Below are 72,089 nucleotides of genomic sequence, written 5' to 3' on the forward strand. Positions count from 1 at the left end.
CCTTGTAAGGGGGGGAGAGTGTAACACCCCGTGTTACGACCCCTTAAACCGATTAGTCATTTAACCAATTGCCCAAAAGAAAGAATTAAATTACAATAATTAACTTGGAAAAGGCCCGCCATAGTCCATGGGCCCTCACCCCTAAAACCCAACCCCTAGCCCTAAAAGGAATAGAATTAGCAAGCCTATAATATTAGTTCCTAATTATGACTCCTAGATATATAAATAGGGGACTTAAGAGGCACCTAGAACCCCCCACCACAATAATCCCTCACCACACAAGAAGTTCCAAGAATTCCCCTAGGAGAAATCAAGAAAGAAGAAAGCTTCAAGAAAGACCCTTCATAGCCAAGGAATTAATTAAGGCTAAAAGGTAACCCATGTCTCAACAAAACCTATTTTCATAGCTATGATTCCCCTCTTAGGATTTCCCCCCCATATTCATGCGTGATTGATGATTCGTTATATTGATCTTGATAATTGGCATTGTGATTCCATGGGTGATCTTGATGATCTTGAGAGGTTCTTGATGATTATATGGTGTTCTTGATGATTATATGGTGTTCTTGATGATTATATGATGTTCTTGATAATTGTATGATGTTCTTGATGTTTACGTGATGTTCCTACCAAATCCTGACATTAAAGGATGAATTGGGTTCTTGTTAATTAAAAAGTGATTAGAACCCTAGGTTGTATCGTGAAATTCATGTGGTATTATTCTTGGTGTATTGGGTGGGAATTCACACGTTTGGGTGTTAATTATGTTTAGAAAAGCATGATAGGTTTGGTGCCGTATGTTTCTTGATTTTGATCCGTTAATTGTCTACGTGTGTTATCAATTGCGTTTGAAAGTGTCTAAGCATGGTTTCGGGTTCCACAAAGGTTCCCGGGGCGTTTTTGGTGAAAAAGAGTCAGTCGGGGTAGGTGGGGGTAGGGGACCCGCCACCTACCCGCGGCCTATTTGGGCAACGCCGGCAGCGGGCAGCTGCCCGCCGGGCACCCGCTGCCCGGAGTCACGCCACCGGCGGGTAAACCCTCACCCACCGGCTACCCGCTGGAAAATACCCTACCTCGGGTTTCCGGCTTCCCCGTTTGATGTTCCCTCGACCCCCGTGACGTCCCAACGGACTCCGTCCATCGTGCCTATGTCTAGTTTGATGTTCGGGTACCATTCGTAGGTTGAATAAGTCTTGTATATTGCATGCTAGTTGGATTGGTATCCCGTTGGCCTAGGTGTAAGGAGTATGAACCCCTTAGGAGTATTCTTAGCATGTGGATGATCACGCATAGGTTTCGTTATACGATTTCTCCCCTTTCCCAATGTGTTAATGTGGGTTGCATGTGCTTGCTATGTGTTATGTGTGCATGATACCCCAATTTGGTTGCGATCAAATTGGTTATACGGGCAGTTGGATGGGTTGAGAACCATACTGACTGTTAACCAGGCCGGTTGCGATCGGTCAGGTATATAAATATTATATAGGGTTGCGGTCCACCGTTTGGTTGCGATCAAACGTTTCTACATGAGCTGCGGTTCATATTTCCTGGCTGCGGTCAGATGACATAATCTTGGGCTGCGGTCCACTGTTTGGTTGCGATCAAACTATGATGAGCTGCGGTTCATCGGTCGGTTGCGATCGACCCCTCCGTGTTGCGATACGGGGCAGGGTGCTGCGGGGCCGTGTCAGAGCTATATGCGCTGACCCTCATGTATGGGCATGCGATTGGTCCTGTGGCGCCAACAAAGTGTGCTATGTGATGAGATATGGATGAGTTGTTGTTGTGAGTGTCTCGGGAGGTGACTTTGGGATTTATGCCGGGAATCGTATATGTTGGGTTATGGATATTAACTGTGCTTATCTTTATCTGCCTTGCCTGTTTCCCTATGCTTGTGAATTGTTTATGCTTGATTAGGTCCGTTGACTGTGCTAAGCCCTATCTGTTGAGTCCACTCCCTGTTTTGAAAGCTAGAGTCTCTTAGGATATATCTTCATGCTTCGAAATGGTTTTTTGTATAACTATGTATATATCTATATGTATTGTATTTCAACGCGTTGGAGTGGGTTACCAGCATCTCTCGCTGAACAGATATATTTGGCTTTCAGGCACAGAAGAGTAGACACTGGAGTGCGCTAGAATCGTGGAGCATAGAAGTAGATAGTTTCCCATTCGGCATGCGTGCCATGTTATGCATTCTCTTTACTAAGGATATTAGTTAGTTAGCCTGTGCACCTGAGTTCTCCAGCTCAGGTGTGGCATAGCACCCCGTACTCTTTGTATCGTATTTTGGGATTTAATGAGATTCTACCTTTATTATATAAGTTTTAAAAGTCTTGAAAATCTGGGGTGTTACAAATTTTCTAATCATTTATGGAAACATATAGGACCCTAGGTACAAAATTGAATACATGCCAAATATTAGTTTAATCAATTATATGGTTATGTAATTGGTAAGTCCTTGTTTTAGAAGGTTATGACTAACCTTAAAGAATTGTATGCTGATTACGTGGCAATTTCCTAGTCCAATATGATCCTGTTGAACAGGTGATAAGTGCTTATTTGTCTATATTTTTCCCCCTTTCACTAAGCCATTTTGCTTATAGATCATTCCAAATTTCACGAGATTATGATTAAATTGTGTTATTTTGCAAGGAGTTTTGTTTGGAAACAAAGATGAGTATTTTCAGGCATTTTGGTGGACATTGGAGTCAAATGGAGCATTTTGGATGCTTTAGGAGTCCATGGGAGCCAAGGAGAAGCTATGGAGATGGACAAAACACTTTCAAGGAAACCTAAGGGTGGTGCTATAAATGGTCTTGGTCATTTGAGCAAACCAAAGCAAAAGAGAAGCAAAAGATCAATGCATTGCAATTCCCGACCTGCACGTCGACGTCATAGTATTTGGATCATATCTCGAGATAAAAATGTCCAATTGAAGTGATTCTTATTTCATAGGAAAGCTAACTTGAAGGGATACAACTTTTATTCAGGCACCAAATTCTAATTCAAACTTTTCGAGGGTGAAAAATGACCTAGAAGACATACTCAGTGCACAGGCAGTGCACACTGCCTTGTGGCCACGGGTTTGGCCACGCCCGTGGCCACTGGGCAATGTAAACTGCATTTCTGGCCACGGGTGAAGCCACGCCCGTGGCCACAAACGTGGCCAGCCCTATGCAACTTTATAAATCCCGTTTTTCACTCATTTTAGCTCAGTTTTGAGCTATGCTTGAGCCCTAGCTTCTCCAATCCTTAGGTTGTGCTATGTATCTAGAAGATAATGTTCCCTAGCTTGAGTCCTATTTCTTTATTTTGTGTTTACATCTTGTTAACATGTGTTTGTGTTACTTTGTTTTGTTACCGTAGCCTCAATCTCGTTATGATTTGCTTAGCTTCTTGTTGATTTCCTTATACTAGTGCCTAGTTTCTTGTAATTGCATATTGCGTGCCATACCCCCCAATCCCCTGAGTACGACATTACACACCTGAGCTCACATCTTATTTTTGCTACAATCAAAAATTAGGGCCGTTGCCGGGGATTGGCAATTTGGTGGTTTTATGTAATTGCTTATTTTACTAGCATTAGAGTTTAGGGAATCTTAGGAGACTAAGTTTTGTTTTTATTTTCTTATTCTTCTTGTCAAGTTTACTTCATTTGGTTTGATTGAAAGAGATTTACCAAGATGGACCAAAGAGGATATTATAACTCTCAATCATATGGGGGTTATGGAGACTACATGCCTCAATAAGGATATTACAATGCCCCATCCATTAGTCCTTGTACAACTCAAACCCCTCCTCCAAATAGCTACCATGATGCTCAATTTCAAGATCTTTACCTACCACAAACCTACCAAGACTTACCTTGTCATTCTCAACCTCCATACCATAATCCATATCCTCAACAATACCAAGATCCCAATATGTTTTTTATGATCAATACCCTCAATGTTCACAAGACTACAATCCACCTCAACATCCTTTCCCACCACAAGATTACTCTCCAAATCCATACCCTTCACCCATTCATTACACACCATACCCCAAAGACACTCAACCATCATATGATCATCACATCTATTCACCAAGTGTTGGGAAGTTTGGAGTAGATGAGGAGACCTTGGCATTGGTTAGACGTTGGGGAGTCACTATTGTACCCGATGTTGACATTGAGGATGAAGGATATCCCATGAGACCAAGTGAGGAAGAATATGCCAATAATCGATGGGAACTCAAGAGCCACTCTATCAAGAACCTCAACAACAATATCAAGACCAATTTCAAGAAGTCCATTACCAAGAACCTCAACAAGAATGTCAACCATTTTATCAAGATCCGGAGATGAAGTTTATGATGTCCAACATGCTTAAGCAAATGAATGAGCAACAAGTTCTACTAGACAACATGATGGCTCAAATACAAGGTTTGACAACTCAAGAACCCGTTCAAGAATTGTTTTCCAAAGGAGAGGTTCTACAAGATTTGCTCTTGCCAAATGAAGGTCATGTGGTTGAAGAGAAAGAGAAGATAGGTGAGGACCTTGAAGATGAAGACGATGAGGTTTATGATGAGTGCATTGAGATGGAAACACCAAGTTGGGGAGAAAGTGTAAACTTGCAAGGGAATGGTGATAAGGAACAACTTGAAGATGGTCCAATTGAATAATTTCTTAAGAAAGATGAAGTTGATGAAATATGTGGCACAAACAAGGAATGCCCTTCAATGGATGACACTACCTTGGGTGAGAACTTTAGGAGAGTGTGGGAACCGGGAGGAGTTGAAGGCCTTGAAAGTGTTGGCCCACATTGGCTTATATTTTAATCAAAGGATTCCCACTTCTTATTAGTGCATGAAGATGACCCAAAATTCTCCCTACTTGCCAAAGATGAAGAACATGAAGAAGGGGAGAAAAGTGAAGATCAAGAAAAGGATCAAGTTCATGGCTACTATCTTGATCCAAGGTTTAGGAAGAAATCATTGGTGGACTTATGGATTAAAAATGGCTTTGAGGAAGAAATATTCTTGGAGTTTGATTTGGATGAGCATAATGTCTTAAACTTTGAAGTGATGAACTTGAGCTCCAAGGAATTTATTGATAAGCGTCACTTGAAAACATATTTGGAAGGAAAAGTTGATAGGAAGATGGGAATTTTTCTCCTTCAATCCCTTGATGGTTGATTTTGAGAGGTTGAGTCGAGCTAGCGACGTTAAACTTAGCGCTTCATGGGAGGCACCCCATGTTATCTTTAATTTTATTGCACTTTACTTTCTTTTTTCTTTATACTTTTATTTTTGATATATCATGCTTTCACTTGTGCTTTCATGTATATATGCTCTTGACTCTAGGAATGACACCAAGGAGTATGCTCAATTCCAAGAAGGCTTCATGATGATTCTTTGACACAAGAGATTCATTAGGGGAGTCTCATCTACCTTCTCTACTTTCTTTAATTGTGTATAGTGCTTTACTTGGTGTAGATAGTAGAGATTGTGCTCCTTGTGCTTATTGTGCTATCCTTCCCCCCTTGTTCTTTGTTGTCTTTCACATCGAGGGCGATGCATCCTTTAAGTGTGGGGGAGGGGATAATTTGGGTTTTTTATACAAAAATTGAAATTTTTGAAACTTTGCTTGGATGACTCATTGTGCATAGTGTTTGGTAAATTGTCTTCCCTTGCTTGAAGTTGTGGTTACTCCTCTTTGTTGGTTTGTGGTTTGTTTTGGTGGAACTTGTTGCAATTCAACTTGTCATTGATGAGCCAAGGGGTAATACATGATTGATCTATTCTCTTGCCAATAGCCTTGTTAACCACTTAATAATTGAATCAATTCTTGATCTTGTGTGTTATGCATTGCTAGTGAAGGCTTATGTGAGATTCTGGTCATGGTTATTTTGCTAGAACTTGCCTCATTACTCCTCGTGTGAAGTCTAAGGTTTGCATGTTTTGAAATGAATTAGGCATTTTTGTTTAGCCCGAGCCTTTCAAGCCTACCCTTTACACATGTGTTTACCATTAGTTGTCCCCGTTGAGCCTTTTGTGTTTGTTTAATAAGTGCTAAGCACTTGTCCTTTCATTGTGATTGTTTTTCCTTGTGTTAACCCTCATCATTTAACCCTTAACCCCTAGCCAAAATGTTTCCCTCCACCTTTGAGAGAATAGAGTATTTTTTTTTTCTTTGAAGAGATCTTTATTGGAGCTTGTTTTGTTAGCAATCCTCTTGATAATTTTGTCTAAGTGTGGGGGTATTGGTTCATGGAATAAGTTTGTTTATTGTTTTGAAATAAAGAAAAGAAAAAAAAAGAATGATGCGAAAATTGAGAAAAAAAGTCTTGAAAAAGAGATGAAATGAGAAAAATGAAAAGAAAATGAAGAAGAATAAAATTTTGAAGATTGATTATAGTTTGTGTTGAAAGTTACTCAACCCCCACCTCTTTAGAGTGTTGCTTTGTGTCAATTGTAAATTGCTCCTTTTGTCGATAGAAGTTATATCTCTTCTAGCTCCAATTGTGAATAAATGTGAAGTTCTCTCCTTTGTTTTATTCCTATACCCCTTCTTTGTTAACCTTTCTCCCTTAGCCCCATTACAAGCCTAATAAAGACCTACTTGATCTTAGCATGCAATCTTGGAGTTGAACTAGTGGGAGTATGAAGGGCAAGCCTATGGAATCTCATTCAAAGCCAAGTTTTGCATAATCTCAACTTAGCATTTGTGCACACTTGATCATCACACACTTAAATAATTTTGGTGCTTGGTTATTGGCTTGAGAATTGAACTTGTGTGGAAGGCTAAAATGATTCTTGAAAAAAGTTGTCTTGTAACAAGTTAGTTTGTGGTTTGATAGGTTGTGCAAAGTGGGAGTATGATCAATTTCATTGCTAGGTTGGTGATTTATTTATTGTCTTTGCTTGAGGACAAGCAAATGTTTAGGTGTGGGGGAGTTGATAAGTGTTTATTTGTCTATATTTTTCCCCCTTTCACTAAGCCATTTTGCTTATAGATCATTCCAAATTTCATGAGATTATGATTAAATTGTGTTATTTTGCAAGGAGTTTTGTTTGGAAACAAAGATGAGTATTTTCAGGCATTTTGGTGGACATTGGAGACAAATTGAGCATTTTGGATGCATTAGGAGTCCATGGGAGCCAAGGAGAAGCTATAGAGATGGGCAAAACACTTCCAATGAAGCCTAAGGGTGGTGCTTTGAATGGTCTTGGTCATTTGAGCAAACCAAAGCAAAAGAGAAGCAAAAAATCAATGCATTGCAATTCCCGACCTGCACGTTGACGTCATAGTATTTGGACCATATCTCGAGCTACAAATGTCCAATTGAAGTGATTCTTATGCCATTGGAAAGCTAACTTGAAGGGATACAACTTTGATTCAAGCACCAAATGATAATTCAAAGGTTTCGAGGGTGAAAAATGACCTAGAAGACAGACTCAGTGCACAGACAGTGCACACTGCCTTGAGGCCACGGGTCTGGCCACGCCCGTGGCCAGCCCTCTGCAACTTTATAAATCCCGTTTTTCACTCATTTTAGCTCGGTTTTGAGCTATGCTTGAGCCCTAGCTTCTCTCTTTCACTTCCTTTCATATTGTAGTGTTAGATTAGGTTTGGATTTAGGTTTCTTAACATATTTCAAGCTTGTAATCAAGGATTCAACACTTGAATTCCAACATTTCAAGATTCTACCATCCAATTTCTTTAGAGAAGTTTTCCTTCCTTTTATCTCTTTATCTTGCAATGTTTATGTTTTACACTTGTGTTTTTGTGTTCTTTATGCTATTGAATCATGAGTAATTAGTTTATGGACTTGAGTTAGGGTTTTATTTTCTATCTTGATGCTTGATTTGTGATTATTGCAAAAAGGGGAAGAACTCTAACCTAGGGTTCTTGAGTTTATGAAGGATTTGTGTTTGTATTTTGTTAATGCTTGGTGTACAACATTCATTGACATGTTTTGGAGGATTCTTGGCCTCAATGAGAGTTGGGTTAAGATTCCAAGTCACTCCTTGCATAAACCCGATTTCTTCTTACGAAAATAGGAGAAATTGGGGGATTTTGATGCTTTGTGTTCTTGAAGAACTTGGAGTTGATTCACCACGAGAGTGGGGCAATTCCTTATTCTAATCCTTGTTAATTTGCTCACGTAAGTGACTTATAGACTAGGATTCCTATGTGCATCCCCTCTATTCCTAGGTTGTATGATTTTTCCCAATCCTTAGGTTGTGCTATGTATCTAGAAGATAATGCTCCCTAGCTTGAGTCCTATTTCTTTATTTCGTGTTTACATCTTGTTAACATGTGTTTGTGTTACTTTGTTTTGTTACCGTAGCCTCAATCTCGTTATGATTTGCTTAGCTTCTTGTTGATTTCCTTATACTAGTGCCTAGTTTCTTGAAATTGCATATTGCGTGCCATAACCCCCAATCCCTGAGGACGACATTACACACCCGAGCTCACATCTTATTTTTGCTACAATCAACAGGTTGCTCCCTCTGGCTCTATTTCATTGTCTAATCCAATTTGTGTTGGGAGACCCCAATCTATGTTAAAATCTCAGTTAAAAAAAAACAAAGATTGGAGAGTGAAGAATTGGGCAAGAAAAAAAAAAACAGAGTTGGAAGTTTATTTGACTGAGGAAATTGTAGAAGAGGGGGGTGATTTTGACCTCTTGAGATGGTGGATGCTTAATGGTGGAAGGTTCTGTAACACCCCCGATTTTATCACAATATTTAAAACTTAATTTCAAAGATAAACAGCTAACATCAATCAACATAAAGTGGAAGCTATTAAAAACCGGGAAGATTTATGCCACACCCATAAACCATGGGTGCACAGGCTAAGTCTACAACTATCCCTCAAAACAATATCAAGTCAGGCACACAGGCCATGTCTAACAAAGGCTCACAGGCCCAAAACGAAGTAACTAGAAAGGAGGGAACTACACTAGCTATCACAATGACTAGCGCGCTCGTCATCTACTCAAGACCTGTAAAACATAGGGATAACACCCGGTCAGCGAATAATGCTGGTAACCCATCAATACGCGTTAAATAGCATAGTATAGATAGATATAATCAAAGTCATTTGAAACTGAAGAATACAGTATATATCATTTTAAAACCAAGAAAGGAAGTCAACATCAAAGACTCATCACACTGTCAATAAGAACGAGGATCATCAACCTCACAACAACAACAAGACCACAAACATCATAGACAATACAACACAAGATGCAACCTACCATTCACAAGGTAGAGTTCATCGAGACATGCTTATAAGCAAGGGAATCATGCAATCACATAATGACACCATTCATGTTTCACGTTTCATAGTTCCAAGTTCCAACCTTATGCCCTGTTCCAACCTTATGGCTACCCCCGACCTTATCACAGTTCCAACCGTTACCTCCTAGTGCCACCCATTACTTCTGAGTCCAACCTTATTCCGCCTGGGACCGTCGTCCCCACCTACACCGCCAATCATTCACTGCCGAACTCTCAATACACGAGAGTACCATTAAATATCATATTCACACACCACCGATCATGTGAGCAAAGCTCAAGTTACACACCCCCAATCTCATTCATAGTCACACATAGTCATCATCATCATCAAGAAGACTAAGGCCCATCAATGGCCCCTATCAAGTATCAACAAAGGGTACAACGATTTGTACAAGATCACACCATAAGAATCAATCAAGAGATCTCAGCAAAGACATGAGACATTACTCAACAACGAATGATACAATTCAACACCAAATGATTGACAACACAAGTTGCCAACCCCAATAAGAAAGAACAAACCACACATACTAGCATAACAACATCAAACTAGCATGCTCAACAAGCGGGTAAACCAAAATGGTCTAAACGAACCTTCAAGACTCATATTAGCCCAACGAATCACAAAGTTGGACCCTTAGCACGATTCAAGACACCAAATACTAACATGGATTCCTAACACACCGTTCTAGACATATGAAACATCAAGAAGACTCACAAATAGCTCAATAATCCAACAACGGAAGGTCAAAAAATCAACACCAAGAAGAAAAGGATCACGGGGAACAAATCCCCGCAACCCACTATGATGTTCCCCGCGGGTGGGACCACGGGTAGGCCCCCACCTGTGGGTCTGCCCGCGGGGTACAACGACCACGAGAAGCATGTTCCCCGCGGGTGGGGCAGCGGGTAGGCCACTGCCCGCCGTTCCGCTCGCAGGGTACACTTCGTACTCCACAATTTCCTTTCGGGGAAAATCAACAACAAGGCCAAGTTCAAGTCCAAAACACCCAAAATCTCACACACAACAATGATATGACTTGAAGCCAAGAAATGGCATTCAAGAAACCTAAATACAAGCTCTAAACATGCATCATCACAAGATCATGCATCAAATCTCACAAATCACATCAAGAACATCAAGTAGAAGCCAATAATCATCATTTAGGTAAGAAAATAGGTTTTGTATAGCATGGGTTACCTTTGTAGCCTAACAACTTCTCCTTTTCGCCCTCTTAAGCCTTTTCTTAGAGCTCTCCTTCCACACCAACTTCTTACACAAACCAAAACACAAGAAAGATTCTAACTTTAGATAAAGACACCCAAAAGATGGCTAAAAACACCAAAAAGCTAAGAACCTTACCCTTTCATATGCTCAAGAAGAAGAAAGTAGGAATCTTGGTGAAGGATCTTGCAAGGCTTAAAGGTTCACCTTCTTGCTTGAAGAATAAGCTAGGTTATTTTAGAGAGAGGCTAGAGTGTTTGAGACTTAGGCTTGAATGATGAATGAATGAAGTGAAATGTCTTGCTAGGGTAGCTTGAACAACAATTCATGGGTGAAAAGCCACTTTTACCCTTACTAAGGTTGGAAAGACAAGGGGACAAGGGTACAACTCATGAAGCACATGGTACACTCAATTGATTTAAGTGACTAGTCAAAATCTAGTCCCTCGACTATTAAATTTCAGGATTTTTAGAAATGGATTAGCAAAGAAAGCTTGGATTAATTCTTCAATTAATTCTCAATTAGTATTTAGATTTACGGGGTGTCACAGGTTCCCTGTGCTATCTAAAATGGCAAGGGATATACTTGTCGTTCCCATTTCTACAGTTCCATCATAATCAGCATTCAGTACTAGTGGAGGGTTCTAGATGCATTTAGGAGTTCTCTTACTCCTAAAATTATTGAGGCACTTGTGTGTGCACAAGATTGGCTGAGGTTGGCCAATCAACCTCTTTCAATTGAAGAAAACATAGATGAAGTTGAGAGATTTGAAAAAGGTAGATTGTATAATCTTATTAAATTTTTTTTGTTTTACATTTTAAACTGTATAACTTTATTAAGTTTAAATGTTTTTTTTTTTAATTTTTGCAGAGTTGTGCACTGGAGTAAGTGGACTTGGTACTAGAGTTGGTTTTTCTTTGCCTATAATACCTGTAACATCATTTCTATTTCTATTTCATTTCAATTATAACATATTAACCTTATTAAATATTGTTTGATTTGTTTCAACTAATAATGTGCTTGACTACTTGTGTTTTATGACTGTATGAGTTTATTGAAGTATGGAACTATGGTCCTATATTCTGCTGACTCCCTAGATGGATACTTTGGTGCCTCAATGGCTTGGCCCATTTTAGATGGATACCAATTGAGCTAATAAAAACTCAACATTGCGCCAGGTATGACATATCAGTAAGATAGTAAGATATTAAGATAGTAAGAGTATAAGAATTGAAGTTTGCAAATTCCAATCAGTAAGACAGTAAGAGTGTAAGACAAGTAAGTGGTATATCGCTTACCTCTCTCTTTATCTTTACTTAACATTCTTAACTTTGAATTTCTTTAGGAAGAGGAATAGCCCAATAGGAATATAGGATTGGATTATGATTTATCATTTATGGATGTTTGGATAGTTGGATGCTTCATGTTTGGATACTTGTAATGACATTATGGTCTATGGATTCTTATCACTGATGTTATGGGTTTGTAATTTTGTATAATTTAGATGTAATTTGTATAATTGGATTATGATGTATGCAGTATGCTAAAATGCTGATTTTGTCATTTTGTGCCTTTGTGCCAAAGTGCCAAACTACCAGATTGTATGATTTAGATTTTTAGGGTTTAATTTTTCACTATTTTACTATTTTGTAATTTGTATGTTTGATTGTTTAGACTAAATTTAATTTTAGTTCAATGTTTAAGTGTTTAACTACCAAAATTAACAAATTTTACATTTTAATTTATTTTTATTAAAAACAAAACTATCCGACGAAAAGTCGGAAATTTGACGGGTTCAAATATGCTAATACCCCACGGGTTTCCGATTATATTTACACGGATTGGGGTTACAAAATCAAAACCAAAAACCGTTCGGTTGATAGTTCTATCCACCCAAACCCATCAATTGCAAAGCCCTAAATACATTGTACTTTCAATCTAGAATCATTAGTGGCTAAAGATCTCTAGGGATTGGATTGTGATTTCATTGCAATGTGCTAGTGTGATTATGAATGATAAATTGGAATTGTGATTGTGAATTTCTCGATTTCGTGTTGGAAGTGCAAAGTTTATCTTGTATCTACTTTGGAGTTAGGACCCAATTCCTTTGATAATCTAGGATCTATTACACTTGACAAGAGATTACTTGTGTGATTAAGCCTCCACTCCACTTGTAATTCCCAACTTAGATCCGAGAGGAAATAGTCCAGAATGAGGTGTAGATAAGGTGTTCGATGAAGTAACTAGTATGTGTAATGTTGACACTCAGGTGTTTCGTTACTCTATGATACGCCATAAGATCTAAAATGGTTATGGCATTGTTAGAAACCTCACTTGGAATCTAATAATCACAACAACACAATTTCTTGCTTAGACACTAGAAGCATATAGCAATGGAAAATCAATCCTTATCCCATTCTTTCCTATTTGATTCACTTGTGTAATTGCTTTGCTCTCTTGCACTCTTTACTTCAAATTCTTTACTCAATGATAAATGCACTCCGTGAATCTTGTAAGTGACAAGCTCAAATCAATCCTTCAACTCGCTTACACGTATCAACACTTCTAAATTTGTAATCCTTGAGATCGACATCCGTGGAATCTTCATTCCCTACTTTTCTTTCAATCCACCGCTACACAAACAAATCCTTTTCAAAATGGCGTCGTTGCCGGGGATGACATACGATAATCTTTGAGATGTTATTTTTGTGAGAAACAAGGAAGTTTGAGCTTGGATACTTGATGCATTTTCTTTTACATTTGTTTATTTTGTTTTGCTATAACCCACTTGAGCAACTACTTTTAGTTGCGGAAACCATTTGTCTTGTCATTCTTGCAGGTTGATGCACACCCGTTCAAAGAGAACACAAGGTTTACTTCCATTAAACCCGGAGATAACCAAGGCAACAAGGAGAAGGACAAAGAATAATCTCATCCAAGAGGAGATTGGAGAAATGGCATCTATGAGTGCCATGAATCAAGGGGAATTGCATGGAAGGTATCCTCTTAGACTTACACCACCACCCATTCATGTCCATCCACAAGGATGATTTGAGGCTTACGTGTCCCGTGAGCCATTGCATGTTGATGAGGAGGACAATGTTGAAGTTCAAGGGCAACCAAAACAACAAAGAAGGGGGGAATTTTATGATGGCCAAGGAGATTACCGGATGAGGACCATAGCGGAGTAAATGACTCTGGATTTCTCAATGCATAATTCTATCTACGTTCCACCGATTGAAGCAAAAAACTTCACTATCCATCCGGCGGTGATCAACCTTGTACAAAACAGTCCGTTTAGCGGGTTGCCATCGGAGGATCCACACACACTTATGACTCGATTTTTCCATTCGAGTGGAATGTTTCAACAAGATGGTGTGCCGACCGAAGTCATAAATCTCAAGCTCTTTCCATTTTCTGTCATTGGAGAAACATTAAAATGGCTTGACTCACAAGATGATAACCATTTCTGTATGTCGGTTCAACTCCACAAGGAGTTCATGAACGAGGTTTTTCCACTCACAAGAACCATGAAGGTGAGAAAACAAGTACAAGGATTTATGGAATCCTTGGAGCATGGAGGCATTTCAAGACACTCAAGAGGCAATGCCCATCCGATCTTCTCCACCCATGAGACATCATAAGCTCTTTCTTTGGGGGGGGCTAAATGATGAGAGTAAAATGTTGCTAGATTCATCTTCCCGTGGTGCTTTTGTGTCTTCATCGCCGTTCGAGGCCGAGGCGTTGATTGAAAAAATTACATCAAATACATCTTTTGGTACAACAAGACAGACTTGAAGGCTAGCATGTATGAAGTATCGGACCAAGTTGCAAATGATGCCAGAGTTGCAGTTATGAGCCATGAGATTAAGAGGTTGCAAAAAATGGAATGAGAAACTTGGGGCTAAGCTCAACCTTACATGGCACTTGCCCTTTATTTCAATGTGTGTGGTAGACCGCATGATACACTGGAATGCACCTCCCTGAATGCCTATGAACAAGTTCAGGCCATTGGTTTTTCACAAAGCAAGAAATCACCCAAGACTGTCGGCAAGAATCACAAGCATCTATGAAGAATCTTGAGACGCAAATGGCTTAAATCATGAAGATGATGTCTGAAAGGCCGTGGAATGCTTTGCCAAGCACCACCGAAAACAATTCCAAAGGAAGGGTTAACGCCATTTCTTTGAGGATTGCGGGTGATGGAGAACCTTCTTGTGAAAATATGATGAGCAACAAAGAGAAAGAGACCACCTCTTGTTGTCTAGCAAACAATGAGAAGGAGACCACCTCTTGTGGTCAAACAATGAGGATACTATACAATTAAAAAATTAACTAACGTAAACAAATGCTATTTAAAAGCCTTCCTGAAATCTATTTTTTCTAACTCAATTGATACATTTGAGAATCAATTTTTTCAGGCACTCATTATTCATTTTAAGCATATAATATATCAAATCTATCATCTCAACCAAGAGAATCGAAATTCACTTCAAATTTGAAGTAGACCAATTCAAGTTAATATCTCAGAATAACTACTTTTTTTTTTTTGAGCGCAAAACAGAAAATACATTACTGATCAGAATAAGTGCGAAATACAATCCAGTGGGACACCAGTCCAGACCCCTGAGACAGCCCTAGAAACGGTTGCCCGAGCAAGCTCATGAGCCACACGATTCACTGATCTCTTGATATGGGATACACTTACATTCCCAATATCCATAGCAATTGACTTACATTGCTTCACTACTAACCCAGCATAAGAAAAATCAGAAAAACAAGAATTGAATGCGGTACAAAAATTTAAACAATCAGACTCTAACATAACATTACTAAAAGCCTGTAACTTAAGCCAAGTTAATGCCTCCTTAACTCCTAGAACTTCTGCCATGAACGGATCCTCCTCGCCTATCAGCCTGTTACACTTCGCTGCGATAAACGTCCCTGCATGATTACGTAGCACAATGCCATAGCCAGCCCCTTCCCTAGAAACCATGGCGTCCACATTACACTTGATGAAGTTAGAAGGTGGCGGACTCCAGTCAGCCAATGCAGCCTCATTGATATGATCTTGGTTTCGATTTGTGTAGACTTCCTTCCATTCGGTCTGTAGCTTATTCAACTGCTCGCTCGCCCAGTCCATAGATGGTAATTTACCACGCCACACCATGTCGTTTCGGGCTGTCCACACTATCCAGAACACTGCTGCCATCTTCGTAACATGCATCGCATCCGTTAAGCCAAACCAATCCTCCATGCACCCTGCCAAACTACGACCTTGTCGACGTCCGAGCTGCCCCATAGCTTTTGTGCCAACTCACAATCGAAGAACAAATGCTCAGCTGACTCCATATTGTAACCACAGATTGGGCATCCTCCCCCAATCCACACCCTCCGGGAATGTAAGTTTTCCCGAACTGGAATAATGCCGCGAGCACACCGCCACATTAAATTTTTCACTTTCGGGGGTATCGGCTGTGCCCATAATTTTTTCCAAGATTGGAAAGTGCCCATGTTCACGTTCCAGGTTGAGTCCTTCGTCAATAAATGGTAGCCCTGCTTAACACTGTAGCAACCACGAATACCCCCCACCCATTTCCAAGAGTCACGGAGATGAACATTCAGAGGGGTAGCCAGAATCTTAGGTACATCCTCGGGAAGGAAAATGTCCCGTAAAACCTCTTCATCCCATCGACCCTGCCCATCATGCAAACCTTGTACCGTCGCCAGCCGAAGATGATCGGCACACGAGGTGGCTAGACTAACATCGGGATTAGATGCTAACCAATGCCATCCCCATATCCTCGTGGCGCAACCGTCTCCAATGCGTCTTGCTAGCCCCAGTCGTAACACATCCCTTCCAGCTAGGATACTTCTCCATAAGTAACTCGGATTCCCACCTGGTTGAGCCTCCATAAAATCTGTCCTGGGAAAATATTTGGCTTTCATAATTTGACTCACCAATGAATCTGGATATATCAAAATTCGCCAGCCTTGTTTGGCCAACAGAGCCATATTAAACTCATGTAATTTTTTAAAACCCAGACCCCCTTTTGCCTTTGACATACACATTTTGTCCCAACTCAACCAATGAATACCACGGTTACCCCCACCCCCTCCACCCCACCAAAACCGATTGAGCATTTTTTCAATAGTATCACAAATTCGCAACGGAAGCATAAAAACTAACATTGTAAAAATTGGCAGTGAAAGTGCAATGCTTTTCAAAAGGACCTCTTTACCTGCACGAGACAGCAGTCTATTTTGCCAGGCTCCAATTCTCTTTCGAATATTCCCTTCGATATACTTAAAAACTTTCGATTTGTTGCGGCCCAAAACCGAAGGTAGCCCCAAATACCGGCCCAAATCCGCCGCTTCTGGAACACCAATGAGAGCCGAGACCTGGTCCCTGACTATTGATGGTGTATTATGACTATAAACAGTCGATGATTTGTCAAAATTTATAAGTTGGCCCGAGGCCAAACTGTAAATCTCTAGGCATTCCTTAATTTTTGTTGCTTCCCGTTCGTCGGCCCTGAAAAAAAGCAAGCTATCATCAGCGAAAAAAAGGTGCGTGATGGCCGGTGCACCCCGGGCCACCCTTACACCATGAATATCGCCCCGAGCTTCAGCCTGCTGTAGAAGGATAGACAAGCCTTCGGCACAAATAATAAACAGGTACGGTGATAAAGGGTCCCCCTGGCGGATACCCCGAGTAGGCCGTACCTGACCCGCTATCTCCCCATTTACTAAGATTGAGTAATTCACCAAGGTGACACACAACATTAGCATAGCCACCCAATTTCCCGGGAAACCCATTGCATTTAACATACCTTCCAAAAACGGCCATTCCATCCTGTCGTACGCTTTAGCCATATCTAGCTTTAGCGCCGCCCACCCCTTACTTCCCCCGGTTTTCCGCCGTTGGAAGTGTCCCACCTCCCCGGCTACGATAATGTTATCCGTGAGTAACCGGTCAGGGACAAAGGCGCTTTGCGACAAGGATACTACACGAGACAGACACGTCTTCAATCTATTAGCCAACATTTTGGCTAATATTTTATAAATCACCTTACACAACGCAATAGGGCGTAGGTCCGAGACTTTCTCGGGTACAGGCTTCTTAGGGATTAAAACGATATTTGAATCGTTAAATTCCGGTGGGAATTGTCTGAGTTCCACACATTTAATAACGAACACAGATAGATCATGCCCAATTACCGGCCAGAAATGCTGAAAAAAAAGCCGGCGACAAACCGTCCGGGCCGGGGGCCTTTTCGGGTTGCATGGCAAACAAAGCCAATTTAACGTCAGCTATTGTAAACGGACTAGATAATGCAGATTGCATCTCTGCCGTCACTTTTCCCCGGACACGACCAAAAAAATCAGCACTGCACGTGCCTGAGCAGAAAATATTTTCGAAATACCTGATAACTTCCGAATTCAAAGCCGTGCCTCCCACCCACTCGTCACGTTGGTTTTTGATCCGGGACAACTGATTGTGTCGCCGGCGAGCCGTAGCCATTTTGTGGAAATACTTAGTGTTTGCATCCCCATGCTTTAGCCAAAGCTGTTTTGAGCGTTGTCGCCAGAAAACTTCTTCAACTTTCAAAATTGTATCCAACTCTTGTTCGGCTGACATAAACATAGCAACGGCACTAGGCGATCGGTTCTCTCTCAGTTGATCAAGAGTTCGCCTGAGCTGATTACTTCTGGCCCCGAAAGTCCGATGATATTCCCCGCCCCACTTCCGGAGCCGCTCGCCACATAGAGCTAAACGTTCCTGGAACGGCTGCCCTGTAGATATACGCCATGCTTCTCCAACCACCCGCATACAGCCTGCCTCCAACATCCAGGCCGACTCAAATCTAAACTTCCGGTTTGCAACGCGTGTAGGCCCAGAATTTAAGTCCACAAACAGAGCACAATGATCGGAACTGTGAGCATAAATGTTCCGCACCACAGCTTCTTCATGTAATTCCATCCAGTCCAAAGTCGCCACCGCCCTATCCAACCTCTCTTCTACCCATGCATCAGTACCCCTCCCCTTCACCCATGTAAACCGCCCTCCTACCATACCCAGGTCTACCAATCCACAGTCTTCCAAAGCGTCGTTAAAACCCTCAATTAGTGCTGATGGATGCGAATGTACTCCCCTTTTCTCCGCCAGACTAGCAATATCATTAAAATCACCGACAACAACCCACGGAGCTTGAGAGTCCTCCTGAAGTTGCCGCAGTAGATTCCAAGTGATGTGCCGTCGACTTCTATCAAACTCCCCATAGAACCCCGTCATTCTCCACCCTGGGCGGCCCGGAAGAGTTATGTCCATATCAATGTGATTGTTGGAATAACTCCTCAGTGACGCCGTATCCTTATCCCTCCACAAAAAAGCCAGTCCCCCACCAATCCCTACCCGTTCCACACAAACTTTCCCCTCAAAACCCAATTTAATACGAACCTCCTCCACTTTCGATTCCGTAGCTTTTGTCTCCATTAAGAAGACAAATTGGGGATGCTGCTTGGACACAAAGCCCAAGAGCTCACGAACTGACCGGGTGCCCCCCAAACCCCGGCAGTTCCAGCTTAACAGACTCATCGGTCCCGGCGAGTCTAGTCCACCAGACCCGCCAATCTATCAATGTGTACATTATCTGTCATTCGCACATCTGTTTCGGATGTTCCACCAGCCTTTTCACAATCCTCCCTCCTTCGCTTCAGATCGCCCTGCAATCCCGCCGCCTCCTCCATCGCCACTAGAATTGCCGGTGACGAGTTGGATGATCGGTTTGTCGGCTCTGTATCAAGATTTGCGGCAGTTGTCGGCGTGGACGGTGCTAATAGCCACTTTGCCCCAATTGGTCGCACCTGCCTTCTAGGACCTGCGCGTAACCAAGCTCCGAACGGAAACTCGTCCGGTAGAATGCCATTCTCATATGCCGTCTTGCAAAATTTATCCGAATGGCCTAGTAATCCGCAGCAGTAACAAAACGTACTGAGACATTCATATTTGAATGTTATCCAACTCGTAATCCCATCGCGATGAATCAGCTTCATCCGTCTTTTAATCGGTGATGAGACTGCCATCCGGACCCGTATTCTGTAAAAGCTCTTCCATGTTCCTCCAAAAAGGTTTCAGAAATTGTGTTTAATTTATCATTTCAAAACAAATGCCATCCGGACCCGTATCCGTCGTTTCAATCGTTTGATGTTTATTGAAATGATAATTGCGTAGCGTTTCTGAAATTGTATTTAATCGGTGATGAGAATGCCATCCGGACCGAAACATCAAAAAATCAAAATCCATATCGATGTCAATAAACACAATTTCAGAAAACAAGTAATATACCAAAAACACCCAGGAATAATAGGCACTTCATTTCCTCATAAGTCACAATACAAAGATCAACCGTAAGAATAGAAATCCTCATATTCCAAAATTTAAGAGCTTCCAGAAACCCACAGCTCTCAGATAAATTTTAAAAATATTATTACTAAAATACAAGAGTATCTCTTAAAGCAAGGTATGAATGCAGACCGGCTCAAAGCTTGAGCAAAGCAGGCCCTTGTTGGCGCCCCTGAAACTCCAATCTGAAAGAGCAGATAGGAAGAGATTGATATTAGCCATTTTCTGCTGTGTCGTAGGCGTTGGATTTGTGTTTTGGGGCAAATGAAAACCCCTCAGGAACCTTGCCAAGTAACATTTCGGAGATCCTGATCTGTTTAAGGAACATGACAGATTATTAATATTGTACGCTTTAGAGCTTCAAATAAAAATGGAGAGAGAGTTACAGATTTGATACCCAATCGGCAGCAGAATCAGAAGCCATCAGTGTCTCAAGGTCATCTCGACCATAATATGCAGGTGATCGCCAATTTATTCTTTGAGGGATTACATCTAACAGACCAACTGGAATATATCGGCATGTGTAACTAAGCCACTCTAACAAGAAGTGCCTGGTAGTCTCCAGGCCTGCAGCCATTTAGTACAAAAGTCAACATTTTACATTCATGCTTGACAAATGTGTTTGCCAAGAACAATCCAAAAGCCATCTCTAACTTACCTTTTGAGTCAGAACCCCAGTGTTGAAGGCCAAAACGCACATAGTCCTTCAAGATATCCAGCCGTTCCCCAGAGCTAATATCCCAGTGTCTCTGTTCCTTGATTTCAGTAAATATCCAAGGCTACAAATTTTGGAAGAGAGTTATTTCAATATGGCCACATGACCAAGTGCATAGAAGATCATCAATAAAGAATGCATTTAAAATACCTTTATCAATGCACCTCGAGCAATCATACATGTAGAAAGCTCAGGGCAATCGTTTTTGTGTTTGTTCCAGTCTACATAAGAGAATACATCACCATTGCCAAGGATTTGCAATGACTTGGGGGCAGTTTGTGCACATTGGTAGATGTATCCCCAGTCAGCAAGCTTGCTGTAGCGTTGCTGACGTGATCGACCATGTATAGTAACTGCAGTAGCTCCCCAGTTTCCAATATCAGCTATTAAGGAATGAATGCGGTTTTTCCCCTCAAAATAACCTGTTCGTACCTTAAGCAGCAAAAGGTGCAATTATAAAGCATCTCAGAAAAGGAATCTAAAAGATCTAAAGTGTAGAAACTTGCTGTAGAGAAAACAAATATTTGTATCCAATTGAAAACTCCATAACCTACACTCTTATAATTGCATTAGTTTTCCTGAATGCCAAAAGTACAACTTACCTTTATGGTTATTGGTGTATCAACAGTTGCAGTAGCCCCTGCTATGACACTTTTCATTCGCATCGGTTTTGTAAGAAGAAATGACCCAGCACCTTTGCTAACTACAATGTCAATTGGGCATCCCATGTTAATATCAATAAAGTCCACTGAGCACTCCTGCTCAATAAGCTCAACAGTTCTTGCAACTGTATCTGGATATTGTCCACAGATTTGAACACCAAAAAAGTCTTCAGATGAGTGTCGCCTTAGCAGTGCCCATTCTGATGCTTGACCCTATGGGCATGGAAAAAGACAGTAATACACTTGCACTTTAACTTAAATATTTCTCTTCACAATTTTGTGCAATTAAAAAAAAATACTGAAAAACAAGAACCCACCTGTAAAAGATTTGAGCACATTGCCATCTCACCACAGGTTACATCAGCTCCCAGCACCTTGCAAACCCTTCGGAAGGGTAGATTCCCTACTGTTGTCAGAGGAGCAAGGTAAAGTTTCTCTTTGAAATCAATAAGCTTTTTCTCACGTGGATGAACTTTAAGGCTTTTATCCGTCTCTGCAACAGGAGGATCTATGGTTGCTGCAGATGTATCTCTGTCTTGGCTCCTTTGAAGATTATTCTCCTGGATATTTGTAGCTGCTGAAAGCACTGCAGTTCCTACAGATGCATCTCCATCATGGCTCTTTGGAAGATCTTTCTCTAGGATATTTGAAGCTGTTGAAATATACAACTAAGCTTTGGAGATCCTCACTAAGCAACAATATGAATTCTAGAAACAAAATACTCAATTTACATACCATTGTTAACATCAACGAAAGTAGCTGTTTCGTTAGTAGAAGATTTAGCCTTCTTTTGTGGTCTATCATCTTCAATCACAGCAGTATCATCTAGACCTTCTTCACCTGTTACTAGAAGAGAGCTCTCCAGTTTGATATTAGCATCAGCAGGAGCTTCATTGTCATCAATAGTGGAAGAGCCATTTGTATCAATTTGATCATCTTCCTCTGGATTGGCAAACTTATTATTTTTTGCCAGACTCTGCAATTAGAATACCACACCAATAAATAACAGCACCAGAGGTTAAAGAGGAGTAAAACATACAATATTGTTGTGGATTCTACCACCTTCATGTCATCAAAGCACACAGAATTCGAGTTCAACCATATTATAGATTTTGTTAAGAAAAGGGATATCCTCCCCAATGTATTTACTCTTCTCTAATAGTATTAGTATTATATGATTCCTTATCTTCTTCCGTTCGTAGACTTGTGTAGTTGATACAAATTAGGCAGAAAAGAAAACTAATCAAATAATCATTCTTGTGGCAGAATTCAAAGAAGCATAGAATAAAGGATTGACTGACTATGTAAATCCCTACTTATTTTATTAGCTCCTACCTTATTTTACATATGGTAATAGATTATAAATAGAGACTAGCTCTTAGAAGGGAGGGCATCCAGTAGAATTGGAACAGTTAACTCTAAGTAGCTGTGGGCAAGTATTTATTCTTGTTGGAGGGATATTCTTCAAATTCCCTAGTTTTTCTTTCCTTTGGTTTTACTTTATAATATCATAAATCTCCAAGAATTCTTGGTTCAAATTCATCCTGTCTCTTTACTATTGTCAGAAGTGTATACTGACCTTAATCCCAAGATGTTTGAGTGCAGCATTAGCCTTGGTGAACTTCACTTTATGTTTCCACAAAAGCTTCTGAGTTTCCTTGTTCAATACATTTAATTCAGAACAATGCCTATTACTCTTCAAAGTCTCCACTGGTAGATCATCTTTGTGTGTACCTGCAAATCTACAAGCCAATCCATAAGGACATGGCCCATCATTATCCAGGAAAGGGCATGTACCCTCTATATCAGCTGGTTTCTGCATCCAATTGGCAACAAAAATCAATTTACAGTTCACACAAAAACCAACAAAATGATTCTTGATTTGAATTTTACCTGAGCATTGAAAGCATCCACATCATGGCTAAAGCGGCACTTATCACTATAAGGACACGAACTAACTTTCCCAGTTTTTGCCACCATGGGACAAAGATTAGGATGAGATTTTTGTTCCTAAAATTAGAACCATCAAGATACTTCAAAACCTTTTAAAATTTTAAAAATCTTCTGATTAAAGAAACCAAATTCATGGAATAGTTAATGTAAGTTACACGATAATAACAAGACTGCAAATTTACAATTAGAGCAGAATATGTACTTAAAAATAGTAGAAATTGCATTTTCAATTAATTTTTGGGAAGATGACCTGATGACGTTCACGTTTGAGTTGACGTTTGGATTTCTTCTCTTTGAGCAGAGGATTGGACTTAGCCTCTGCAGCGTCATCATTTTGGAGTCCGGTAACGTCACTATTGCCGTCACTATGATGTCTTTGAGGGGGAGGACGAAGATATTCCCTCTTCACTGGAGCGATGGCTTTGGCCACTAGCTCTTCTGGGGTCTTATGAACCGTCTGAGTTTCCACTCCGCCTCCGCCGTCAATTTCCGACGGCGGTGGATGCTCCAAGATACATGGATCCTCGATAATCGGTTCCGTCGACGTTGGCCCGTCCATTTCGGGTCAGGTTGATATTGAAGTTGGCTTTTAAGGTACGAGAGCAACCACTCGTCTATGTATGCAGGGCGATGGAGCTGAGAAATAGGGTTTTTCCAGGGTAGTTCGGTAGGTTGGTGCCAAAACGACACCGTAATTTATATTGTGGATTGTGGATAGTTGATCAAAACGATTTAAGTTTTTTTTTTGAAAAAAAAAAAAACGATTTAAGTTTTTTTTTTGAAAAAAAAAACGATTTAAGTTAAATCCAGAACTACGTCGGACTATAGTCCCGTATATATAGGGCGTTTTGTTAGAAGGAATGAATTAGAGGAGAAAGAAATGATTGGGAATGAGAATGAAAGAAGTTATATAATGATCAGGTCCGGATTTTGGGTTGTGCAAGCTGTTACCGCACAGGGCCTCAAATTTTAGAAGCTCAATATTTTATTTTTACCTAGTTAGTTTAGAAATAAAAATTAAAAGTTTTTAATTAAACTTAAAAGGCTTTATAAAGAAATGATAGGAACATGTATTTATTGTATTTTAACCTTGAGGTCTAAGGTTCAAAACTTGTGCACACTATTATTATTATTATTATTCCATAATATGTTTATTTTTACCTGTGCGTTGCACGGAAAATATTTGTTATAATCTTAAAATTATAACAACGAATATTATATAGTGCAATTGATGAAATGGGTTGTATCGATTATGTTTTTTTTATGTTATCCTTGCTTAAATTAGAGAAAATAATTACCCAATTATCCATACAGTGTGCGTGCGATGTGCGTGCAGTGTGCGTGCGATGCACGAATAATTTTTTTTTTGTTATATATTTAGATAATAAAATTACGATATTAATTTTATAGATTTTAATTTTGATAGGGCCTTATTTATTTATCCGAACAGGACCACAAAAATCTAAAAACCGACCCTGATAATGATTAAAATGTCATTGTGTAATAATAATGCTAATAATAATTAAGGATAAAAACGTTATTTGTTGTTATAAATACTAGTAATTCACCTGCGCGATGCACGGAAAAAAAATTATGTTATTATAAATATAAATAAAAAATAGAAAAACTAAAATATTTTAAATTATTTAATATAATAATATTTTTGAGCTTCCATTGGTCAAGTATTTATTATTTTTATAGAATACAAAATTACAATTAAAATTATAATTTTGTATGGTTAATATAATCTCTAATTATGTGCATATTCAAATAAACTTATAGAGATAATTTACATAATTACATTGATATATTCTTAATTGTATTTCATCTATATTATAATTTTCACAATACAAATAATAAATAAGATAATTACATTTGGAAAGCAAATTTCAAATTTTGTATGTTTAAATTTAAACTCTAATTGAACACATTTTTTATATGATAATATAATATATAGCTATTTTATTTTTCAAAAGTATATTTTTTATATGATTATATAATATATAGCTATTTTATTTTGTATTGTTAATATAATCTCTAATTATGTGTATATTCAAATAAACTTATAGAGATAATTTACATAATTACATTGATTTATTCTTAATTGTATTTCATCTATATTATAATTTTCACAATACAAATAATAACTAAGATAATTACATTTGGAAAGCAAATTTCAAATTTTATATGTGTAAATTTAAACTCTAATTCAACACATTTTTTATATGATTATATAATATATAGCTATTTTATTTTTTTAAATGTTGTGTTTTTTTTTTATAATAAAGGATGTTGTGGCATTAATTGTAACATTAATTATTTCCCAAACCATATAGCTTTATTATATAAAGGATTTTATTATTATGGCCATTAAACTTGTGTCATTTTGTTAGCCTTTACTTATTTCATTACTTATGTTAAAGGATGTGAAAGGTTGTAATCATCCCTATAAATTGAGGGTGAAGGCTTAATGAAAAGATGGTCTCATGTGATTGTATTCTTTCTCTCCCTTTTACTTATCTATTCTATATACTCATATACATACAATCTCCAAGTATTACCGTGCAAACATCACGCGAGAACCAACGAGTTGATAGGCCGAATTACAACACGTTATCAGCACGAGTCTCTATTGTAATCTCCAGTGAACGGTACTATTGGTTCATTTTCATGTGCATTTTTTGTTTTTGAATCATATGCCATTGTTTATATATAAATATTATGTGTATATATGGTTATGAGTTTGTTTTGGAACCTTCAATTATTGTTTCTATGAAATGAGTGATAATTCTTCATGTTTGTTAACAACTTTTGAGTGATGAACCCCTCATCAAGACATGGTTAAGAATTTGGGTAAATACATGAATTTGTAAATACATATTATCATTATTTATTCTCTCAATTCATGTATATGAGATAGGCTCTATATGAACCATGATGCTTTGAAATGGTAAATACATGTGGTTATATGCCAAATTGTATGTATATGTATCCATGTATGTTCTATGACTATAGATATCGAATGCATAATCGGTCCTTATTATGTTTGTATTAGAATGTTAAGAAACGGATATGCATATTTATGTAAAAGGTGTTTCTTCATCCATTGCTTGAACATGTATTCAAAATAGTGGTTTTTTCCACAAGTTGTCAATATTAGAATGTTAAGAAACGGATATGCATATTTATGTAAAAGGTGTTTCTTCATCCATTGCTTGAACATGTATTCAAAATAGTGGTTTTTCCACAAGTTGTCAAATTGCTTCATAAAGTTGCATCAAATGATGATCTTGTAGATTATGCCTTTCATTGAAAATGTGAATTTATTGAGCTCGCTCATGTCGATAGCAATTATTTCACTTGGGCTTTGGATATTGAAATATATTTGGCATCTAAGAAATCGAGCCAAACTTTTGTTGCCAAGTCACATAGAACCGATGCTCAGAAGGCACAATCTCTCATTTTCATACGTCACTACTTGAACCACGATCTTAAAAATGAGTATCTGATTGAAAAAGAACCCCTTGAATTAATGGAAGTCCCTGAAGGACTATTCCGACTAGAAGTCATCAAATGTTCTTTCTCTTCCTTTTACTTATCTATTCTATATACTCATATACATACAATCACCAAGCATTACCGTGCAAACATCACGCGAGAACTAACGAGTTAATAGGCCGAATTACAACACGTTATCAGCATGAATAACGTATGATAACGTGTAATTCTGCCTATCAACTCATTTTTTTTCCATTGAATTACAATTCATAAGAAGAGAACATGAATTGCAATTCAACAAAATGAAGAATTGTAATTTCTTCTAACTAAACACTATAATTCAAATAATCAAAGAATTAGATTGAATTACAACTATGCCCAATCAAGCAACCCATTAACGATTGAAACGACTCCATATCATTCTTTATTGTAGAGAATTTGTTGGGCTGTTTTTATCTCGGTGGGTCTTTAGGCCATCTCCTTTTTTTGAGGCCTTCAAAATTTCCGTTGAATTGTAAAAGTAGCCCAAAAAATGGGAAAGTTGAAGGGGGAAATCTTTAAAAAAAAAAAAAAAAACAATTGTTATACGGTGGACCATGATTCATAGTGTTATGTAGACTATGATTATCAAATAAAATTGTAGTAGAATTAAAATAATACTTCAGTGTTGATAAAATGAAATTAGTATGTGTAAAAAATAGAGTCTATTCAACAATATATTGTCAAATGAAATTGTAGTATAATTAAAATGATACTTTAATATTGTCAAAATGAAACTAGTGTGTGTGAAAATGAAACTAAAATTCATAATCATACAATAACATATATTTTCAAGTGAACGTGTAGTGTAATTAAAATAATACTTTAGAATTATTATAATTAAACTAGTGTGTGTGGAAAATGAAATAACAAAATAGAGCTCATACAATAATGTATATTGTCAAATGAAACTGTAGTAGAATTAAAATGATACTTTGGTATTGCTATAATGAAACTAGTGAGTGTAGAAAATGAAACTAAAAAATAGAGCAATATTGTCAAATAAAACTAAAGTAAAATTAGAATTATACTTACTTTATGGACCATATTACTATATGGACCATGGTCTACGGTAAAAGTTGCCTAAAAAGAACAACTCCATATCATTCTTTATTGGAGAGAATGGAGCGTTATGCTATGGAACCGGTTCCAAATGACGTTGTTTTCATGTGTGAGTAACGGTGCCATTAGTAGCACTGTTATCCTCCATAATTTATAATTTATATACTGTAGATTCATAAAATCTATACTGTAGATTCATAAAATCTATACTATAGATTCATAAAATCTATACTGTAGATTCATAATTTATAAACCATAGATTCATAATTTAAATACAGTAGATTCATAATTTCTATACAGTAGATTCATAATTTATATACTGCATATTCATAATATCTATACTGTAGATTCATAATTTCTGTACTGTAAATTCATAATTTCTAAATTGTATAGTTATCAAATGATGAATATATAGTTATGTGATTTGTGAATACAAAGTTCAACCATTGGATATATAAACATTGAAAATTATGAACATATAGCTCTATAATTATGAACTTATATTTATAAAATTATAAACATATAGCTCTATCACATGTTCACAAACCTAATACTATAGATTCATAATTTTTATATTGTTAATTCATAATTTTTAAATTGTGCGATTGCAAAGAGAAAAATACCGTTAATAATAAGTGAAAAAATAAATTTATTTTTTTAATTAGAACGGCGTGGTTTTCGTTGCGTTGTGGAACTGTGCCCACCTTCGTTTCCACAGCATAATTTGCCGGACAGAATTTGTTGGGCTGTTTTTATCTCAGTGGGCCTTTAGGCCATCTCCTTTCTTTGAGGCCTTCAGAATTTCCGTTGAATTGTAAAAATAGCCCAAGAAATGGAAAAGTTGAAGGGAGACTTGAAAACTTTGTCAGAAGTGGGATTTGAACCCACGCTCTCTCACGAGAACCAGAACTTGAGTCTAGCGCCTTAGACCACTCGGCCATCCTGACTCTTTAGTTTTGTTTTTACTCATAAATTATTTGAATTAGTAGTTTAATTCCTCCATCTGTATCACAAATTTAGCACAATTTGAATTGATATGAATCAACACTTAATTGCAAATTAGAGCACGATTTCGATCTTACCATTTAAGTGTTGATCTCTTACAATTATTTGTAATTTGTGATGATTTTTTAAAAAGCCAAAGGGTGGTACAAATTTTATTGTACAATTCAAATTATAATTTAATCCTAAATATAATAAAGTCAAATCTATATGGAAATAAAATATGATAAAGGATGGTGATCACATTTTATTGGTGCAAATTTATGTGAATGACATAATCTTTCGAAGCACCAATCCATCTTTATGCAAGAAGTTCTCAAAACTCACACAATGTAAATTCGAGATAAGTATGATGGGAGAACTTAACTTCTTTTTGGGATTGCGACTCAAGCAAAGCGTAGAAGGCATCTTCATTAACCAAACAAAGTACACCAATGGTTTAATCAAGAAATTTGGTATTGATGAGAAGTCATCGGTCAAAATCCCAATGAACACGTCGTTGCGGAACCGGAATCGGAACCGCGGTCACCCCTACATAAAATAAGTATAATTCTAATTACACTTTAGTTTCATTTGATAATATTGCTAAGTTTTTCAGTTTCATTTTTCACATTCACTAGTTTTATTATAGCAATACCAAAGTATCATTTTAAATCTATTGTAGTTTCATTTGACAATATACATTATTGTATGAACTCTATTTTGTTGTTTCATTTTTCACACACAATAGTTTAATTATAATAACGCTAAAATGTTGTTTTAATTACACTCCACATTCATTTGATAATATATATTATTGTATGGTTCTGAATTTTAGTTTCATTTTTCACACACTAGTTTCATTTTAACAACATTAAAGTATCATTTTTTTAAGTGATAAAGTATCATTTTTTTTTCATTTAATTATACTACAATTTCATTTGACAATATGTTGTTGAATGAACTTTGTTTTTTAGTTTCATTTTTCACACACACACACTAGTTTCATTTTAACAACATTAAAATATCATTTAATTATACTACAATTTCATTTGACAATATGTTGTTGAATGTGCTCTATTTTTTAGTTTCATTTTTTACACACACTAGTTTCATTTTAACAACACTAAAGTATCATTTTAATTCTACTACAGTTTCATTTGACAATCATTGTTCACATAGCACTATGAACCATGGTCCACTGTATAACAACCCGACAATCCACATGGTGGGCCGCGAGACTAGTCAAGGTGGCAAATTATGCTGTGCATCCCCTGTATGCACTCTGCATGGTGCATATGGATGCAAAAACGACATCGTTTTGCATAAAACGCGCGCCCTACTTAAAAAAAAATCAGTTTCGATTCCCAGCAACAACATTATGTTATTCATTTTTAGTTCATTCATTTTGAATTTTTCAGTTATGCAATTCTGGAAGTGTAGTTATGCAATTATGGATGTGTAGTTATGAAGTTATGGATGTGTAGTTATGCAATACTGGAATTATAGTTATGCAATTCTGGAAGTGTAGTTATGCAATTCTGGAAGTGTAATTATGCAATTCTGGAAGTGTAGTTATGCAATTTTGGATGTATAATTATGAAATTATGGAAGTGTAGTGAAATTATGGATGTGTAGTTATGCAATTTTGATTTTTTTTTTTTTTTTTTTTTTTTAAGTTAGACGCCAAAACGACGTCGTTTTTGCATCCATATGCACCATGCATGGTGCATACGGATGCACAACATAACGCTCCAGTCAAGGTCTAGTATGGCGGCGGGCTCTGAGTCCTGGATCTTTTTTGGGCCGCTTGGATTATCTTCTTGGACCTTGGGCAATCCAGGATCTCTATTATTAGATCATTTCCAATATCTCCATTAAGGCAAATTATGCTGTGAGCACGTACCCATCTTGCAAGGTGGATACGATTCCATATCTATAATTTTTATACTGTAGATTTATAATTTCTATACTGTCGATCCGTAATTTCTATACGGTAGATTCATAAAATTTATACTTTATATTCCAATTGTTGAACTCTGTTTTAACAAATCAGAAAACTATATGTTCATAATTTGATAACTATATATTATATAAATTATGAATCTACAGTATAGAAATTATGAATCTACTGTATAAAAATTATGAATCTACTGTATTTAAATTATGAATCTACGGTTTAGAAATTATAAATCTAAAGTATAGAAATTATGAATCTACAGTATAAAAATTATGGATATAAAACCGTGTCCACCTTGTAAGATGGGCACGTGCTCACAACATAACATTTCCTCCATTAAACAGTAATGGATTTTTTTCTAAATTTAAAATCAAACGATGTTGTTTTACTTCATAATTCACACTGCTACCTGGACCATAGTCAAGATAAAATTTGACGAACAAATATGTATGGGCTGTTGTGTTAACAAACTAATCAATCAAATGAAGCCCAAGATCCACATCCGTTTTTCCCGTGGACTAGATTTATGAATCAAATATGGGCTTCGTTGTACAATGAAAATATTCCAAGGCCCAAGATTTCGTACTCCACGTGGCAGCACGAGATAAGACCTACAGGCTACATCTTGCGTAATACGCATAGAACGTAGCGTATCTTACCCCCTTTCTTCTCTTCAATATTTTTCTCCTTTTAACACTGCACCTTTCGGCTTTCGCCTCTGCAAAAAGCCAAAAATTTAAAAATTCTGCCGAAAAATTGTAGCAATCATCTTCCTGGTTTCTACTTTCCTCGCTTCCGATCAGAGTACGCGCCTCGAATTTTTTTTTTTTTTCGAATTTAGATCTTATCAATCAATTAATCTAGTAGAGTAATCTGTTTTTGAAAATTTATTTATTTTGATATGCTGAGCATTTAATGTTAGTATTTATCAGAATTTTTTCTTTAATGGGAGTGATTGAATATAGTGTGGGATTGAATTTTTGTTTGCATTTTTTTTTTTGATAGGAGAGCTGAGACAGTTGATCTGGTGGTTAAGCTAGCCAGAAATAGTAATTATGGTATGCAATTTCAATTTTTCGACATGTATTTGAAGTGATTATCTCCTTGCTTTTTCTCTTTCTGAGAAATTATTATCTGGGTTAAACTGTTGCTTGGCAATTCAATTGCTTATTTGCTTTTGTACTTAAGAGCGCAATTCATCATTCAGTATCAAAATGTTAGTCTATATGCATCTGCAGAAATGGACTAAAGTATAAAAACATATTTCCTGCAATTATGGGATCTGGTGTAAAGTTATCTTTTGTTCTTGAAAACTTTTTGCCTGGTTGGACTTGGTATTAGCCATTAACTAAAACTAATTGAAGCAATTGTAGATATATAATATAGTAGTTTTGTTTATTAATCTGCACTCCAATGAACTATCATGATGACAATAAGTTGGAGTTATCAAGGTGATTAATGCCACATAATAAATTATTAATGTCTTTGAGGAAGCTACTTTGGTGGTTCACCTGAGTCTGTTCTGCCTTACTTAACAAAAAGATAAGGTATTTTTAGGAAACCTAGAAGTTAATCATCTATGATTTCGTTCACATTCTTCAAGATGCTTATTTGTCCTATGCATCATTAGTTTAATTTGAAGTATTATCTTTAAAAAATGTTAAGTCCTAGTATGGTATGTGTTGTTGTGGGCCTTTTGCTTTCCAAACAAATATGTTTTCTCCTTCTGTTTTGCCCTTGCCCTTATTCAGTTTGTTTCTGAAAATGCAGTTTTTTGATGGATATGGTTACCATGGAACATCATTTGAGCAAACATATCGATGTTATCCTGCATCATTTATTGATAAGGTTGGTTGGTTTCCATGCTATTTCTCCCTTGGTAATTAAGGAGTTTAGATTGAGTTGATTCTCCAATCATCTTCTTCCTGTTCTCTTATTAGTGGATGTCTTCATGCACAAAGGATAATCATTCCACAGGCTTTTACTATTATCTCAAAAATGAAAATGGGGGGAAACATATCTTAATATGGTCCTGAGTTCTCTGCTGAAAACAGTTGACAGCTTGACGCCTTAATGCAATAGACGAAAAGATACACATACACACACAAGCACAACACATCAATGAAATTCAGAATGAAATATGCATCAATAGATATCTTTACTTTTTCTCAAGTTTGTACCCTCTACTTGGATTATCTTGTTTTTACATACTATAATACTGATTCTGCTAACTTTTTCTTTCTGCAGCCTCAGATAGAAAATGGTGACAAAAGTAAGTAGCAGTATTCCTTTGAAGTTCTCTTTCTCTCTTAGATAATTTGTTACTGAAATGTTCTTGCTCATGCTATCTTCTACTTGTCCATTTCAGTTATAATGCCTCCATCTGCCCTTGATCGCCTTGGTTAGTTTTCAGAATTCTGTTTATGTTGTTTCTCTTATAATGCTTCACTTAATTGGTTCCTTATTTGCTTTTCTTCACTGGCACTGAATTGCTTTTCTTCTATGAGTCATCATTTCAAAATATTTAATGAAACTTCAATTTTGCAGCATCTCTACATATTGACTATCCAATGTTGTTTGAGCTTCGCAATGCTGCAACGGAGCGGGTTTCTCATTGTGGGGTTCTGGAGTTCATTGCAGAAGAAGGCATGATATATATGCCATATTGGGTAAGTAATTTGATATAGATTTTATGCCAGCTTGCACACTAAAGTTAATCAGTCATAATCTCATTAAATGAGGTCTTGTAGATGATGGAAAATTTATTGTTGCAAGAAGGAGACTTTATACGAGTGAAAAATGTTGCTCTTCCAAAGGGTACATATGTAAAATTGCAACCGCACACAAAAGATTTCCTGGATATTTCCAACCCAAAAGCCATGTGAGTTAGCTCATGTTGTTGTTTGCTTATATACAATCTGCCTGGATAAATCTCTCACCAGGCTTTTTATTTATTTTATTTTTTTCTCCTTTCCATTCTGGTGCAGCTTGGAGACAACACTGAGGAATTTCTCTTGCTTAACCACAGGAGATAGTATCATGGTGGCTTATAATAATAAAAAGTACTACATAGATATAATTGAGACAAAGCCATCTAATGCTATAACTATCATTGAGACAGACTGTGAAGTGGACTTTGCCCCTCCTCTTGATTACAAGGAACCTGAAAAACCTGTTTCTAATCTTCCGAGCAAGGCCCCTTTTGAAGGTTATTCTCTCAATACTTATTATCCCCCTTCATTGTAAAGAAAACACCAATAGTGCAGTTTTGCATTTATTTTGGTCTATATGTTTATTATAATGTTGCAATGTTTTTTGGCTTAGTTATCCTTTTTAATACATATATGGGTTTAATTAAAATTCTCAGTTAGGAAGATTGGCTCTTCAGACTGAAAACAATTTCCTGAGTTAAATCAAGTTTCTAAAACTATACTGTAAAAGCATCATTCATTTTTATGGAAACAAAAATTTTTAAAAAATGACAAGCTCAAACATGTGTGCTGAATTAGCCTAAAGTTCCACAATTGGGAGTCTCTGGGAATAGAGTATTGAGAAGGGTATATGATTCTATGGCTTTAAATAGTATCTACCTTCAATTTGAGATCAGGTGAATGTTATTTATTACTAGACTTCAATTTGTTTTTTTATAAAAGGCAAGTATTTATGTGCTGATTATTAGAAATTATGACTCACACAGGTCAGGAGGCTCCAGATGAGGCTGTACCAAAGTTCAACCCTTTTACTGGTTCAGGAAGACGCTTGGACGGGAAACCTCTGAAGTATGACCCTCCGCCTGCTTCCTCATCTGGGCTCAAGGACAAGAAACCTGAAGTATCCAACTCTCATGGCCAGTCTTCTACCTCAAGCACTCAAAATGCTAGTCGCCAATCTCAAGGGAAGCTTGTGTTTGGCTCAAACACGAATCGCAATCGGGAGACACCAAAGGTTTGTCACTTCATACATGCTTGTTACGTATCTCTTTTTTGGTACTTCACTTTGCACTTTTCTATGTATGGAAGTATGGAACCTGCTCATTTTAGTCAATCTGGCTGTCCACAACTAAAGACCTGAAACTCCCACTCGTTGCTTTACCAGCTCCTAATGCAATCTGTTAATGTGTCTGTACCTGCAGCAGGAACCTGCTAAAGAAGAGCCTCAGAAGAACGAAGAGCCAAAGTTCCAACCTTTCACTGGGAAAAAATACTCCTTGAGGGGTTGATTGTATTTTATCTTCCTGACTCATGATGTACCTTCCAAACCCTCAATTATTTTGTTGGTCACAAGTACAGGAATTATGTTGAAGTAAAATATTGCATCTTTCAAGTGACTTGCTGTTGCAAAATTGTGAATGATATGGAGCTTGCACTTGGGTTTCAATTCTGCAACCTTGTGCCAGTGTGGGCATATTTGGGCTTTATGCCAAACTCTCTTTAAGGACTCTTCTTGCATATTTTTCCATTTCACTTTCGTTCTCTCTTTTCAAAATTTCAGACTTTCTTCATCAACCAAATGTGGCTGTTAATATAATCACGCCCAAAATAAAAATATAGCCAATTAAAACAATAGAGCAGGATGTATATCCATTTTGGTGAAAGAGGAAATTGTAATCACTATATGGAAGTGTGTACTGAGTAAATCTTGCTTTGGTATAATAGTTATTGTGTAATTATTTACAAGTCACATGGGATAGATAAATTATATTAGAAAGATTTTGTGTTACGAGTTCAATCGAGAGAGTGTTGACCGAGTATGATGTGTGTGTGTGTGTGTTTTTTTTTTTTATTTATTTTATTTTATTTTATTTTTTTTATTTTTTATTTTTTATGGTGCGCTCACTAATATTAATGTTTTTGGTATATTGGATTAAAATGTTTGAAAAAGCATGAGTTTTTATTATCCCATAAAAAATGTATTTGTGTACATGAGGACTTGTTCGGGAGTCATTAATAAAGCTCTCCATCTTCTCCATGAGAGAGATGAAGAATTCCTAGGAAGAAGAGGGAGAAATTGCCCTTCTTGACTCCTACTTCCCTTTTGTCTTTTTTATTGCTATTAATATAGATAAATGAAAATATATTATCCCAGTTTGGTAAAAAATTGGCCTATAGGTCAATTTTGGCCTATTTGACCACTATTAATTGTTTGATTTAGTTAAAATATCAATATAAATGTTTGGTTAATTAGCTTTTTGCAACCCCAAAATGCTAAAATTCAAAAAGCTACTCCAAACAACTTTTTCAATTAGCTTTTTGAAAAAAGAAATTATACCAAACAGCTATTAACTAACAACTAATTTACCAAACACTTTTCTACAATCAGCTAATGTTATCAACTATTTATACCCTCTAATTAACACAATCAGCTAAAGCTAACAGCCATTTTACCAAACAGGGCCATATGTACTAATGTACACCGTTCTGTGATTTTGGTATAAGCTAGCATGCTAGGTCATTTTTATCGAGTCTCGAGTATCGTTATTGCATCAAGAAATATAAAATATTTGATAGTATATTATTAAAAAAAAAAGAGAGAATTATTTGTTCAACATAATTTTTAAATTTTCAATGAAAAATAAACACATTATTATTATTATTATTATTATTATTATTATTATTATTATTATTTGAAAACAATTATTAATTATTAATTATTATTATTATTATTATTATTATTATTATTATTAATATTAATTATTAAATTGAAGATGAAAAATAAAAAATAAAACATGAGAAGATAGGGTGGCATTTATAATTAAACTAAAATCAGGGCCTTGGGAATAAACAAAATCGTTCTAGCCTTCTAGGCTGAGAGCCTGAGAATTTAGCATCTGTGGAATTAGGGTTTAAGGTTGGGGAACACCAGCGGGCCGAGGAACCGGAGATGGCGATGGTGAAATGGTGCTGCACGGCGGCGAGACGGACGATGATGGCCACCGAGCAACGGCTGGCATTTTCCACGCTATCGTCCTCAACTAGCAGCACACCGGCGATTGTGGAGGCGCCGGTCCTGTGTGGTCGAGGGGACAAGAAGACAAAGAAAGGGAAGCGGTTTAAGGGATCGTACGGAAACTCGAGGCCTAAGAAGGAGAAGAAGATTGAACGCATCAAGGACAAAGTCGAGGTCCCCAGGTCCACCCCATGGCCACTCCCTTTCAAACTCATCTAATTACATCAAATTATCTTAATAATGATATGATTATAGATTTCTACCTGTTTACATTTGTATTCCCTGAACCCAGTGTTTGAGATCTTATTCTGTGACAAGAATATGTTCTTTTGTTGTTCATCTTGACTGAATCAGTTGTTAATTTCACATGATTGATTTACTTTTCTATCTGGCATTGTTTTTTCTTTTGACTAATTGGGGTTCATATAATTTGGAGAGTACATGCTGGCTTTAGATTATTATTTAGCTGGAGTACAAGTGCAGAAATTGTTAGTGCTGTATGAAAATTAATGGATTTGGATGTCTATGGTGATGTAAGAGAGAAGAATGTTGCTTACTTTGAGAAAAATGTTGTGCAAGCCAAAGGTTTTCTGGGCTCATTTTTAAGTCTCAGCTACCCTATTGGAAATGAAATACATTAGTATTTGCTCTATAGAAACAAAATATTTTGTAATATTAGAGGTATGGTCTTGACCAACCCTATGGTGTTAATAGTGTCATTTTCTTGTTGGGTGGTGAAAGGTGAACCCTCTACATTTGAGGAAGCTCGGCAATTGGGAACCAAAAGGTTTTGTCAATTAACTTGTAGGCATGGCAAATTGGTGAAGTTTCAGTGTTCAAGCTGCATTTATGCCATCTATTCCCATTTGGATTTTTCAGGCTCAATAACTAAGTAGCCAGTTAGTCATGTCAGCAGATGTTGCATGGATGATGATTTTTGTTTCCATATTCTGCTGTGGGTACCTGGGTTTTTTGGTGATATGTTAGGCGATGCTGACTTGTTATTCACTAGAATGTCTTTTGCTAGTTTGCTACTGATATTATCACTAAAATTTAATGAGCTGTGGTTCTGTGAACAAAGTCATGGAATTGCCTTCTACAGTATGTGGAGATTACATGAGAACAAATGCACTTTAGAATGAACAAAGGCCATCAGTAATTATCTTGATGTTAAAGACATGCACCAAAAAGAAAGAGCCAAATGAAAATTGTATCAGTTAGACTCTTTTTGTATTTGCTCGATTTGTAATGATCATCATGCTTTAATGAAAGAAAGTGTTTTTGGAGTTGCGTTGAGTTCTAATTTGCAGTAATTTTACTCCTAGAAATACTTGTTAAACTCGACTATTTGGCTGTTTGTAATGAAAATCATTTTCATGGATAATTTCAGCCCTATAGTAAGAGCATAGGTTTTGGTATCATAGAAAATGGGAAAATTGTTAGGAACATTTTGTAAAATATTTTGACAATACCAAACTTAGGAGTTTTAGACCCCTCATTTTTGTTTTCGTTCTGTAAAGTCCTATTCTTGGACGAATTGTTACCCGAATCGTCAACCAGCAGTAGTGCAAGAAGCACTTGTAGAGATCATCTCGTGGTAACTTCATCATAACCCGAGCTGATAGTCTTTAATGGTTCCCCGTGTTCAAGAATGAAGTATGGAAGAACGAAGATTCGAAGACACAAGGCCGAGAGGTTGCTAAAGGCTGAACCATGGAATGATCTACCTCTTGGTCAATGTCAAATGATAAAGAAAGGTCATTTGAGGAGTTATGGGACGAATGATAAAGTCAATCATTCGTGATTGAGCAATCAAAGACACGAGTCATTGCACGATTCGATTGGACAAGCCAAAAACATTCTCTGAGCTATTTCTGCTCGAAGTCTTAAGTGGGGGATGATTTATCTTGGACAATCGGAGTCCTAGGAACAAAATTCAAAGTCATCGATCATTAAATGACATGTCCTTTTGCGCAGTACTATAGGAGAAAAGCTTACTCACTTTATGGAGCAAACGGATATAAAGTACTGACACTCACCCACACTCAATACCCATCGGTTATTACCCATCTAACGTATGAGGTGTGTTTGGAATCTGTTCAGCCATCTGTAGAGGAAAAACACAATCTAAAAACAATAAGATATGTGAGTAGCCATGTTAGTGAAATGAAAGAGTTGGCTCGCTCCCTCGCTATTCTCAGTTTGCGGGTACGTAAGAGGTGGATTATATGGCAATGGGGATACACTACACACTCTTACAAACACACACACTCAACTCGTGTATCACTCTGGGTGGGAGACTGTAACACCCCCGTTTTCTAACACCATAGCCTAGTAGATTATAAGATTACACAGCGAAAATAAACACTAAACGGGGAATGCTACCGTCGCAGCCATCCACTCTTGGATGACGACAAGGCTAGCTACTAGATCTCAACTTATACAAGACATCAAACAACAAGGATTAGGTAGGCCCAAACATCTATTCATTTATATAACCCACATCTCAACAAAGACTTAACTCGGAAATCCATATATGTTCTATTATACAAGCAAGCTAAGGGTTAACAAAAACTACATACTTAGAACTAGAGATAACGTATACTATTTATCTAGCTCCTCAAGGCGCTCGCTCAACAAACATTACTACAAAACTGAAAAGGGTTATCAAGAAAACATACGAAAGAACCCGTTAGCATATAATGCTAAGTATAAGACCACTTAACCCTGTAACATAATATAGATATAGATTTTGAAAAATAATTTGTCAATCACACGTAACACATAGGAATAGAGATACAGATAGATTCACGTGTATATGTACATATGTATATGTACATATTTACATATGTATGTATACATATTTACATATGTATGTATACATACATACATATGTATGTATACATACATACATATGTATGTATACATACATACATATGTATGTATATACATACATATATATATATATATATATATATATATATATATATATATATATATATATATATATATATGTGTGTGTGTGTACATATATATATATACATATGTGTACATATATATATATATATATATATATATATATATATATATATATATATATATATATATATATATATATATATATATATATATATATATGGGGTAGTTTATTCTGGAATGCATAAGTAAGGGAATAAGTATAGAATACTAGCTTTATACCACCATTGTAAGTAAACCAAAAAGGTTAAGTAATAACTGCATTTAAATCGTAGTCATGAGTAAAAGGAGTATCATAATAAGATAGTTTCAAATATATCCTTTAGTAAATACACTCTCACCTTAAAAACAATATTTCTTTTTTAATACTGGAGGAATCTCATATCAATCTCAATCTTTCTCAATCATTCTCTTCAAGTAACCTTCCAAGAATTTTCAACCGGATCTCATCTCATCATTTCATTCCATCATTTCTGCCGAAAGGACCGTAGTCCAATCAGGTCCTCCAAAATATATATTTTTCCTCACACTTTTGAAAATAGAGTGGTATAACCTTTTGAAAATCTTTCTTTTCCAAAATGGGGATCATAATATCATATATGTTTTCAAGAGAGAATATGTAAGTAAATATGAATGTACATATATAGATTTTAAAAAGAGTTTTAAGCCACTAGTATAGGCCTTTTAAAAATAGGTACATAGTTTAAAGCATAGGTTTGGGTATAGGTGATAGTGCGATAATAACCCATGCATAAATGTTCATGAAGTCGTGCCAACTCAATCCAATGCATAAATGTTCTTGAAGTCGTGCCAACTCACTCTTCAATGCAACTAAGTAATATAAGTTGATCACTTAAGCAAATCTTTCATCAAATCATGATAAAACACCAAAGTCATCACATACTTAATGCTCACAGTCAAATATGCCCAAATCACACTTAGTAAAATAGTAGCTCATATTTTGGTTGAAAATGGATTTTTACTCACAAATCAAATAGGCACATTTCATACAAACATGTCATCATGGTCCCGAGTCTTCGAGCCTCACGGGCCCACGATTCTCAGTCCGGAACGACCAATACTAGGCTGAGCCTCAAAGGGCTCTGCCCACACAGTGACCTGGAGGAGCTAAGTGACGGGGCTTGAGGGGCTCCGTCACTTGCTTCCGCCAAGCCACATCGCTGAGTGGCGGATCACGAGAAGGTCAGCCACTCAATTCCGCTCTCTGGCGAGGCTTGCTAACGGATCCCACTTGGACCCATTGGTTGGCTCCGCTAGGCCAACTCGAGGACGGGGCAGAAACTTTTGTGCAACACATTCATGGCGAAAACCTCCATTTTCAGACCTCACAATACACCCAAACATCACATAACATCATTATAGTAACAAGGCATCAAAACCACATCATATAAACATTAAAACACCATACATTTCAACAATATCAAGCAAACAACATCAACATTTAACTATATAACAAACATTCACAGATTTTATAAGTAAATATCTAGCTTTTAGGTTTCCATGATACCTCAAGCTTCTAGCCTCAAGAAGTAAGAATTCATCCTCTATATCTCAAGCTTGGTCTCCTTCTTCACCATCTAGGGCTCCAAGACCACCCAAACAACAACACACACACACACACACACACACACACACACACACACACACACACACACACACATATATATATATATATATATATATATATATATATACACACACATTCACTGTGATTAGAAAATAGGGAGAGGAGAAATGAAGGAGAAGAAGAAGAAAGAAGAGAAGGGAGAATAAACTTACTGCCAAAACATGAGTCTCCTAAGCTAGCTAGATGTTCTCTGATGAAGGAATGAAGACGCAAATGGGAGAATGAGGAGACAAAGCTACACTAAGGATGTTTAAATAGTAAGGCACAAAACCTAGGGTAAGCTGAAAATAAAATGGCTTGGTAGAATGGTAAAAATGAGAATTTCATTATAAAACTTTGGGATATAATTTTAGGTCAAAAGTTGGGCCAAGTTCGGACGAGGATACAATATAAGAGATATAGAAACAAGATATGTTTATTTTGGATTCAAGTTTAAAAGAAAACGTGGTTATTAGGTTCACTGGTTTCTCTTAGATTGACTTTTGGGTTGACTTTTGAATAAAAGAATATTCTTCTCAAACTGAGTCTCGAAAACTAAGGTGTATGAATAGACTTTTGGATTTAATTATTCAACATAAGGGTTCTTGAATAATATTTTATTTGTAGAAGTCACTAGTCAACTTAGGAACAAAATACTGGGAAAAGATTTTGACTAGTTTTTATGAAATAGGTTTAATTTGGAAGAGAAAATTTTGGGTTGTCACAGAGATACTCTCACAAGTCTATTTTTCAAAAAGGAAAAATTTCTAGTCCGGAACTCAGGTTGATATGGATTCAACTTCAAAGTTCAAGAAAACGTACCTCAGAAGACTTCACAAGCCTTTGAGAGTAAGGGTGTATCGCGAGGTAGGTAATAAAATTGAGAACAAGAAGCAAATAAAAAGGACAATACAAGTAAAGAAAGTAAGCAAGATTTGAAAGAAAAAGTAAAGAAAAGAAAGAAGTATGGTATAAAGATATGGATGACCAATATCAGAATAAGAAGATAGACACAAATAGAACATAAAAGGGGTTCAATTGTACCACAACCAAACATGAATCTATCAAGAACTCCTTCCAACCCTATACTTTTCCCTCCAAGATTCTCCTACCAACTAGGGGTGTAAACGAGCCGAGCCGAGCCCGAGCCTGGGTATGCTCATGCTCGTGCTCGTGAACTGATGCTCGAGCTCGAGTTTAGGCTCGAATTCGAGATCGAGTTTAGACTCGAATTTGAGCTCAATTTTGATCTCGAATTTGATCTGTTTGATTTAAAATTTAAACTACTTTGTTTTATGACTTTTATCCATACATAATTATTAAAGTATTTTAATTTCCCTCCCCTAATTATTATTTTTATATACTAAATATAATATAATTATATTATATATTATATATTATATAATATATTATAAAGCTCGCGAGCGGCTCGTCGAGCCGCGAGCCTACAATACCTAAGCTCGGTTCGTGCTTGTTTAATCCACGAGCTGCTCGAGCTCGAGCCGAGCTCGATTTTGACCGAGTTCGAGCCGAGCGTTGACCGAACCGCTCACGAGCGACTCGCGAGCGGCTCGGCTCATTTACACCCCTACTACCAACCATATTCTTTCCCGAACCTTATTCTTTCTATTTTTTGCTTTATTATTATTTTTTTCAAATTTCTTTATTTGTTCATTTTTTTTTGATAAGTTGAATCCAAATAAGTACTGGAAATATCACAAAAAATTTTAGACCAAGAGGATTCACACAAGCCCTTCAAAACAAAATTAAAAAATTTCAAGAATCGCCCAAAAAAAAAGAAGAAAAGAAACACTGCTCTAACTTTGAAGATCAATATCTCAATGACCTGAATGAATTAGCAAGTGTATAATATATAAAAAGAACGCCCCGAAAGGGATACACAACATATAAAAATTTCATATAAAACTAACTGGTAGATCTCCAGATATAGGTCAATTTCAGAAACTGATCACAAAATGTGGAAATTTGGAAAGGGTATGCTTGTTACGTGATTGCGCATAAATGCGCTTAGGATATAGGTAAAGGTACGATGTGGTTGTTTTTGTGATAGAATTTATGGTAATATGGTGGTTAGGAGGTGTAAGGTGTCGTTGATATTGGATGGGAAAAATTGAAAACCATTTCACGATAGTTATTCAAGAAATTCAAGAACACAATCAAGAATGCAAGGGAAAAATTTTTGGGGAATTTTTATTTATTTATTTATTTATTTTTTTTATGTATATAAGACACGAAAAAAATAGTTTGTAAGATAAGGATGATGCGTTTTTGTGTGTGTGTGTGTGTGTGTGTGTGTGTGTGTGTGTGTATAACCCAGGGAACCAAATTTGCAATGATTATGAGATATAACCTGGGGAATGAAATTTGCAATGATTATGAAATATAACCTAGACTCTGATACCAAATTGATATGAATCTAGTTGTAGGTTCAAATAAAATAGAGTATTGTCCCAAGATTGCTTTCAATGCAAGGATAGCGATGGATTGGAAATACCTTAAACCTCACGTAAAACCCTTAGTCCCGAATTCTCAAACAGTTATGAAGAATCCCGTTGTAGCTTCAAGTACCTCGATGATGCAATATTCAAAAAATTAGAGTCGGATCTAGTTTCCTCTGATTTAAGAACGAGTCCACGAACTTAAATCTAAGGTTGAAAAAAGGAAGAATGATTTGAGTCCACGAATCAATTTGCTAGTTGAGTCCACGAACTAGCCATTAATTGAATCCACAATTAGCAATAAGGTTTCTTACACAAGTGTAAAGAAAACCTTAGGGGTTTTATTCAATGAAAGCATTGATTAAAACTACTACGGCCGTGCCCTATTTATAAGTATATGGGCAATATTCCAGCAGGCGGGCGTCCACTTTCCAGCGAGTGGCTGGCGGGCAAGCCACTGCCAGTTGGAATTTGGATAGCCGGGCAGCGGGTATGTGGTGGGGATTCGTCCCCCCACCTACCCCCCACTGGTACGAAGGTAGAAATCCCGGTTCGATGTTCCCTCGTGGAACTCAAAACCATGTCCAAACACATTCTGACACGTAACAACAACATCACGGATTCAATTAACGAAGATTAAACCAAGAATCATTCCAATTACGTTCTAGCACGATTCCTAAACATGCCAAGACCTGACATCAATAACATAACGGTTCGAGAGCATCCAAAACCTCAAGAACATCAAGAAATCTATACGCAACGCCCTAAAGGCAAGTCCTAGGCTAGACTCAACACCCGAGAATGCATAAATCCACCCAATAACACCAAGAATATCATAACACGAGATTCACGATATACACCATAGGGACAAGCTCTAGACATAATTAAATACAAGATCACACATATAATCAATCACAACATCAAGATCATCAAGATTATCAAATAAACACAACATAAACCCTAGGCAAAACTTTATCAAGACTCAATCACAGAATCACACATCAAAGGAGCCAATAATCAAGATATAGTAAGAAAAATAGGTTTTGTAAGACATGTGTTACCTCTTAGCCCTAATCAATATCCTTGGCTACTAAGGTTCTTCTCTAAGATCCTCCTCCAATTGATCTTCCTAGGTTCAGTGGTAGGGAATTCCTTTGCTAGGTTTCCTCGAGGAATGTCTCGAGTGGTAGAATTAATTGTGGTAGGGTTTCTAAATGCTTTCTAATTCCCCATATATAGATTCAGGGGTCCTAACTAGAATTTGAATAGTAAAGGCCCACTTTCTCTATTCCTAACAGAATTAAAGACTTGATTAAGGATAAGGGTCCATGATCCATTGTGGACCACACTAATTAATTAATGGGAATTCTAGTCCAATTAAGTCCTTTTTAATTATACATTAATGGAATTAATTACATAATTAGTCCAGATTCGGAGGCCGTAACACGGGTTGTTACACCACCTTCTTCCTTAGCTAGCTACAACCTCCTTCACCTCTTAAACATTTCAAACAAACCACACAACCAAATTAAAACTAGAGCCTCAGAGAATGGATGAAAGCTAGAAGGGAAATGAATGGATGGAGGAGGAGTTTAGCATACTTACTGTGAGTGGCTTTGTGTTCTTGCAGGGGAGGGAGACAAAGATGGAATCAAAGAGGCAAAGTCTGATAAGGTTTGAATATATAGTAGCACAAAACCCTAGGATGATTCCTCATGATTGGTGGAGGGTAGAAGAGTAAAAAGCTTGGCTAAAAGATGTTATCAGACAAGGTTGGTTGCTTGTGGTCCACCATGCTCCATGAACCAATGCTAGAATTGCTATTTTAAAATAGTTTGGGGTTGAAAAAGGAATTTTCCCAAAATGATTTCTAGATAAACACTTGATTTAGGCTTCTCAAATTTCTTCCGGTTTCACTCAGATAGGTTTCTCAGTTCAAAACTTGGCACGCAATGTACCCGAAAATTTAGGATGTTGGTTTTAAATCAAGTCTTGGTGTTGAATTTAATTTAAAGTGGCTCAAAATAATTTATTCAACACCGATGAAACACAAAAAATTTTATGAAGTGAAAATTGGCTATTTTGGATTTTCTTATAACCAGATTTATTAAATAAATTTTGGGTTGTCACAGGAAGGGGTATGGTGGACTGGATCGAAGAGAAGTTGGACAAGGTGCTTGTTACAGATGCTTGGCGTGGTTGTGTGGTGGGGCTAAGGTGACCAACTTATTGACCTGTTATTCTGATCACTCTGCACTCTTTTTAGGGATCTTTGATTCCCAAGGGGGCGGAGGGGTTGGAAGGAGGAGGTTCCGTTTTGAGATGGTCTGGTTTCATGACGATGGCTGTAGGGCAGTGGTGGAGGAATCTTGCGGCGAAGGGCGGAGTATGGGGCTTCAAGACTTCATCGAGTTGTGTGGCACCCGCCTCGCACGTCTAGGGGGGGGGGGGGGACCCTTCCACAAGTTCGGGGAGCAGATCTAGATTCTTCGTAAAAACCAGCTTCGTTTGTGTGGACTCAGGGACCCAGCCTCATTGGCTGAGTTCCAGCGAATTGAGGAGCTGTTGAGCCGTACCGAAGCCCAGGAGGATGCTTACTGGTAGTAGAGGGCCAAGCAGCATTGGTTAATAAATGTTGATGCAAACACCAAATTTTACCACAGGTATGCCTCTCATCGTAAAAAGAAAAACACTTTGACTAAGCTTTTGAATGACTGTGGGGATTGGATGGAAGGGGAAGCCATGAAGAGGTTATTCTGAATTATTTTGATGGTATTTTTGTACCAGTAGCCCAAATGAGGGGGTTGAGTTCTTTGGTAATATTGTTCCTCGTGTAACCCAAGCAAATAATGAGGCTCTTATGTGCCCCTTTGAATTGGAGGAGGTTAAGTCAGCTTTATTTTCTATGTTCCCCGACAAATCCCTTGGGCCAGATGGTATGAACCCATGTTTTTACCAGCACTTTTGGGATGTGGTAGGTGAGGATATTTCCTCTTTTGTCATTGGTTGTCTCGATTCACGCTGCTTTCTACCGGGGTTGAATGATACAAATGTTGTTTTAATCCCGAAAAGGAAGACCCCTAAGTTTGTAACTGATCTTAGGACTATAGCTTTATGCAATGTGTTTTATAAGATTATGGCCAAGATGATGGCTAATAGAATGAAGCCCTTCTTGGAAACTATTATATCTTACTCACAGAGCGCTTATATTCCTTATAGACTTATCACGGATAACATTTTAGTTACTGCAGAGGTGGGGCATTATTTGAATAGGAAGCAATGTGGGGTGGTTGGTTGGAGTGCCCTTAAGCTAGATATGGCTAAGGCCGATCACCGTATTGAGTGGCTTTTTTTTTACGCAATATGCTTATGGCCCTGTGTAACACCCCTAATTTTTAAAATACTTAAAGCCTATAAAATAAAGGCGAATCTATCATTTAAATCCCAAACAGAGTATAAACTATTCATAAGAGTCGGGGTGTTATGCCACACCTAGGTTTGACAACCTAGTTGCACAGGCTAAACTAACCAAACATGGTCAATCCATAAATCGATACTCAATTACAACTCAAGGCACGCAGGACATCTATTATACTAGAACTAATTAAACTAAGTCCAAGGTTTTGACTAGCGCGCTCCGTAGCTAATGCTCTTCACCTGAAAAACATTCGGTGTAACAACCGTCAGCAAATAATGCTGGTAACCCACTCCAACGCGTTAAGTATAATATAGGTAGATATAAGAAACTCATTTTGAAACTGGAATACATATATACTTACGAGATTCTAGTTTAAATCCAAGATCAAGACTCAAGGCATATTAACAGACTCAACAGTATAGAATAATCATACAGACTAACATGCATCCTAAGAATGTAACACAAGACATAACAGGCAGGTAAGCATACAAATATCAATTCGAGGCAACAAATGCATTCAAGACAATCAATTAGCAAGTAGTCATCAAGGCACACAATTCATCCTCCAACCTTATACCAAGTTCCAACCTTGTAGCTCCCCTCCGTCCTTATATCAGTTCCAACCTATACCTCTAGGCCACCCTTATATCACCACCCCTTATTCCTCCGGGCAACTACATACCCCCACCGACAAACCGCCTATCAACCACCAACATATCAAGATTGTGCCGCAGTGCCATTCACATGATTCGCACCTCTAGTGCCAATATCAAGGGGTTAGCGCATATAGCTCTAACATGACACCGCAACACTTATAACCTGACCCATGCTCAATGGAAAGCTAGTCGAAGGTGGGTGTGTGCCTTTAGCACAGTCACCGCTATGGCCTGTACCTTTAGTACAATGACCGGGCACAAGTAGTGCCAATCTCCAACAATTCATTTTCACCAATCACAATCTCATCATCATCATCATCATCATCAGTCACACCGGCCATTGCGCAATGACCACGATACTCATCATCATTCAATCAATTAACACATAATCAAATAACAATCAAGATACAACAACAACGACACATATTACACATAAATTCCTAGTACGATACCTAAAACACCAAACGAGACTTATACACGACAAACGGGATACAACGGGACACAACGAGACACGGGGAAACATCAAACGGGGAAAAACACCACGAACCACGCCGGGTTTGTGATTGTGAATCTGTGTATGGTAGATTGATAATAGGAATATAAATACAAAATACTATCCCTAACTATTAGGCTAATAGACTAATCTAATTATACTAATTGACTAGGCTATTTAATGATTACCTAATATAACAAATTGTACCAAGAATACAAATATATCTTAATACACCCCCTCAAGCTAAAGGTTGGAGGGCTACAACATTAAGCTTGTCACGAAGAGCCGCAAAACGTGGAGCTGGGAGCGGCTTGGTGAATATGTCGGCGAGCTGGTCTTTTGTGGACACAAAGTTGACTAGAAAATCCCCTGCAGCAACTTTGTCCCGAACAAAGTGAAAATCAATTTCCACGTGCTTCGTCCTGGCGTGGAAAACAGGATTAGCGCAAAGATAAGTAGCACCGAGATTGTCACACCAAAGTGTTGGTGGAGTGACTGGATGCAACTGTAGTTCACGAAGAAGAGAGACAATCCAGGTAACTTCAGCTGCGACATCAGCAAGCCCTTTATACTCGGCCTCAGTGGATGAGCGAGCAACGATGCGTTGCTTGCGGGAGACCCAGGAAACTAGATTATCACCGAGAAAGACGGCATAGCCACTAGTGGACTTGCGATCAATAGGACACCCCGCCCAGTCTGAGTCTGAGTAGGCATGAATGGCAGAAGAGGACGAACGTAAAAAACGCAGTCCATAATGTAAGGTGCCTTTAACGTAGCGTAATACACGTTTCAAAAGTCCCCAATGTTCGAGTGTAGGAGCATGCATGAACTGACACAGTTTGTTGACCGCATAGGAAAGATCAGGGCGTGTAATAGTGAGATATTGCAAAGCACCCGCCAAACACCGATATTGGGTAGGATTGTCATATACCTCATCAGATGGAGTAACAGGCTTGGTCGTAGAAGCCGGAGTGGAAAGAGGCTTACAATCAGCCATACCTGCACGATTAAGGAGATCACTCATGTACTGGCGTTGAGAAAGTAATAGAGTCCCGTCCACAAATAGAGTCTCAATGCCAAGAAAGAAAGTCGGTTGGCCCAGATCCCGGATTTTGAATACAGCTGCAAGGCGGTGGAGAATAGAGTCAATTAGAGCAGGATCATTCCCCATCATAAGGATGTCGTCAACATAGACAAGAAGAAAGACCATGGCCGTGCCAGTAGAGTAGTAAAAGAGCGATACATCAGTCCGTGATGCTGAGAATCCTGCACTAAGCAAAAAATCATGAAGACGCTTGAACCAGGCACGTGGTGCCTGTTTCAAGCCATATAAAGAACGGCGGAGGTGACAGACATGATCAGGATGAGCAGGCTCTTCATACCCAGGTGGCTGCCGCATGTAGACAGTTTCAGCCAAGTGCCCATTCAAGAAGGCATTGTGGACATCTAATTGGCGCACAGTCCAGTCACGGGATACCGCATAAGAGAATAGAAGGCGAACAGTTGTCGGCTTCACAACGGGACTGAAGGTATCAAAAAAGTCTTCACCTGGCACCTGATTGAAGCCTTTAGCAACTAGACGGGCTTTATAGCGGTCAATGGACCCATCAGCCTTTCGCTTGGTGCGGTATACCCACTTACAGCCAATAACATTCATGCCGGGCTTAGCAGGAACAAGATCCCAAGTTTTGTTGTGGAGCAAAGCATTGAACTCTTGGTCCATAGCATCCCGCCACTGAGGATGAACCACAGCTTGAGTATAACAGGTAGGATCAGCAGTAGTGGTAAGCGTGTGGAGAGCATGGAATTGCTCATCAGTCCCGCGCGTCATACGACGTAGACGCATGACATGACCTTGGGTCGTGGAAGTTATCACCCTGCGCCGTTTATGTGTCAGAGCACGTGGAATAGGTTGTGGCGCAACAATAGGGACGGATGGCAAAGAAGGGACATGCTCAATTTGTGGCACTATTGGACCGGACCCCCATGGTTTGTCCAATATAGAATCTTGCACGTGCGTCTGCGAACCTGATTCTGTAGAAAAAGGAAAAACAGTTTCGTCAAACCGCACATGGCGACAGATAAAAGTCTTTCCAGTAGAAAGGTTTAAACAACGATACCCCCTAAAAGACGAAGGATAACCTAAGAATACACAAGGAGCAGACCGGTACTCAATTTTGTGGCGATTATATGGACGAAGGTAAGGAAAACATAGACACCCAAAAATTCAAAGAAACTTGTATGTGGGCGGCTTTTTGTAGATCATGGAATAGGGAGTGTTAAATTGAATGGCGGATGACGGGAGACGATTTATAAGGTAAGTGGCCGTTTCAAAAGCGGAATCCCAGTGCTTTAAGGGAACGGACCCTTTGGCTAATAGTGCAAGGCCAGTCTCGACAATGTGTCGATGACGACGCTCCACACGACCATTTTGCTCGTGGGTATAAGCACAGGATTGCCTGTGGACAATCCCGAGAGTGTCAAATAAAGTATGCAACCGATGATACTAGCCCCCTAAGTTAGACTGAATGGCCTTGATAGAACGGGAAAACAACCGCTCTACCATGGCCCGAAAAACATCAAACACTTTATATATATCAGTTTTTACACGAAGAGGATAAAACCAACAGAAACGACTATAATCATCTACGAACAATACGAAATAGCGAAAACTATCAGCAGAAATAACGGGGGCAGGACCCCAAATGTCTGAGTACACTAGATCTAAAACAGCATGACTAGTGTAATTTATTCGAGCCAAAGGAAGGCGACTGGATTTGCCCAACTGACACGCCGAACAAAGACTTGGTGGACCAGATTTGTGGGATGAAACCGGACAGGACTTGAGCACATGTTGAAGGACACGAGCATGCGGGTGGCCTAGACGACAATGCCAAATAGTAGACGTGGTCCGGGCTGACAGAAACGCCAAGTGAGACCGCGGCACAGATAGGGAATACAGACCACCCACACTGGGACCCTTAAGCAACACCTCCTTGGTTATGCAGTCCTTCACAACAAAGTAAGTTGGATGAAACTCAAAAAAGATATTATTGTCAGTGGCAAACCGATTAACAGACAATAAAGGAACCGATAAACTAGGCACATGCAATACATTTGACATTTTTAGAGATTTAGAAACTGATGGAATCGTTGCACAACCCACACTAGAAATACTTAAACCTGTACCGTTACCAACACGGAGGACATCATTGCCGGAGTAATCCTCGGAGTGTGACATCATGGTGGGATCGGGAGTTGCATGGGAACTTGCGCCAGTGTCGGGAAACCAAGAGGCAGCGTCCGGCGGTGGAGCGGCGTCCTGGCTCATGGCCAGATTGGCCTGCGGCGGTGGGGGTTGATCAGTGTAACGCCGGAAGCAAAAAACGGCGGTATGCCCGTGCGAACGACAAATCTGACAGCAAGGGGAGCCACCACGTCCGCGACCATTTCCACCACGGCCACGACCCTGCCACTGTCCTCCACGGTTGCCGCCACGAGTCTGCCGGCCTCCATTCTGCCGGCCCCCACTCTGCCGATTTGCGACCATCGCTGTCGGATGTCCAGCAGCCATACTCGTGAGAAATCATCCGAATGGATGAAGGCTTGCGCTTGAAGATAATCAGAAAGTTGAGGCAGAGTTACGGGATTACCGGAAACCGCCAAGGTGGATTCCATCGCCCGGAATTCCTGCCGGAGGCCCCGAAACACGTACAAGTTCTGTTCATCAAGCGACATAGGCCGGCTGGCTTGTGCAAGATCCTCAACAAGCAACTGGGCACGGCCAAGATATTCGGCCGGAGTTTGATCACCTTGCCTAAGTGACTGGAATTGAGCGAGGATATTTAGACAGCGCACGCTGGTTGCCGAGCCAAGCGCCGTTTCAATGGAACACCAAACTTCCCTTGCGGTGGAGCGGCCAACGGCTAGGTACATGACCTCCTCGGAGAGAGAGGAGATCAAAAGGGATAAGATCGACTAATCTTGTTGAACCCAGGCAGAAAAGGCGGGGTTGACTGCCATGGATGCTGCTTCGTCGGAGGAACCGGCAGCGGCGGCAGGCACGACAGCAAGCATTGCCGGTGGACATGGCGTTCCTCCATCGACGTAGCCAAGCAATCCTTGACCCCAGAGGAATGGAACGAGCTGCGTTCGCCAAAAGAGATAGTTCCGCGTTGTCAACTTTATTGACACAAAATGATGTGCGGAGGTGAGATGGTTGGGCGTGGTGGTGGTAAGCGAAGCAGTGGTAGCGGCACTCATGGTGTGCTCAGATGAGTTCGTAGCCATGGATGAACTGGAAGAAACGAATGAGTAGAGAAAGCGCAAATGGTAGATCGTAATTCCCTAACGCGTTACTGATACCATGTGATTGTGAATCTGTGTATGGTAGATTGATAATAGGAATATAAATACAAAATACTATCCCAAACTATTAGGCTAATAGACTAATCTAATTATACTAATTGACTAGGCTATTTAATGATTACCTAATATAACAAATTGTACCAAGAATACAAATATATCTTAATAGGGTTCACAGCGGGTGGGTGGCGGGTGGAGGACCACCCGCCGGCGGCAACACACATTTCCAACGGGTGCCCGGCGGGCAGTCGCCTGCCCGCTGGAAATTGGGCAAAGGGGCAGCGGGTAGGTGGCGGGCACCCTTGCCCCCACCTACCCCCCACTAACTCACATGCAACTTTCGGTCCCGGGATCTCTCATGGAACCCGAAACCATGTCCAGACACATTCAAACACGTAACGACAACGACACCACGTATTCAACTAACGGAATTAAATCGAGAATCACACCAAATATGTTCTAACACGATTCCTAACCATGCCAAGACCTAAAATTAATCATATAACGGTTCAGGAGCATCCGGAACCACAAGAATATCAAGAAATCTATATGCAAAGTCCTAAACACAAGTCCTAGGCTAGACTCAACACCCGATCATGCATAAACCCACCCAATTATACCAAGAACATCATAATACGAAATTTAAGTTATAAACCCTAGGGCTCTAGACATAATTAAGATATATAATCAATCGCAATATCAAGAACATCAAGATTATCAAACAAGCACAATATAAATCCTAGGCAAGGCTATATCAAGACTCAATCACAGAATTACACATACAATTATCAAATGAGCCCATGAATAAGATATAGCAAGGAAAGTAGGTTTTGTCGAGACATGAGTTACCTTTTAGCCTTAATTATTCCTCCCTTGGCTATTAAGGTTCTTCTCTAAGATTTCCATCCGATTGATCTCCCTAGGCTTGGTGGTGGGGAATCTCCTGGAAATAATTTCGTGTAATATAACTATGGGTAGTAAGGGTTCTAATTACTTTCTAATCCCCTATTTATATAGTTAGGAATCCTAATCAGAGTCTGAATAGTAAAGACCTACATTCTATTCCTAACAGGTATATAGGTCTGGGATTCCTAATTAGAATATGAGTAGTAAATACCTACTATCTTTATTCCTAATAGGTCTAGGATTCCTAATTAGAATCTGAATAGTGGAAGGTCCACTCTCTTTATTCCTAATAAGCTTAAAACTCTAGTTTGGGCAAGGGTCCACGATCCATGGTGGACCACATTAATTAATTAAAGGGAATCCTAACCAAATTAAATCCTTTTTAATTATTATTAACGGAATTAATTAAATAATTAATCCAGGATTAAAGGCTATAACACGGGGTGTTACACCCTGGGTTTTGATGCTAGGTGGGTGGAACTGGTTATGCATTGTGTGACTACAGTTTCTTGGTGAACGGCTCACGCAGCAGACCAGTGGTTCCTAATCGGGGGCTGAGACAGGGTGACCCCTTATCCCCTTATCTATTTATCATCTGTGTAGAAGAACTCTCTCTCTTATTGCAGCAAGCACAGAATTGTGGTTCTATTCATGGTTGCAGAGTGGCTAGAGGTGCCCCCTATCTCTCATTTATTTGTTGCTAATGACAATTTATTATTTTTCAAGGCTTATTTCCAGGAAGCTACAGAGGTCAAGCGTTGTTTATCAGTGTATGAGAACCTGTCTGGACAAGGGGTCAATTATCATAAATCTAGTATATGTTTCAGCAAGAATACTAGGGAGGATGACAGGGAGGAAGTGGCGCAAGTGCTGGGGGTGGCGCAGACCTCTAATTTTGGTAAGTATTTAGGCCTCCCTTCCTTTCTGGGGATGAATAAGAAGGCTGCTTTTGCTTATATTGAAGACAAGATAAGACAAATGATTAGTTCTTGGAATAAGAAAATCTTATAATAGGCTGGTAAAGAAATCTTGTTGAAAAGTTTAGCACAATTTATGCCTACTTTCTCGATGAGTGTTTTCTTACTCCCTATTTCTGTTTGCACCTCTATTGAGCATACTATGAACCGTTTTTGGTAGGGGTCTAGAAATGATTGTGGTATACATTGGAAGGCTTGGGATAGGTTATGTGTGCCAAAAAAGTTTGGGGGATTGAGTTTTAAGGAACTGCGAGCTTTTAACCTTGCAATGCTGGGGAAACAGGCTTGGCGCTTTCTTACTAAACCAGAATCTCTGGTGGCGCGTGTTTATAAAGCCAGGTACTATCCCAAGGGTTCATTTTTTGATGCATGTTTAGGGAATAACCCCAGCTTTTGTTGGCGCAGTATTATGGCAACTCAGGGCTTAATTTCAAGTGGTGTTAGGCGTAGGATTGGGAACAGGGGTGTCACGTTTATATGGGGGCATCCCTGGCTTCAGGATGAACAGGAATCGTTGGTTCAGACGGAGATGCCACAACAGTTGGCTGGCTCTCGTGTGGTAGGCCTAATTGACCAGGATACTGGTTCATGGGATCTGTCTATTTATCTGACATTTTTATTCCTGTGGATGTTGCTCGAATTTTGAAAATCCCCATTTCATCGGAATACGAGGATTCTTGGTATTGGCATGGGGATCCCAATGGTTGTTATTCTGTGAAGAGTGACTATAGAACCATTGTTGGAAATTATGCTGGCAATATCGGCTCCTTTGATAAGTGGCATAAGTTGTGGTGCCTAAAAATAACCCCAAAATGGAAAACCTTTCTATGGAGAGCTTTGAGTGATATCCTCCCTACCACCAAGAATTTGCTTATAAAGAGGGTGGAAGTTGATCCTTTGTGTTCCATGTGTGGCATCAATCAAGAAGACACTATGCATTCATTGGTTTTGTGTGATTTTGCTAGCTCCGCATGGCGCGAATCCAACCTTCCAATCCCCAACATCCTGACAAATGTTTTTCACACTTGGTTTGAAGAGGTTTTGAATATTCTAGACTCTAATCAAATGATTTCCACAGCTGCAATCGTGTACAACATTTGGAGAGTTCGTAATGGGGCAGTGTGGGAGCACTTTTTGCCAACGCCGAAGAGGTTGGTTGCTTCGTCCGCCGCCGTCGTGCACGCTTGGTGCAGCGCCTAGCCGGTTGCCAACCGTCAGCCTTTCACGGTTCAGGCCGCGCCATCACTCGCTGCTGCCCCAGTGCGAAGTTGCTGGTTCGATGCTGAATATCAGCCCATGACGCAGTGTGCCACGGTCGGCGCTGTGTTGCTCGATGACGATGGAGGATTCATTGCGGCCTTCAACAGTCGGTTGCCGGTTTGCGCTTGCGTGTAAGGAAGCCTTGTCCTGGCTAAGGGGACGAGGGGAACAGAGGGTGGAGGTCCACACAGACTGCTTGACTCTTCAGCGCTACTTGTCATCGTCTATAGGACCTGTTCGTTCTTACGTTGGCTACGCGCGCTAGTGATGGTTGCAGATCTTATAGTGCTTCTTTTGCTCATTTAAGTTTATTCCTAGATCAACTAATTTAATAGTTCATACACTTGCTTCTTCAGCTTTTGCTCAGACTATTGCCATGTATAGGAATGTTATCCCTCGTGACTCTATTGTTGGTTATTATCTTTAATATATGCCATTCTTTGATTGTCTTATAAAAAAAAGCTGAAAAATGTAGTAGCCAAATGCTTTTGACCTAATTGCCATACATTGTATAATTGTGGGGATGGAATTTAGTAACAATAAGATTCAAATTTAAATCTATTATATTTAAAGTTATTCATTGATTTTATATTGAATAAGTGAATATTTAATGATTCGATTGATAGTTATAATTCTGTAAGATATATCAACATATCTACAACTTTAATAAAAGCGAATATTGTTAGACCCGGAACAAAAAAAATGTTGGTATGCCACATGCTCAACAAAATTGTACTTTGCGCTTTTCTAATTGTACAATGCCAACTTAAATTCCTAATATAACCTCATTCTTCTAAATTGTACTCAGTTTCCGTAGCCCTTCTCCTCCGGTTTACCGCGATGAAGACTGCCCGCCGCCTGAGCCTCCTTTCATCGGCAATGATGGGTGAGCATAGAAACACAACCGACCGCGATTAAGGAAGGAGAAATCCAGCGGAGAAGCACAACCGACCGTCAATTACGAGAAGCACCGCCAATTACGAGAAGCAAGAAGAATCACACACCAGCAAAGAAACAAAGTAAACAAAGCCGATTTGGTCTCTTTGCGTCTGGTTTGCAATTATTTACAATTATGCAGAGATATTTACAATTATGCAGAGATTGAATTACATCTATGGCATTGATTTGAATGGTTTGACAATAATTTAATTCTTGTAAAGTTTCATCTCTGATCTATGCATATGCAATGGCATATTAGTGGTTGAAAAGTTACCATATTTGCTATGAAAGTAGGGGTAGCTTGAGTGGAATGCAAATCTGTGATATTTCAGATGGGTTTTGCTTCGATGTGGAAGTATGAGAGTCAGATTGTGAATTTCTTAATTTGAAATCATCAAGTATGAGTAAGTAGTAGCGGTGGGTTCACTTTCACTACGCTGTATAAGTCTATACACTTAATACTCCATTTTTGTAATGAGTTTAATCTTGTAGTGTTAGACCATTCGCCATTATTTGAGTTTAATATACTTGTATTTTTGGTTTTTGTTCTCTACTATAGTGATTGGTGAAAAATTTTGGGTAGCATTTTCTCAAATTTGCTGGGACTTAATTAGTTCATTTGAAAAAAGTGCAGAATTTCGGAATAATTTGGATGTATGTTATAGTTTTTGCTTTAAATTTGTTTTAATTTGCTTCAAACTAATTCTTAGTTAAGTATGGCATTGCTAGGTTTTAATTTGTCCTAAGTATAGATTCTGAGTTTATTGAGGCAAAATCACATCAAGTATAGATTATGAATTACTCCAATTAATTCAAGCATACCAAGTATGAGTTTCTATGATCTTGCAGAATTGTCAATGCATTGCTTTTGCTTTAATTTGTCTATGCATTACTTGAAATTTGCATCATAAAAGAGTTAATTACCAAAATGGTCCTTCGACTATAGTGAAATTACTGATTTGGTCCTCGACAATTATTTTTACCTAATTAAGTCCTCAACTATGAAAAATCTACCCAATTTAGTCCTCTGTTTGGGTTTCCGTTAAATGTCTGTCTAATTCAAGGGTAGTGATGGAATTTCACTACCTGGGTTTCCACTTCAAAAAGTGATTGATGGTCGGCCGTTCATTGGTACGTCCGAGGCAGGGATGGGGATGTTAGAAGTAGTCCAAGTTGCGCCAGACGCTGGTGGCTCGCTTCATCTCGAGATTCTCATTGAAATGTTTCCATGTTTTCTTGTTCTCCTTGCCACTGCCATTTATGACCTTTGTCGAAGTGCATGAAGATCAAAGAGCGAAGCGGTGGGAGACGGGACTATGAGGCATTGCTTAGTTTTAGCCAACAACAAACATCGGCAAATAGGGGAGGAAAGGAGGAAATAATTGATAGGGCGGTGCATTTAAAAACTGAGATATCAAATGATGTTAGTGTAGTTGACTGTTGAGAGAGATGAATGCTACATTGTGCAAAGACAGGTTGTTGAGAAGGAAACAAGTAAAGGGTGTAGTGTAGTAGTAGGATCGATTAAGGAAGATAGTTCTGAGAATGATAAGGATGGACCGATGGAAGCTTCAGTGATATTGATACTGGGCTCATAGAGGTCACAAGAAATTCAATTTGGGAGGTTAGAAAGAGAGTTACACATTGCTGGATTTAAGCTACTGAATAAAGAACATGGTGATGGGTTACTTTTGAAGGATCATTGTTTGCCCATTCCAAAGTTGAGCTCTGAGAGTTTTGAAGTTGAAATTGATGAATCAGTAGGTTCTTGTGATTCTAAACTGGCGAATATTGGTTCTCCTCCTTGTCTTGGTTCACTTGCAAAACACGATGATGATGAAATTTTAGATTCGGGGTCTGATTAAACCGGAAGTTGAGATGGAGAAGGATGCAAGCTGGACGAGGGAGATCTGATTTGCTACAATGGAGGAAGTCAGACGGAAACCTAGGCAGTATTGTGAAATTCCATCACTACCCTTGAATTAGACAGACATTTAACGGCTGACCAAACAGAGGATTAAATTGAGTAAAGTTTTCATAGTTGAGGACTTAATTAAGCAAAAATAATTGTCGAGGATCAAATCAGTAATTTAGTTATAGTCGAAGGACCATTTTAGTAATTAACTCCATCATAAAATTAAGTAGATCAAATTCTATGTTCTGCTATGAGTGTATTGTTGATGATGAAGGTCAATTAGAAAAGCTTTTCTGGTGCCATGGCAGGTTGATTTCCTTTTTGTCTTGAGTGAGAGTGAGTAGCAGAAATCTGGAATTGTAATTTTCTATTGCCTATCTTACTTCTCATATTAGAAATTGCTATGAACACAACTTGCAAGAAGATACACAGGGTGGATATTCTTACAGTATGACTGATGAGAATTCAGTATGTGATTCTAATTCAGTAGGTAATCCTAATTCCATCTACCCCGGCTGTTCTGTCCAAGGCTTTCCAACCAATCCCCCATTCTTTTCATACTCTAATACTATCCACTACACTAGGAATTTCTTTGACTACAAGAACACTTTCAACAATACATTTACAACCAGAAGTACCACGAGCAGAACGTTTAAAAGAATGATATATTTTTAATTTGTTGATAAAATATTCAATATACACACCCCCACACACACATTATTTTAAAAATGCATTTCTTTGTGCAAATCCAGAAATTTTTACAATTGCTAATATCCCTCCATCAATTGATCCGGTATATATATGTATTAGGTTTTACACAATACAATAATTCAATATTTTATACTTAACCATTAACAACAATTTATATAGTAACACAAAGAACCAATAACGCCTCCACTGAGGCTCGAACTCACAACCTTCCAAATGGAATTCCAACCCAGATACCATTAGACCACATAGTCTTGGTACAACAATGCTAATCTAAAAAACTCATAATAGGTGTAAACTGGATGTGGAAATTACTGATGGAAGTGGATGTCTTGTTGCATCTGTGTTTGGGAAATGTGCTGAACAACTATTACTCTTTACTATCAAACAAGTTATGCAATTGGAACAATAGGTATTCCTCCTTTACCACCCACAACCACTCATGTTTTACAGTAAATTAACCTATGACTAACTACATAAACATCTTGCAGGGTCAACAGCTACGATTTCAACATATCAATAACCGCTTACAAGATGAAAAATATATAATACAATTGAGGTCTCAATCCTACACACAACAAGGCAAAAATATGGTATCATATACCATAACATTATTGTACGATTCCTTGTCATTCACTACCACGAGTAAACAACATGCAATAAACACACAACCAGCAAAAAGGAAACTCAACTTCACTAAAGATGGAGAAGAAGGAGACAATTCCGAGCCTCAACAAACACGCACTAAGAAAAATTAATTTTACTCTGATCAAATTACTACTCTTTTCATTATAGATAGCCAGCTTTAGTTAGTGGTTTATTTATTTTTACTTACTTTAATTCTATTTTAGCTATTTTGAATTTCTTTATCTTTTATTAAAATATATAAGAACCAATATTATTTCTTTATCTTTTATTCATTTCGCATTTTTCTTTCTCTCATTATTATATGTGATGGGGTAAGGACCCCGGCCCAAGAGATAGGGGCCCAAAGAAAATAAAAGTGGGCCAGCATCGAGAGAAGCCCAAAGAGCAGTCAGGTCGAGTCCAGGAGTCGGCCGAGGCCCAAGCCCAGGAAAGGACCCGGCTCGAGGAGCCGTTGAGGGCATTAAAGGCGTTCCTTTAAAAGAGAGCCGTTGAAGCATTGAAGACAGGACCCGGTCGGGCTGCTACCAACCTAGGAGAGCCGTTGGTCGACCGAGTAACAGCGTCCAACGGCTCCATATCTTGATTAGCCTTGAAGTCGGCCATTAAGGGCCATCAAGTCGGCAGAGGAGGAGCCACTATATAAAGGCTCCTCCATTCTTGTAAAAGGGGAGACACTTCGGACACCCGGAAGAGGAGAGAATAACAAAGAATTTCCGAGCACTCTCATTATCTCTGAGTTAGACATAAATATTATTGAGAGGTGTATCCTCCGACCAAAAGGTTGTGTTGGACCTCCTTGGGCCCAAAAACCCTAAAACCATCACTGGCGCCGTCCGTGGGGATCGAAACGAAGAGTCACGTGTCCTCTTGAGTGAGGCGAGTCCGAGGAACAACAGTCGAATCAGGAAAACTCCAGGCATGGCAGGAAGCGAGGAACAGTCGAGCCGTCACGACAACGGACGGGAGGCCGACCTGAGAAGCCAGCTGAATAGGAGAAATGCTCGGAGCCAAGAAAACGAGACGATGCCGCCGCCGACGCCGCAGATAAACCCGCAATTACCTCAGGTGGTGTTCACCCCGGAGCAGTTACGCGCAATCGGGCGCGCCTGCGCCGAAGCGAGCCTAGGAATGAGAGAACAGTCCATCACTCGCCAGCCGCAACGCAAGTTGAAACCGCCTCAGAGGCCCAACAACCGGCAATTGAGCCGACGGGCTGAAAGCCAACCGGTACAATCCGTTCATTCCCGACTAGGTCCCAGCGTTGGGCGTCGGTCGGCAAGGGAACGATTAGGCCGGAAGGAGCCCAGTCGTGCCCCGTTAGCCGCCCGCGACCGACAAGCTGCACGAGAGAAGAGCCGAACCAAAAGAGCCAGGACTGAGACCCGTTGCGTGGAGCAACCTCCCCGCAACCCCGTCCAACCGGCTGAGTCTGAAGTCGGCGAAAGCACGGAATCCACTGGAAATCGCACCCGGGAGAGGGTCGAAGTGGCTAACCTAGTACAGGAGGTGCGAAATCTGAAAGAACGAATGGAGGGGAAAGCCAAATCCCCAGGACGTACATTGCTGACCGCCTTACCCTTCTCAGACGAGGTTATGGCTTTTAAGATACCGAGTGACTTCAAGTTCCCGGAACAAGCCACGTTCGATGGAACCGGCGATCCCCGCGAGCATTTGCTGAGCTATCAGGCCAAGATGCAGGTTTTAGGGGTACGAGACCCGGTCATGTGTCGTGCTTTCTTACCCACGTTGAAGGGGTCAGCACAAAGGTGGCTGGTGGCGCAGCCCTCAGGGTCGATTCACAACTTTGAAGAGCTGGCAGACCGCTTCATGAGCCATTACGCCGCTAATATTAAGCCACAAAAGGACCTAACTCACTTGGGTGACATCCATCAAGACGAAGGCGAATCTTTGAAAACCTATCTGGCCCGCTGGCAGAAAGAAATCCAGTCCATAGAAGAGGTCGAGGACCAGACGGCGCTCACCTTCTTCATCGAGTCGCTGCGGTCCGGCCAGCTGTACCGAGACCTGAGGGACAATCGGCCGGCCACCTACGCAGAAGCCATTCATATGGCCAACAAGAGGGCCAATACGGAGCAGGCTATGAAGTACAAGCGACAGCGCGAAGTCGGCGGATCTGCCAGCGGAAAGAGAACGCGAGCGGAAGCCAAAGAAAGGCGCCCGGACGTGGCTCGGCGACCCGAAGTTAGACGACCGTACGACCGACCCGTGGTCCACGCCTATCGGCCGATTCCCGAGCGTCCGGTCCACGAGGTACAAGCGGTTGCCCCGCCTCCGCCTCCGCCGATCGACGATCGCGCGACAAACGAAGAAATGGGTAAGAACGCTAAGTATTGTCGTTATCATAAATCTTATACCCACAGTACGGAGGAGTGCTTCTACCTGAAGAAGATTATGGAGGGCATCATCCAGCAAGGAACCCCGCCTCCTAACCAGTGGAGGCGGAGACCGGGCAGTCAAGGGGATGAGGAGCCCGTCGCCGTTGCCGAAAGCAGTCGAGGCAAACAGCCGGTTCCCGAAGAGGAGGAGGCTCAGTGGCGCCAAAAACCGGTTATCAACATGATAGTCGGCGGGCCGGAAGGTGGTGATTCAGCGAACACCCGAAAAGCTTGGGCTCGGCAGTTGTACGTCGGGACAGTGTACGGGCGTGAGGAGAACTCCAAAAAGGTGTGTCGAGAGCCCATCGTGTTCACCGACAGAGACTTACCAGCCGGAGAAATACCGCATCGAGATGCGTTGGTTATAGCCATGGACGTCAACGGCATCGTCGTTCGGCGAATCCTGGTGGACACCGGGAGCAGCGTCAACGTGCTATATCTAGAAACCTTCACCAAAATGGGGCTGACTCAAGAACAGCTGAACCCCGTCAAAACTCCCCTCGCCGGCTTCACAGGGGACTCGGTGGAGGCGGAAGGGTCGATCACTCTCCCAGTGGAGATTGGCACGTACCCGGACGTACAGAAACTCAGCATGAAATTTATTGTGGTAGACCTGGCCTGCTCGCATAACGCGATACTTGGCCGACCGGGTCTTGAGGATTTAGGAGCCTTGATCTCAATTGAGCATCTCTGCCTGAAATTCCGCACACCGAATGGAGTAGGCACGGTGCGCTGTGACCGAAAGGTCGCCCGCGACTGCTATCTGCAGGCATGCAGAGGGATGGGCAAACGCGAGATGCAGATCCATGAGATCACTGAGAGGCCCCCGAAGAAGACGATACTACCTCGCCCAGAGCCTGCTGTCGAGTTGGAAGAAGTCGAGATCGACTCTACATGGCCGGAGCGACGGGTCCGAATTGGAGTCGGCCTCTCCGAGACATTGAAAAGAGAAATTGTAAAGGTGCTCCGGGAGCACCGGACGGTTTTCGCCTGGGGCCCAGAGGACATGCCTGGCGTCGACCGATCAATCATATCACACAAACTCGCCGTAGATCCGGAGCACCGACCGGTCGTACAGAAGAAACGATACCTAGCCAACGACCGGAGGGAATTTGTGAAGAAGGAAGTTGGCACGCTACTAGCGGCCGGGCACATCCGCGAGGTTAAGTACCCGGAGTGGTTAGCCAATGTGGTCCTCGTGCCCAAGCCCCCGGCGTGGCGAATGTGCGTGGACTACACCGACCTTAATAAGGCTTGCCCGAAAGACCCATTTCCCCTACCTCGGATCGACCAGTTAGTTGACGAAACGGCCGGGTCGGCGCTACTGAGTTTCATGGACGCCTTCAGAGGGTACCACCAAATATTTATGCACCCGGCGGATGAGGAGAAGACCGCCTTCCTGACACCGGACGGAGTTTACTGTTATCGAGTCATGCCCTTCGAACTTAAAAATGCCGGGGCTACGTACACCCGAATGGTCGCCCAGTTGTTCCAACATCTGCTTGGGAAATCGATGGCTGCATACGTCGACGATATGCTCGTCAAGAGCCGGGAGGAGGATAAGCATGCGGAGGACTTGGCCGACTGCTTCAAGGTAATGATAAAATACAACCTTCGGCTGAACCCCAAAAAGTGCGCGTTCGCCGTCCAAGGTGGCAAATTCTTGGGTTACATGGTCACCAAACGAGGCATCGAGCCTAATCCGGAAAACGTACAGGCCATCATCGACATGCAGCCTCCTACAACCGTCAGGGACCTACAACGGCTGACTGGCCGATTGGCCGCCCTTAGCCGCTTCTTGAGCAAAGTGGCGGATAAGACCGTACCCTTCTTCGAAGCCATGAAGAAGAAGGAGGGATTCGCTTGGACTGCCGAATGCCAACAATCGTTCGAGGAGTTGAAACAGTACCTCTCAACGCCCCCAGTGCTGTCTACCCCCCAGGTGGGCGAGCCTTTATTCTTGTATCTTGCCGCCTCAGCCAAGGCAGTGAGTTCGGTGTTGGTCCGAGAGGAGGACCGAGTCCAGCACCCGGTTTATTACGTAAGTCGCTCGCTGAAGGCCGCTGAGACGCGGTACGCCGTGTTGGAAAAGATTGTGTATGCATTGGTAGTCACCGTGCGCAAGCTGGCACCCTATTTCCAAGCTCATACCGTTCGAGTTTTGACAGACCAGCCGCTCGGAAGCGTGCTAAGAAACCCCTTGTCCTCCGGCCGACTTGTAAAGTGGGCCGTAGAGTTGACTCAGTACGGGATTGAATACCAACCCCGGCCTTCCATTAAGGGTCAAGCCTTGGCCGACTTCCTGGTTGAATGCACGGCAAGTGAGGTAGAAAAGGAACATGCCTCGGAGAGCTGCCCAGGCGAGTGGTGGGAAATGCACGCGGACGGAGCATCGAGTCGACAACACTGTGGAGGCGGTGTCATGCTCATCACTCCGGAAGGATTCCGGCTATATTACGCTCTGAGATATCGGTTCTCAACATCAAATAATGAGGCCGAGTACGAAGCGGTATTAAACGGCCTCCGACTCGCCAAGGCCCTGGGAGTCGAGCGGCTGCGAATCAAGACTGACTCCAGACTGGTAGTCGGACAGATCTCGGGTACGTGTGAAACTAAGAATACAAGGATGGTACTATACAAAGAGCGTGCGGTCGAGATGTTAAAAGGGTTCGGGGCTTACGAGATAGAGTACATACCCCGCGCGGACAACATGGAAGCCAACCTATTGTCCAAAATTGCCCTGGAAGGGGTACTGGACCACCTGATAAAAATTTGCCAGAAGGAGGAGTTAAACCGGCCGAGTGTTGAGGAGGCACCACTGGAAGTCCAGTTTGTAGATATCGAGGAATGGGATCGAGTGAAAAATCCCGAAATGTTCTGGATAGAGGACATCCGGCGATTCATAGAAAAAGGCGAGTTACCGGAAGACCCGGGAGTCGCCGCGAGAGTTCGGCGGAAAGCCCCTTCCTTCCAGATCATCGACGGACAGCTATACAAACAGTCGTTCGGTGGACCCTTACTAAAGTGCCTGCTTAGACCCGAGGCCGAGAAAATAATGGACGAAGCTCATAGAGGCATTTGTGCCGCGCACCAGGGCGCTCACACGCTCGCCAGGAAGTTGGTCGTTCAAGGGTATTATTGGCCAACCATGATGCGAGACTGCATCGAATGGATGTCCAGATGCGGCGTTTGTCAAGCATTCGCCAGGAAAGACACCCGGCCGGCCACCTTTTATACACCGGTCACCACTGCTATCCCCTTCGCCAAGTGGGGAATAGACTTGTTGGGGCCATTGCCCGTCGCCCCGGGAGGTCTGAAGTTTTGTGTCATGGCTATCGACTATTTCACCAAATGGGTCGAGGCAGAGCCATTGGCTAGCATCACTGAGTACCAATGTCGACGTTTTCTGTGGAAAAGGGTGATATGTCGCTTCGGCCTGCCCGAGCACATCGTCAGCGACAACGGGCGACAGTTTGACTGTCAGGCCTTCGCTGATTTCTGCCGCCGACACGATATCAATCATACCAAGGTCTCGGTGGCGTACCCACAAGCCAATGGGCAGGTCGAGAATGTGAATCGAACGTTGGTCGATGGGATCCGGAAGAAGCTCGAAGACATCCGAGGAAGTTGGGCGGATGAGCTTGACCGAGTCCTATGGGCTTATCGCACTACCCAGCGGCGAGCGACGGGGGAGAGCCCGTTCTCGCTCGCATACGGCTTCGAGGCCAAAGTTCCAATCGAAGTAGTCGAGCCCACCCACCGGGTTCGCACCTACTCGGATGCAGCGAACGAAGAGAATTTGCGGATCGAGAAAAATTTCCTAGAAGAAAGGAGGGAAGCCGCGAGTGCACGGATGGTCGAGTACCAGCAGGCGGTGAAAAGATATCGCGACCGGAGGACTCGCCCGCGAACCTTCCAGGTTGGCGACCTCGTGTTACGCGATCGACAGGCCAGTCAGCCCACCGAAGGGGGCAAGTTTGCGGTTAAGTGGGAGGGGCCATACCGTATCGCAGCGGTGGTCCAAGCCGGAACCTATAAGTTAGAGACTATGGAAGGCAAGCTCATAGATCGCATATGGAATGTCACCCATTTGAAAAGGTTCTATCCGTAGAAAAGGATAGGCCGTATACGTGCTCAAGGATTCCAAACATCTAAATAAAGCACATGGGTTACAGTTAATCGCCTCGACCAAGGGACTCGGCAAGAAAAGATGGGAAACAAGGGCCCAGACCCTTAGACGTTTCCGAGAAAAAGCCTACAGGACTCGCCTCGACTGAGGGACTCGGCGAGTATTGAGAGAAACGACGGGGCACTAACCCTAAACTGTTTCTGAGATAGAAAAAGCCTGATGGGTCGCCTCGACCGAGGGACTCGGCAAGAAAAGATAGGAAACAAGGGCCCAGACCCTTAGACGTTTCCGAGAAAAAGCCTACAGGAGTCGCCTCGACTGAGGGACTCGGCGAGTATTGAGAGAAACGACGGGGCACTGACCCTAAACTGTTTCTGAGATAGAAAAAGCCTGATGGGTCGCCTCGACCGAGGGACTCGGCAAGAAAAGATAGGAAACAAGGGCCCAGACCCTTAGACGTTTCCGAGAAAAAGCCTACAGGAGTCGCCTCGACTGAGGGACTCGGCGAGTATTGAGAGAAACGACGGGGCACTGACCCTAAACTGTTTCTGAGATAGAAAAAGCCTGATGGGTTGCCTCGACCGAGGGACTCGGCAAGAAAAGATAGGAAACAAGGGCCCGGACCCTTAGACGTTTCCGAGAAAAAGCCTACAGGAGTCGCCTCGACTGAGGGACTCGGCGAGTATTGAGAGAAACGACGGGGCACTGACCCTAAACTGTTTCTGAGATAGAAAAAGCCTGATGGGTCGCCTCGACCAAGGGACTCGGCAAGAAAAGATAGGAAACAAGGGCCCAGACCCTTAGACGTTTCCGAGAAAAAGCCTACAGGAGTCGCCTCGACTGAGGGACTCGGCGAGTATTGAGAGAAACGACGGGGCACTGACCCTAAACTGTTTCTGAGATAGAAAAAGCCTAATGGGTCGCCTCGACCGAGGGACTCGGCAAGAAAAGATAGGAAACATGGGCCCAGACCCTTAGACGTTTCCGAGAAAAAGCCTACAGGAGTCGCCTCGACTGAGGGACTCGGCAAGTATTGAGAGAAACGACGGGGCACTGACCCTAAACTGTTTCTGAGATAGGAAAAGCCTAATGGGTCGCTTCGACCGAGGGACTCGGCAAGAAAAGATAGGAAACAAGGGCCCAGACCCTTAGACGTTTCCAAGAAAAAGACTACGGGAGTCGCCTCGACTGAGGGACTCGGCGAGTATTGAGAGAAACGACGGGGCACTGACCCTAAACTGTTTCTGAGATAGAAAAAGCCTAATGGGTCGCCTCGACCGAGGGACTCGGCAAGAAAAGATAGGAAACAAGGGCCCAGACCCTTAGACGTTTCCGAGAAAAAGCCCACGGGAGTCGCCTCGACTGAGGGACTCGGCGAGTATTGAGAGAAACGACGGGGCACTGACCCTAAACTGTTTCTGAGATAGAAAAAGCCTAATGGGTCGCCTCGACCGAGGGACTCAGCAAGAAAAGACGGGAAACAAGGGCCTGGACCCTTAGTCGTGCCTGTGGAAAAGCCTTGAAGAGTCGCCTCGACAGAAGGACTCGGTGAGCAGTTAAAAAAGACTAGGTCAAAGGACAAAGCGTCGAGCTCAAGATAATACGAAAAGGAAGAGAAAAGGGGAATTTCATTAAAAAAAAAAAAAGGCCCGAAAAGGAGGCCAGCCTTTACAAAAGGGGGCTGTCCCCAAACAGAACAGCCCTAAACTACGGGGGAGGGGGTGTCGACATCAATCCCTTCGACTTGGGCCCCTGCCGTTGGTCCAGTCAGGGGAACAGAAGAAGGGTCCTCGGCCTGAAGAGAGGACTCGGCGAGCTCAGGAGGTGTCGCTGAAGGAAGAGTCGCCGGATCAGAGGTTGCCGGAAGAGCTGCCGGATCCCCAGTCGCCGACTGTCCTTCAGTCGCCGGAAGAGCATCTATCACGGGCTTGAGGCCCCAGCTCTCGGGAGTGAAAGAGGAGTCGCGGACCAGCAAGGCGGAATGGATCTCTGTCTGCGCCTCGCGAAAGCCGAGGCGATAGTCGCGCTCGCCCAAGTCTAGGAGGAACTCGTCACCATCCGGCGTCGACAGCCACTCCTTGGCAATCTCTTTTTGGCGAGCCTCTATCGCCGCCTTCACCTCCGCCTCGAAGGCGGCCGACTTCTTGTACTCCTCAACAAAGGTCGCAGCAATCGTCGCCACCTTGTCTCGCTCCTCCTCCCACTGACGAGTAACCCTCAGCATCTCAGAGTTGTGCACCTCCACCACCTTGAGGTGCTTCGCCTGCTCTTCCAAAAAGGCCTCCTCCGTCTGACGCAGCTTGTTGGACATAGACCGCATGTCGGTCAAATAGTTCTGCAGCCGCTTACTCATCTCCATCTGGAAGGTGAGGTTCTGCGAAACAGACACGAATCAGGTAATGAAAGGAAAGGACGAAGGGAAGGTTAAGAGGGAAACACTTACGCGGTACAACTGGCGCAGTGAGGCCTCGAGGATGTACCCGTCCCCCAGAGCATGAGTCGCCTCCACGTCCTTTGGTAGAAGGACGTTAGCACACCACTTGCGGACAGAGGAGGTGCCCATCCAGATCTAGGCATCCTCCTCTACCTCATGGCACAGCCGGATCCTTTTTGGAGCCGACTCGTCAGTTTGAACAGCCGGGCGCTTAGAACCGGAGCTCTCTGTCTGAGGAGGAGGTGGCTGTCGAGTGGGCGACACCACTGGCGTCGGAGTCAGATCCACCACGTTTTGAGGAGGAGGAGGAGTCGGCCTGGGAGCCGGAGACGGTAGAGAAGAAGAGGCAGCAGCAGTACCGGAAGAGCGTTGGATCAGCCGACGCCTCATCTTTTCGGCTCTGTCTGCCATCTCGGGAGTCGGTTCAAACGCCTCGTCGGAGCTGGAGGAGTCGGAGTCGTATGGACCTGTAAAAAGGAAAGAGAAAGCATGAGGTGTTCCGAGTCGGAATAGGGCGAGATAGGAAAAGAATGAGGGGTAACGAAGACTACCTACGATGGCTGCACCCTCCGGTAGCAAGCCACGCTTAGCCATGGCCCGGACTCGGGACCAGTACTTGACGGAGTACGGCCCGAAGCCCTTCAAGAACTCGCCACCCAAGACCGCATCGTCGGAAGGAACGGCACGTCGAGGACAAGGCTTGAACAGAGCGGCCGGCCACAGGGTCGGAAAAGTGAAAGAAGAAAGGGCAGGGCGGACGAAGTAATAAAGGAGCTTCCAATCCTTGATGGAATCGGACAGCCCCTCGAAAAGCTGTCGCCCCGGGCGAGCGGCGACTTGAACAAAGCCCGGCGAGTGCGAGCCAACCTTGTTTACGGTAAAAAGATACCGGAACAGGTCGAGGTCCGGCTCGCACAGCCACCAGTGGCAGAGATTGATGAAACAAGTAAGGAGTCGGTGAGAATTGGGCACTAATTGGCCCGGAACCAAGTTATAATGCCGGTAAAAAAGAGAGAGAAAAGGACATGGAGGAACTCGGAAGCCAAAGGCAACCGAGTGTAGATGAATACCGACACAACCCTCGGGTGGGTCGTAAATTTGCCGGCCCTCCGGGAAAGGACTATGGCCGAGGGCCCAAGAAGATACTGGGCCATCTCCAGATCCGCCGCAGTAGCGACGGACGGCGGCCCGGAAGGACGGACGATTGGATCGAACTTGCCCCGCGGCCGTATAACGCCACCCGGCAGAGCCGCCACCGTCGTTAGAGGAGCGGGGCTCAGCGGAGTAACCGCCCCCGAAGAAGAGGGGGTCGGAGGAAGAGAAGATGTCGATGGAACGTCCGAGGGAAGTTCCGTACGACGGAGGGAAGACGTCAATGGAACGTCCGCCGGAAGTTCCATACGACGAGGAGGAGAAGAGGAAGACGAAGAAGGAGAAGAAGAAGAGGGAGAAGTCGCCTCGGTGTTGTCGACCGAGTAACGACGAGAAGAAGAAGAATGCGAGGAAGAAGACATTACCTAGGTTAGGAAGGAAATTGGAGGAGGAACAGAGTGGCCGGAGAAGCTCGAAGTTGAAACTGAAAAGGAAGACTGGAGAAGAGAGTGGGAAGAGAGACGAAGTGGCTATTTGAAGGGTAAGAATTTCGAAGGGCGGCCACGTGCCACCTTCTCGTTGGAGGGGCTGGAGGTGACGAGACGTGAAGGGACGCCGCATTTAATGCCTCAAAAGGCGGGGCGACGGTTCAGGCCTAGGGTTAGCCCACAGACGGCGCGTCTGCCCTAGGCTAGGGTCGAACGTCACGTGACCCGGCCTGCTAAGCCGGAAGCCCGTAGTGGGCCATGGCCTCTAGGCCCACGAGATACGAGCTGGAAGCTTCTAGAAGCAACCCGGTAGAACCCGGCTCATCAAATGATATCGGTCGAGCTCACGAAGAAATTCCGGTCGCGGAGTCGGCGATCAGACTCGGCGACTCCCTCGACAGGAGGATCTCGCCATAGCAAGACTAGGGGTCCGTCTCATGGATCCGAGGTCGGGCGACAAAATAGTAAGAAATTGCGAGGTCGGATAAGAAAAGCACACTATTTATTCAAATCAACACGAAGATTACAAGGCCCAGGACTCGGCCGGTGCAAACTACAAGAGAAAAACAGAGTCATGGCTTGGCTTCCTTCTCTGTCGACGAGCGGGCAGCCGGAGGACCCTCTAGGAAGTATTGGGGGCGGAATGGTAGAGGACTCGGCTCAGGCTCTGGCATCTCGTCCAGATACAAGGCCGGCTTCCCATCGTCAATCATTTGTAAAGGCCTCTCCAGAGCGCTCGGCGACATGGCAACGCCGAAAAGCGGAGGAACCTCCCACACCTCTTCCTCCTCGGGAGCAGGATTCCCGACCTCTGGTCCGGGATCCTCCACCACAGGCTCCATCTCCACATCGATAGACTCCCTACACATCAGGTCCAGCATGTCCCGGGGCACCACGATGGGGTCTGAAGCCGAGTCGCCCACCAGACGACCCCCGTTAGCCAGCCTCTTCTGCCTCAACCGCTCCAGTCGAGCATGCTCCTTGTTGCGAATAGACCAGCGGCGATCACCATCCCTATAACTCATAGCGCCGTGCTTTCGCAAAATGAAGAGTGTTGCGATTTGCATCAACTGGGAAGGGTCTTTATATAGCCCAGGGAAGGCGAATATCTAGGCGATAATTACGGAGGAGACTGGCATAACTGAGCCGGATTGGACGGATGACGAGAATCTTTGTCAGAGATTAGTTCCATCAGATCCGCCCGGGAAGAGCAAGATTCGCACGCCAACATAGAAAAGATTGGATTTACCCGAGCTATGGGGAATCTTGCAGATGTCAGACTGAAAAGAGTCTGACGATGTGACCGACTCCTTGACCAGTCGTCCGAATGCGCACGCAACAAAACACGACAAAACACAAGGCAAAACGAAAATAGCGCTTTTATTATTATTATGGAAAAGGAGGGTACAAGCAGCAAGGAGCTTATTACAAATTATGGATATGAAAATGCTCCTAAAAAGAT

The 72,089-nt window shown here is 41.1% G+C and overlaps 4 protein-coding genes and 1 non-coding gene across 6 annotated transcripts; 2 read left to right on the plus strand and 3 right to left on the minus strand.

Moving 5' to 3' along the window:
* Window positions 1–15,098: 15,098 nt before the first annotated feature.
* LOC109154027 lies at window positions 15,099–15,731 on the minus strand. Its single transcript, XM_019301911.1, has one exon. The coding sequence runs from the start codon at window positions 15,729–15,731 to the stop codon at window positions 15,099–15,101; it is 633 nt and encodes a 210-aa protein (XP_019157456.1).
* Window positions 15,732–19,861: 4,130 nt separating this feature from the next.
* LOC109154087 (tRNA-dihydrouridine(47) synthase [NAD(P)(+)]-like) lies at window positions 19,862–23,904 on the minus strand. Its single transcript, XM_019301960.1, has 10 exons — window positions 23,506–23,904; window positions 23,196–23,312; window positions 22,882–23,118; window positions 22,038–22,278; window positions 21,620–21,954; window positions 21,243–21,515; window positions 20,791–21,072; window positions 20,584–20,704; window positions 20,323–20,492; window positions 19,862–20,238 (listed from the first exon to the last, which is right to left on the minus strand). Exons 1-10 carry the CDS (start codon window positions 23,812–23,814, stop codon window positions 20,140–20,142), a joined length of 2,184 nt encoding a protein of 727 aa, XP_019157505.1. The 5' UTR covers window positions 23,815–23,904; the 3' UTR covers window positions 19,862–20,139.
* Window positions 23,905–28,717: 4,813 nt separating this feature from the next.
* TRNAL-CAA lies at window positions 28,718–28,801 on the minus strand. Its single transcript has one exon. It is a non-coding gene; the product is annotated as a tRNA-Leu (tRNA).
* A 2,632-nt stretch (window positions 28,802–31,433) lies between these two features.
* On the plus strand, window positions 31,434–35,253 carry LOC109154098 (ubiquitin fusion degradation protein 1 homolog). 2 transcript variants are annotated; one of them, XM_019301971.1, is made up of 10 exons: window positions 31,434–31,599; window positions 31,801–31,853; window positions 32,566–32,643; window positions 33,043–33,067; window positions 33,164–33,196; window positions 33,343–33,464; window positions 33,546–33,676; window positions 33,783–34,003; window positions 34,493–34,740; window positions 34,928–35,253. In XM_019301971.1, the coding sequence occupies exons 2-10, from the start codon at window positions 31,851–31,853 to the stop codon at window positions 35,012–35,014; spliced, it is 948 nt and encodes a 315-aa protein (XP_019157516.1). In that variant the 5' UTR covers window positions 31,434–31,599; window positions 31,801–31,850; the 3' UTR covers window positions 35,015–35,253. The 2 variants fall into 2 exon arrangements, with proteins under 2 accessions (XP_019157516.1, XP_019157517.1); XM_019301972.1 differs by having other exon boundaries at window positions 34,931–35,253.
* A 1,314-nt stretch (window positions 35,254–36,567) lies between these two features.
* LOC109154006 (30S ribosomal protein S31, mitochondrial) lies at window positions 36,568–37,126 on the plus strand. The gene has a single exon (XM_019301891.1). It carries the CDS (start codon window positions 36,676–36,678, stop codon window positions 36,958–36,960), a length of 285 nt encoding a protein of 94 aa, XP_019157436.1. The 5' UTR covers window positions 36,568–36,675; the 3' UTR covers window positions 36,961–37,126.
* Window positions 37,127–72,089: the final 34,963 nt, after the last annotated feature.

This window comes from Ipomoea nil, unplaced genomic scaffold, assembly GCF_001879475.1.
Source record: "Ipomoea nil cultivar Tokyo-kokei standard unplaced genomic scaffold, Asagao_1.1 scaffold2580, whole genome shotgun sequence".
Lineage (NCBI taxonomy): Eukaryota > Viridiplantae > Streptophyta > Magnoliopsida > Solanales > Convolvulaceae > Ipomoea > Ipomoea nil.

Bases quoted from the DNA above. Each gene is read 5' to 3' on its own strand.
- LOC109154027 (XM_019301911.1), bottom strand. From the start codon at position 15,731: ATGGCAGCAGTGTTCTGGATAGTGTGGACAGCCCGAAACGACATGGTG.
- LOC109154087 (XM_019301960.1), bottom strand. From the start codon at position 23,814: ATGGACGGGCCAACGTCGACGGAACCGATTATCGAGGATCCATGTATC. The intron at 23,313-23,505 runs GTCATCTTCCCA...TTCTAATTTTAG, and splicing joins TCAAACGTGAACGTCATCAG to GAACAAAAATCTCATCCTAA. The intron at 22,279-22,881 runs GTCAGTATACAC...TTCTAATTGCAG, and splicing joins TCAAACATCTTGGGATTAAG to AGTCTGGCAAAAAATAATAA.
- LOC109154098 (XM_019301971.1), top strand. The intron at 33,465-33,545 runs GTAAGTAATTTG...GAGGTCTTGTAG, and splicing joins TGATATATATGCCATATTGG to ATGATGGAAAATTTATTGTT. The intron at 33,677-33,782 runs GTGAGTTAGCTC...ATTCTGGTGCAG, and splicing joins ATTTCCAACCCAAAAGCCAT to CTTGGAGACAACACTGAGGA.
- LOC109154006 (XM_019301891.1), top strand. From the start codon at position 36,676: ATGGCGATGGTGAAATGGTGCTGCACGGCGGCGAGACGGACGATGATG.